General features: G+C 45.4%; 1 protein-coding gene and 1 pseudogene across 1 annotated transcript; both read left to right on the top strand.

Annotated features, from left to right (window-relative positions):
• The first annotated feature begins 44549 nt into the window (after positions 1–44549).
• LOC136461943 (uncharacterized) lies at positions 44550–55481 on the top strand (annotated as a pseudogene).
• A 13560-nt stretch (positions 55482–69041) lies between these two features.
• Positions 69042–71593, top strand: LOC136457963 (chaperone protein dnaJ 20, chloroplastic-like). Its single transcript, XM_066457982.1, has 2 exons — positions 69042–69610; positions 70972–71593. Exons 1-2 carry the CDS (start codon positions 69125–69127, stop codon positions 71122–71124), a joined length of 639 nt encoding a protein of 212 aa, XP_066314079.1. The 5' UTR covers positions 69042–69124; the 3' UTR covers positions 71125–71593.
• Positions 71594–72089: the final 496 nt, after the last annotated feature.

Below are 72089 nucleotides of genomic sequence, written 5' to 3'. Positions count from 1 at the left end.
TTTTGGGTGTTACAAGGCACCCGGTGAACTCCAGTAGAGGGGCGGCGGCGTCGTTCTTGAGGTAGAACCACTGCGAGTGCCACCCCTTGTTGGACGTTGATAGCCACATCGACGGAGTACTCACCGACCCAATTGTTCCAGAGCTGGATACCAGCACACCCCATCGGCATGTGTAGATCCTGCCTATCGCTCTTCTCCCTCTTCTTCTAGAGGGTGATGGTGAAGAAATACCTCCATGGATCAAAGTGGGGGCTAATCCCAAGGAATCCCTCACACAGGGCGACGAACATCGCCATGCTGCTAGATCCCATTAGGGTTGAGATGCTGCAGCTCGATCTTGTAGTAGTGCAGCAGCCCTCAAAGAAATCTATGGGTGGGGGTTGTGAACCCACGCTCATGGAAGTGGGTGAACGACACTATGTAGATGTCGGGCGGTGACAACATAGATCCTTGTTGGGCAGCAGCCACTCCTTGGGCGAGGTCCGTGCACGGAGAAGACCATGATGGACAAGGCCCTCCATACACTAGAAGGTGACGGTCAGAGCAACACCATGGATCCATTGGAGATGGGGGTGGGTGGATGCGAGCTAGACAGTGGCAGAGATGCAGAGGTAGAAAACCTAAGTGATTGGCACTGGCGGTCATGGCTGTGGAGGCAAGGATTGCAAGGTATGGAACCTAGGGGCAAACCCTTTGGTTTTATAGGGGTGATGGGTGCGAGGAAACCAACCGCCCGCCTAGATCTCTGTGCCTACCACAATCTGCCACAACATCTCACCACGAGACTTGCGCACATAATCTCTATCCATTCCCTCGAAAAACCAGCCAGACATTTTGCCTCATTGAACGGGCCACGACTCATCACAAGTAAGAGGAATACAGATATAAAAAACACCTCTACGGCCTGTCTGGACCTAGGAGTTTGAAGGTTGGCCCATCAACAGGTTTGACAACTGCTCTGGGCACCCTTAGGATAAAGGGTGGACAGGGATGGGCCCACGAGTAGCCAGTACCCTGGTGCACGAGCACCACGGGCATCTCGGCCCATGATTGAGTCTTGGCCAGGTACGATCCATGGTTTTTTCCTCGAAGAAAGGCAGAGAGCCCTCGGAACCGGTCGAATGGACCCGAGAACTATATGGATTGACTGCTGAGAGTCTAGAGTCGGTCACTAGTTGGCCCAAGCCAGATCCCCATGAATGGGATGCTGGGGCCCCACTCAAACAAGCCCATTAATGTCTCACCGAATGCCATGGCTCGTCCATAGAGGAAAATCATGGCATGGCTCAACCCCTCCAGTTGCGGAAACCATGGACGGGGCGACGATCACAAAGATAAGCCTACCCTCAATCGGACCCCTGCTACACGTGGGGGCTTGAGGAAAGTTGGACTCGTAAGGAGGGTGTCACAGAATGACAGACCCCCATAGGGGTTGAGATTAGGGAAAGACCTTTTCTGACCCACCAAATCTCACGGCTATACCCCTAGGGGGTCCGATCTCGACGAAAGGAAACCACCGTCCCTAGGTCACGCCGTGGGTGATGAAAGAAGGCCATGGCCCTTAGAGTCCTCCCATTTGGCAAATCCTCTGAACGAGTATTCTACTCCTCCATAGGCTCGAGGGCTACTATCAGGGTTCAATACTAGAGTACCCAAAGAGGAGGCGCTAATGACCACCAACATTGATTCATCCGAGCAGTCAAGAGCATGACTACAGCTCCAACTAACCCCCAGGTACATAGGCTCCGCCTCGCCTAGCCTCTAAGGGCGAACTCCACCTCACCTGACACTGAGGCCGTAGGCTCGTCCTCGCCCAACCTCTGAGGGTTGGCTCCGCCTCGCCCAACCTCTGAGGGTAGGCTCTACCCCACCTCGACACCGAGGCCATGGGCTCTATCTCGCCCGGCCTCTGGGGGAGGACACCACTTCGTCCGATCCCAAGGCTGTGGACTCTGCCTTGCCTGACCCTTGGGTTTGTGCTCTGCCTCACCCAACCCTTGGGTGTACGCTCCACCTCACCTAGCCTCTAGGGGAGGACTCTGCTTTGACCGACCCTGAGGCCATGGGCTCCACCTCGCCTGACCTCTAAGGGCTGGCTCCACCTCACCCGACCTCTAAGGGCGGGCTCCATCATGCCTGACACCAAGGCCACAGGCTCTGCCTTGCTTGACCTCTGAGGGCGGGCTCTGCCCCACCCAACATTGAGGTCGCGGGCTCCGTTTCGCCTAGCCTCTAGGGGAGGACTCTACTTCATCTGACCTCGAGGTCATGGGCTTTGCCTCACCTAACCCTTGGGTGTGCGCTCAGCCTCGCTCAGCCTCTAGGGGAGGACTTTGCTTTGTCCAACCTCGAGGTCATGGGCTTTGCCTCGCCCAACCTCTAAGGGCTGGCTCTGCCTCACCTGACCTCTGAGGGTGGGCTCCCCCTCGCCCAACACTGATGTCGCAGGCTCTGTCTCGCTTGACCTCTAGGGAAGGACTCTGCTTTGTCCAACCCCGAGGCCATGGGCTCCACCTCGCCTGACCCTTGGGTCTGCGCTTCGCCTTGCCTGACCCTTGGGTGTGCGCTCTACCTCACCTGGCCCTTGGGTCCGTGCTCCACCTCACCCGACCCTTGGGTCTACGCTCCACCTCGCCTGACCTCTAGGGGAGGACTTCGCTTTGTCTGACCCCGAGGCCATGGGCTCCACCTCGCTCGACCCTTGGGTCCGCACTCTGCCTCGTCCGACCCTTGGATCTATGCTCTGCCTCGCCCAGTCTCTGGGGGAGGACTCCACTTCGTCTGACCTTGAGGCCATGGGCTCTGCCTCCCCCGACGAGGACCCATACCGCCATCAACCACTCTAGGTCCAAGCGTATGGGCCTGGGTCAAAGCTCTGACATTAGGGAGGTGACTGGCATGCCTCAATATAACCCATGGCCTTGATGGGCCATACCTAGGGATTCACATCAGGAACAGCGTTGGGCATACCGGTGTTGTTCTGCCTAACCCATGTACGAACACTGATGGGCATGTTAGTTCACCATGATGTTTGCCAGGATGGAGTAGGTTGCCACGACCGGCATATGACGCCTGCACATGGCACCAGTGATGGATAGGACCGCGACACGACGCCAGTCTCTGTTGACATCTATAGGGTCATCAGGACCCACATGAAGGAGAAGGACCCAGCGAATCCTAAAGGACTTCTTCTCTCCCTTTCTCTCTCATTCTCCTCTCTTACTCTACTATAACTCGTGCTCTCCTTTGGCCTATAAAAGGGAAAGTAGGGCCTCTTTTTAGGGGCATCGAATGATCAACTCATCGCAACACATCACACTGATCTAGGCTAGATCCAATCAAACCATCATGAACCCATCAAACCCCGAACATACGACTGAGCAGCAACTGAGCTCTCGGCACCCGTTCGCTCCCTTCACCAGAGACTTGGGACCTATCCCTCTCTCGACCATTTGTAACCCCTACTACAAATTTTTAGTGCTAGTAACACGAGCAATAGCAATGAACTAGACATAGGGACATTTAGCTCGAACCAGTATAAACCTTCGTGTCCTCTTAGTATAACATCCAGGCCAAACGCGCAATATTAGAAATTTACTTATTGGTGGTAACTCGAAACACTGACAGTTGGTGCACCAATTAGGAGCCTTTTGTGTGTCTTGACATCCACACCAGGCTTTGGATGGCTAGTCATAGTGTCAGCTAGGTCCTAGGCGCGCACGTGTGTTTTGGGGACCTAGACTTCATCATCACGATGGAAGGAGAGTTAGCACTGGCTCCCATAGCCGTCCAACCACTCCACTCTGCTAGCCTCGATGTGATTGCCAAGGCGCTTGAGGAGCTGCACCTGCATGCACCGGAGGCCCATGCCCCCAGGAGCGACCTGCTCCTTAGCTTTGACTACAGGAGGTTAGAGCATTAGCTCGGCGCCTTCCTAGGACCTCGACCATCCTAGGAGGACCTGCACCACCTCACCTTCTCGTTCGCCAACATCATGGTGTAGCTTGCTAGGAGAGAGCCCCTCTCCCTGAAATACCTCATCTAGAGTGCCCCGATAGTGCTCCCATTTGGTCTACGCAACGCTGTAGAGACCATTGGCCACTTTGTGGCACAACGCACTCCTAGGTCCCCTACGAATGATGAGTTCATGGGGATGGCTGAATACATAGTAGAGTCTTTCCATGACCTCCTCATAGGAGAAAGGGAGTCACCCTCTACCTCTGACTCCAGTAGGGGGAGCCATCACCCCTCTTGTGAATGTTTTATGGCAGGTACCCTAGAGGGACACATCGAAAGCATCCACAATGAGGAGGCTACCCTGATGAACAACTTTGACAACAAAGTCAAGGGAGAAGCAGGGTCCCCACCCCACCTATGAGTGGAGCAGCTGAAGGCCCGACACTGAGAGCTCGAGGAAGCACAACTCCAGATAGTGTCGATTCATACAAGAGCTATGACACTACCCTATGTTAGTGTGCTCTCAAAGGCTAATTAAAGAGCCACACTAACCAAGCAAGCAAGCTCTCACAACTAGCTACACTAAAGAGCTTGTCAACTAGTTTGCGGTAAAGTAAAGAGAGTGATCAAGAAGGTTATACTGCTGTGTAGATGAAGGAACCAATCAATCACAAGGGTGAATAACAATGAAGACCAATCACCTCGGAATCAATGATGAACACAATGATTTTTTACCAAGGTTCACTTGCTTGCCGGCAAGCTACTCCTCGTTGTGGTGATTCACTCACTTAGAGGTTCACGCGCTAATTGGCTTCACATGCCAAACCCTCAATTGGGTGCCACACAACCAACACAAGATGAGGATCACACAAGCCACGAGCAATCCACTAGAGTACCTTTTGGCTCTCCGCCGGGGAAAGGTTAAGAATCCCTCACAATCACCACGATCGGAGCCAGAGACAATCACCACCCTCCGCTCAATGATCCTTGCTGCTCTAAGCCGTCTAGGTGGCGGCAATCACCAAGAGTAACAAGCAAAATACACAGCGAAACACGAACACCAAGTGCCTCTAGATGCAATCACTCAAGCAATGCACTTGGATCACTCCCAATCTCACTATGATGATGAATCAATGATGGAGATGAGTGGGAGGGCTTTGGCTAAGCTCACAAGGTTGCTATGTCACTGAAAATGGCCAAAGGTTGTGAGCTACAGCCAGCCATGGGGCTTAAATAGAAGCTCCCACAAAATAGAGTCGTTATACCCCTTCACTGGGCATAACACGGGCTGACCAAACGCTCCAGTCCAACTGACCAGACGCAGCACTGGACGCTCTGATCGTGAATACTGGACGCGTCCGATCGGCATACCGGACATGTCCGGTAGCCCCCAGTCTACCACGTGTCTAGTTCAAACCATCATAGCCGTTGCTACTTAATCTACCGACGACTGGATGCTCACACTAGATGTTGAGTCACAAATGACCAGACGCTGAGCCACAGCGTCCGGTGGAGTACAGTAAGCATCCTTGCTTGACCGAACACGTTTGGTGATATCGGACCGGACGCTGCCAGCATCTGATCGACTGTCCTGCCGAACACTGCCTTTTCTGATTCACACCAAATGTGTCTGGTGTGGCGACTGGACACGTCTGGTCGCTGAGTCTGTCGCCAAAATACCGGACATGTCCGGTCACATACCGGACGCGTCCGGTCACTCTGTAACCAGTGCGACTAACTCCTCTTCGACTCTATCTTCTTCACCCTTGCTCAAATGTGCCAACCACCAAGTGTATCACCTTGTGCACATGTGTTAGCATATTTTCACAATCATTTTCAAGGGTGTTAGCACTCCACTAGATCCTAAATGCATATGCAATGAGTTAGAGCATCTAGTGGCACTTTGATAACCGCATTTCGATATGAGTTTCACCCCTCTTAATAGTACGTCTATCAAACCTAAATGTGATCACACTCTCTAAGTGTCTTGATCACCAAAACAAAATAACTCTTATGGTTTATATATTTGCCTTGAGCTTTTTGTTTTTCTCTTTCTTCTTTCCAAGTTCAAGCACTTGATCATCATCATGGCATCATCATCATGTTATGATCTTCGTTTGCTTCACCACTTGGAATATGCTACCTATCTCATGATCACTTGATAAACTAGGTTAGCACTTAGGGTTTCATCAATTTACCAAAACCAAACTAGAGCTTTCAACTTCCCCCGGCTACGAGCAATGAGGGACTAAAAGGAGACAATGGTCAGAATACAAAAATATATGGAGAAAGGAAAGGGCAAGAAGCAGGATCAAGTAAATACCCAGTCGGTGGGAACGACAACATACCGCAAGGCACCCCTGGCATGGTCTAGGGCTTCGAGCATGGACACGATCCCCACATTGAGGCTCTCCTGCTCCATGCTCTCGATGGTGTCGCCGAGGGTGAAAAGCGTCGACGCTGGCTCCTACTGATTCGTCCATAGGAGTAGGAGCTCGCCCCGCATAGGTGAGTTGCTACCCACCGATGTTAGGGCTAGGAATGACTCCCCACTAGATCCAAGTGCCACCGACCCTTCTCACAGGGATGACCCCATTGGGACACTCCCTCTAGCGATAGAAGGGGTCAATGGTACAGACACCAACCCCCTCCCAGCACCACAATGTCCGAGGACCCCTCGGTCATGTCCCCCTCTATCTGGCCCACACCAGGCGCCATCGCTTGGGCCGCCGATGGCGTGAGTCACGCCGGTGCCTCAGGCGCCACCATGGTTGTGGTCGATTGTGGCCCGCCTGTCATAGCCACCGCCACCTCCACCTATGTTGGCGAGGACCTAACTGGCTACATTGCGACCACCATGGTTGATGCCATGAGCATGGTCGGTAGCCCCGTCTGCCCCATCATCGGCAGCGGTATCACCGCCATCGCCGGCTGCTCTGCGACCTCCAAAAGCACCCCTTGAGCCCCCACGTCCGCCTATCCCACCGAGGGCATGTGTGCCATCGTGGGCAGCGCCTGTCCGGTCGGAGACACAGGCGCACTAACGGCACTCCCGCCCAAAATGAGCGCAACGCCAGTGGATGGCTACCATCTCGCTTGAAGGGCGACGCTCTTCTTTGGCACCATTGCCAAAGGATTACGCCGCCTCCTGACACTACAAGAGACGAAAAGCATAAGTCATGATGAAATCCATCCAAAATAGAGAAAACAGGGGAACTGGTAACTTACCTTGACGTCGTCGGGTGGCAGATACGTTTGGGGGGCGAACCCTTTGACCTCTGCTCAGCCTCATTAGGGCAAGACTATTTTGAGCCCACCCCTTGCTCCTAGGTAGAGGGGCTCACTCCCCTTGACTCTTGAGGCACGACGGCAAAGCCACCCGCCTCCGCTGGCATCTTAGGCACGGTGGCAAAGCCGTCCGACCCGTTGACTCCTTAGGGAGACCAACGGTATGTACCCTCCCCTCCATGGAATGGGAAGGGTCCCAACTCCTGCAAGGATGGACCAATACCTATTAGCGCATCCTTGTTCTCTAGGATGTCCCACTCGACATCGTCGGCTACCTCGTTGTCATCGCCATCATCATCATCGTCATTGTCGGTGTCCTCCCCTCGTTCCCATGCATGTAGCTTTCACAGCCTCTTCCTCTTCCTATCCACCTTTGCCTTCCTCAGCCGCCCTCCCTCAGTAGGATTCACCACCCTCACAGATGAATCCCTCAGCAATGGAGCTAGGTGATCCATGAAGATGAGGTCCCTCGGCTGGTCCCGCCCCTCTTAAAGTTAGTATCAAGAGGTCAGGAAATCAATTGAAGACAACGTGGCCTAGTTCTACCCACATCGGAGGATGTCCCGGCACTGGGTTGACAAAATCAAGGGGGGCGCCCATGTCATCCCTCAAAGGCTCCATTGCCTCCTTAATGTGTTGCGCGACCTTGGAGTGGGGGAGCGCTCCCTCAGCAAGCATTGTTCCATCGAACAATGCCTCAGGCGCCATCGCTTACAGCAGGAGTGCGCGCATCATCAACGGTGTCACCCTCCTTGTGTGGTAGGCCCCGATGATGCCCGACCCCTTTAGGCTGCTCTCCTTTAGGATGTGGATGGCGGCGATGTGGTTGTAGCACCCGGTTTTAAAGACAAAACCAGATACACACTATATATGAGCCCAGGAAGTCAAATCTCACACATAGCCACAAATAAGGGGTAATACCAAGAGACAATACTTATTACATAACGTATTAGTAAAAGAAAAGTACCCTCAGAGTATAGACAGCAGAAAGTTGACTCCGATCTTCTGGTAAAGACTCCAAATTCACAGGGACGACTGACTGGTTGACCACAAGCCTAACTCCTCCAAACCAGCAATCTGGTACCCATCTAGGATTTTTATCCAATGTATAGAAAAATAAAGCAAGCGTAAGTACATGTCGTACTTAACAATTATATCATGGGGTTCATGAGGCTCAAAAGGGCTGACACTGGTTTAACTGCGATTAGCTTTAATAGATCATCTTTTTAAGCAATTGGGTGGCAAAGAATTTATCATTCCCATAAACACATGATCAGGTAAACATGATTAATGTATAGCATAAACAATCAATTATTAGCATCATCATTATCCATTAGTGATCATCACTATTCCATAAGGGTCCTAGGCCGCTCGTGTTCATGAGCATGGCTGTTATAACAGTTTTTATACTCTGCAGAGTTTATACACGTTCACTGTGAGTTGTGATTTACCCTTTTGCCTGAGGTAGATATTCTCTTGACCCACTTCCAAGGAAGGTCGGCAGGGTTCACTATGAAGCCTTTCAAAGAATTCGTCTAACAAGTTAGGGCCGCCAGGCGTATGTGGCCTATCTCTAGGAGAGGCAAGCGTGGGCATCACAGCACGGTACACACTTCCCAGCAGCAAAGGAAACATACCCCGTGCCTAAAAGGTAACCACTAACAAGCTAGAAAAGATCCTCATACTGAGCTAAAGCCAGAGCCATATGGCCCTCACAGCTGTACTGTAAGTCCTGGATGATCGCTTACAGATAAGTCCTTAGGGAGAGAAATCTGAAGCATATAAACACTTTAGCCCCCTGGTTCCATGTTACTAAAAAGTCATATTTTAATGTTTATTGCATATACCATTAGTCAAGTTACAAGATCATGGTTTTGATTAAGCACTAGCAAAAACTATTCCATGCAATATCCCAAAGGTATCAAGGTGCAAGTTATCAAATATCTAGGATATCCTATTTGGCAACAAGGGAGACACATGCAATATGAATTAAGTGATTAAATGTGAATAGGTAACAAGGATGGTCCCATACTATACTTGCCTTAACTTGCTTTTCCCCCAAAGCAATACGCTCAAAAGCCTTTAGTATCCAACTTCCAATCCTCTGCTTCCAATTCTCAGCTTCTAGTCTTCAGAGAATAGCTTCTTAATCACCACATAAACCTCACCGATTGACTGAATCATATATCACCACACATACATCCATACACGGCATACAAATAAGAATATATGAGAATAGTACACCAACCAATAAAATAAGCAAAATGGTATATCGCTATGAATACACAAATGCAAAAGACACGCTATACGCGATTCAACGAAAAAGCGACTAATGAAGCAATGGAAAATAAAACCTATCCATTTAACTTATTTTAACTGTAGAAACACATGTAAATATTCTCATTAATCAACTTGATTTATTGCTTAAGAAAGAGCGTAGTATAAAACCTATATTGACTTTATATTTCGAAAACAATGCAGGTGATAGTATTAATACAATTAACTTTTTAAGCTGCCAAAACACATTTGAGTAATATGAGAACCACTAACGCCACTACATAGAACACGCCGATAATGAAACTATCGTGAAGAAGAAACAACTACCGAACAGTTTTATATATATTACAAAAGAAACATTTACGAGCGTGATTCATGTTAATTAAGAAAAACTATGTGAGTAGTACCCACTCAGGTTACTCAGAACGTATTCAATTTGAAAAGTTGAGTTAAAGCTAATTATATAAAAATATCTCATATCATTTAAGTCATTTAAACATTTAATCGGAAAGATTAGAGGACATGTGACAAAAGTCATACGAAAGCATCATGTGTTGAAGTTGAACTAAGCATGATAGTGATTTATGAAAGACTGATGTATTCACCTAAGTTGGTTTTAATTATAAACCCAGTTGCATAACCATTAAACAAATTAACATTTATCTTATAAATTTTTGAGATATGAGACATGTTAAACATCGTTGCTAACACATAACATACACTATGATGAAACTCGCGCAATCGAATCGAAATCAAAAACCTAAATCGACTTTAATTAATAAGCGATTAGTTAATTATAGGCACAATTAATATTTTAATAAAATAAATTCATAAACATGTGATATGAAAATTAATAACTCTACTACATAGATCTCAATGACACGAAACTAACGCAACTAGAACGAACTAAAATGGAATTAAAATGAATAAACTATGATTATTTAACGACCGGTGGCGAACTCGTAAATACTTCATCTTCAACCTTGGATCGTCATCACCAATAGAACATATAGAACAGCGATGGCCATAGGAGGTGCTGTTTCTCACAGAGGGGGGAGTTGAGGACGGCCTTGGCCACGGGGCCTACTGGCCGACCGGCGGCGGCGTAGCGCCGGGCTGGGCAGCGCGGCGGCGACGGCGATGGTGAGAGAAGGATGAGAAAAATCTAATTTACTACACGAGGGATTTCCTAAACTATGGGCTCCCCATACGGTAGTTTTGGTGTGCTTTGCTCAAAGGGTTGGTAGATATATATAGGGAGAAAAACTCCTCACATCTACATTAACTAGCAATATGGTACTAACTGATGTTGCACCCTCCTCATTTACTAATGGACCTAAATAATCATTAAAGCCCATTAGTAAATAAATGCATGGACCTTTAAGATTTATTAGGATTATTGCACATGGGCTTTGAGCATTGGGAAAAATTAGAGATTTATTATTTTTGGAATTAATTAATTTCGTGGATAAAATAATTCTAGAAAAGTCCAGAATTGATATTTAAGCCACGAAAAATACTCCGAGACCTCCAAAAATTTGGAGAAAATTCTCAGAGACACTTTGGAACACGATGAACCCAAATAAAGTATTTAGAGCTCATAAAGAGATTGTTGGGAACTTGAAACATAAAGATTAAGGTGGAGGAGGTAGGAATTAAATTCCAGAAAGAAGCTGGAAAATTCCTAGAGATAGATATTCGTCTCCTAAACGAATAAAAACACACATTTTGCACATAGAAACACAATATGCGACCGGCATGAATGCAACAAACACGTTTCTACCTTATGATAGATTTTAAATTAATGAAAATTTTTATTTTCCTATGTTTTCATGAGCACAAAAATTCACAAATAAATCATTTTAATCCTATTTTCAAAAGAGGCAATTTTTGGGATGTTACAATTCTATCCCCCTTAAGATAAATCTCGTCCTTGAGATTCGGAAGACGTCGACTAAGAGATAGATGGCTCCGTCCTTGGATTCTTCTTTACTTCCTCGTGCAGTTCCATCATCTTGATAAAGATCCACATTACTTTGTATTACCTATTGCCCTTACTCCAAGTAATTTGCCTAACTATTTCCGAAATTTTGACAGGTACCTTGAACAACTCTCAGGTAACCCTAATATCTAGGCCATAATTCTCTTTCCTCATATGTTCACTTTCCAATTGAGCTTCCTTATGTTCTTGGTCTGAAAGATGATCTACAACCAATCTTCAAAACATTGATGATCTTGGTGAAGTTGTTCGAACTGGGAATACAACTCTTAATCCTTAGTGTCATCCAAAGCTTCTTAGCACAATTCTCCGATGCTAAGGGCATCAGTCATGACTTCGATTCTTGAAGTGATAGCACTTTTCCAAGTCACAATCAATCTCATTCCAACGAGGTTATCACAAGCTCAAAGACTAACTTGGTGAAGGTATCCTATATATTCTTGTGTTCCTCCTAGATATTACTTTTACTTTCAAGAAGATGGTACTTCCATGCATCATAATGGATAACTCCAAATAATAGGTTAGTTCAACTCACGCTTATAAGGACACATCCTACACCTTCACAAGATGCATTATTGTAGATATAAAGCTCTTGTCCTGATCTATCAAGCTAATACTCAAGTTTTACTTTGACCTCTTGGACTCCTTCAAACACTTGGCTGAAGTCTCTTGATCCAAACTAACTTAAAAGCTTCTCCGGTAACTTTATCACCATCTTGCTGGTCTTGAATAGACCTTTCTTTGACTTCTAACCAAAACTCATTGAAACTCTGAGTTCTCTCTTACATCCTTGAGTACCACCATGCTTCCGCTGCGCACTCTGATTTCCGCTGTGCAAACTCGAACATATGATACTTCATCTTACCAATTCTTCAACTTGGCTACCCCCCTTAAGATAAGGTAAAGTAGGGGATATCAAAGTATAGCTTGCATCGTCTTGTGATTGAAGTCTACTGTTGTTCAGGATTTCCTCAAGTTTTTTTTATCATCCAAAATCAGAGATATGAACCAATAAAGATAGGCTGATTTGAAGATAAGATAGGGAAAACAGAAGAAAACCATAACCCAACTATTTATTTCATTAATCCTTATACCTTAAACCTATGAACTAAATGCAATTACGGGAACACCCAACAAGATCATTGCAATCATTACAAAGATGCAAAATAAGCATAAACATAATGACAATTCAACAAATCACTTAAAAATGCATAACTCATTCATTGACTCACTTGCGATACTATCGTTTTTATTACATAAGGGGCACAACTCCTATTTCTTAAAAATGGCACGATTACAGAGACATCTCTCGCATGGGAGTGACACATCATCCACTACATCAATTTCACCATGTGCTTCTTTTGAGTTGGGTATCACTGACACTTCCTTGTGATAGTCCGGTTGTGATCTGACTCTGGCTACTTCCATGGTGTACTTGTTGATTCTTCTATGGGCAAGATTTAACATAATGTCCTTCCTGCTGGCAATGATAACACTTCCTCTTAGCTGGATCTTTTGTGATGTCATACTCCATAGAATTGTTGCTTAGAGTATTGTTAGCTTGCTAACTCTGTAAGTTCATCTTCGTTTGATTGGACCGCTTTTTAGCTTGCTTGATCTTTTGGGGTTGAAACTCTATGTAGGTGATTGTCCACCCATCTATGCATACCTCATGTGGAAAGATTGGAGTAACCTTAGCTTGAGAAACTTCCAATTCTTTAGAGTCTGAGTTTAACTGACTACGGATTGGAGCTAGATGTGATAATGTAATAGAACTCGAATGTTGATTTCTTCCTAATTCTGACTCTGGTGAGATCTCCTTTCTCTTCTTATCCACATTGTCCTCAGGTATAGGCTGAATACCTTCATACTCAATTCTTTCTCCTGACGGTGCGGTTAGAAGCACCGAACGCTGGGCATACTTGATCACTCCTTTACTAGTAGATAGCCATCCTATTCCAAGAATGACATCAATGTCCACTAACTCTAATACAATAAGGTTTGCTTCAAATTTTACTCCTTTGATGTTAAGACTAACTCTTGGGCATTTGTGGTTTGCCTTCATTTCTCCTTCTAGGGTCCTAACTATCACTGGTCTCCTCATTGGAAGCATAGTTATCTTATGTTCGTTTACGTATGCACTAGAGATAAATGAATGTGAAGCACTAGGGACAAATAGCACTGTGGTGGAAGCTGCGTTTACTAGAATGAAACTATACACAACCTCCTTAGCTCCATGAATAGTCGTCATATCCACATTATTCAATCTTCCTTGCTCATGTTTCTTCTGGACCTTCTGTTCTTGCTTCTACTGTGGGTGATCTTGGCATTCATGTGTCATTCTTCCAATATCTTCATTGGACTTCGTATTCTTCCAAGTTTCTGCTACTTGTCTCTTCACTGGTCCCTTGGGTATGTTGGTCTGACCTTGTGGCAAGCACTGTTGAAAACTCCTAGGTTGAGTCATACCTTCTGGTGCTTGTTGTTGCATAGCTATAAACTTCTCCTTGTCGAATGCAGTCAAGGGCAATGTAGCTTGGTCCTCCTGACCTTTGATACCGATGGTCTCCACATTATGATCCATCTATATAGACAAAGATAGAGGATTGAGAATAGAGACAAAGTTTTCATAACAGACAGAGGCGGAAGTGAGCATAACTTTTAGCAAATAACAAGGTTGGAGAGAAAACAAGAACTAAGCAAGATAAAAGCATGCTAAAACATCCAGTTCTATCTAGGCTTGTGTCCTACAGTCAGCATTGCTCTGATACCACTTTGTAGCACCCGGTTTTAAAGACAAAACCAGATACACACTATATGTGAGCCCAGGAAGTCAAATCTCACACATAGCCACAAATAAGGGGTAATACCAAGAGACAATACTTATTACATAACGTATTAGTAAAAGAAAAGTAACCTCAGAGTATAGACAGCGGAAAGTTGACTCCGATCTTCTGGTAAAGACTCCAAATTCACAAGGACGACTGACTGGTTGACCACAAGCCTAACTCCTCCAAACCAGCAATCTAGTACCCATTTGGGATTTTTATCCAATGTATAGAAAAATAAAGCAAGCATAAGTACATGTCGTACTTAACAATTATATCATGGGGTTCATGAGGCTCAAAAGGGCTGACACTGGTTTAACTGCGATTAGCTTTAATAGATCATCTTTTTAAGCAATTGGGTGGCAAAGAATTTATCATTCCCATAAACACATGATCAGGTAAACATGATTATTGTATAGCATAAACAATCAATTATTAGCATCATCATTATCCATTAGTGATCATCACTATTCCATAAGGGTCCAAGGCCGCTCGTATCCGTGAGCACGACTGTTATAACAGTTTTTATACTCTGTAGAGTTTGTACATGTTCACTGTGAGTTGTGATTTACCCTTTCGCCCGAGGTAGCTATTCTCTTGACCCACTTCCAAGGAAGGCTGGTAGGGTTCACTATGAAGCCTTTCAAAGAACTTGTCTAACAAGTTAGGGCCACTAGGCGTATGTGGCCCATCTCTAGGAGTGGCAAGCGTGGGCATCGCAGTACGGTACACACTTCCTAGCAGCAAAGGAAACATACCCCACGCCTAAAAGATAACTAGTAACAATCTAGAAAAGATCCTTATACTGAGCTAAAGCCAGAGCCATATGGCTCTCACAGCTGTACTGTAAGTCCCGGATGATCGCTTACAGATAAGTCCTTAGGGAGAGGAATCTGAAGCATATAAACACTTCAGCCCCCTGGTTCCATGTTACTAAAAAGTCATATTTTAATGTTTATTGCATATACTATTAGTCAAGTTACAAGATCATGGTTTTGATTAAGCACTAGCAAAAATTGTTCCATGCAATATCCCAAAAGTATCAAGGTGCAAGTTATCAAATATCTAGGATATCCTATTTGGCAACAAGGGAGACACATGCAATATGAATTAAGTGATTAAATGTGAATAGGTAACAAGGATGGTCCCATGCTATACTTGCCTCCCTAAAGCAATACGCTCAAAAGCCTTTAGTATCTAACTTCCAATCCTCTGCTTCCAATTCTCAGCTTCTAGTCTTCAGAGAACAACTTCTTAATCACCACGTAAACCTCATCGATTGACTGAATCATATATCACCACACATACATCCATACACAGCATACAAATAAGAATATATGAGAACAGTACACCAACCAATAAAATAAGCAAAATGGCGTATCGCTACGAATACACAAATGCAAAAGACACGCTATATGTGATTCAACGAAAAAGCGACTAACGAAGCAATGGAAAATAAAACCTATCCATTTAACTTATTTTAACTGTAGAAACACATGTAAATATTCTCATTAATCAACTTGATTTATTGCTTAAGAAAGAGCGTAGTATAAAACCTATATTGACTTTAGATTCCGAAAACGATGCAGGTGATAGTATTAATACAATTAACTTTTTAACTGCCAAAACACATTTGAGTAATATGAGAATCACTAACGCCACTACATAGAACACGCCGATAATGAAACTATCGTGAAGAAGAAACAACTACCGAACAGTTTTATATATATTACAAAAGAAACATTTACGAGCGTGATTCATGTTAATTAAGAAAAACTATGTGAGTAGTACCCACTCAGGTTACTCGGAACGTATTCAATTTGTAAAGTTGAGTTAAAGCTAATTATATAAAAATATATCATATCATTTAAGTCATTTAAATAGTTAATCGGAAAGATTAGAGGACATGTGACAAAAGTCATATGAAAGCATCATGTGTTGAAGTTGAACTAAGCATGCTATAAATTAAAAATGTATTAATGTCGATATTAATCATAATGATAGTGATTTATGAAAGACTGATGTATTCACCTAAGTTGGTTTTAATTATAAACCCAGTTGCATAACCATTAAACAAATTAACATTTATCTTATAATTTTTTGAGATATGAGACATGTTAAACATCGTTGCGAACACATAACATACACTATGATGAAACTCGCGCAATCGAATCGAAATCAAAAACCTAAATCGACTTTAATTAATAAGCGATTAGTTAATTATAGGCACAATTAATATTTTAATAAAATAAATTCATAAACATGTGATATGAAAACTAATAACTCTACTACATAGATCTCAATGACACAAAACTAACGCAACTAGAATGAACTAAAATGGAATTAAAATGAATAAACTATGATTATTTAACGACCGGTGGCGAACTCGTAAATACCTCATCTTCAACCTTGGATCGTCATCACCAATAGAACGTACAGAACAGCGATGGCCACAGGAGGCTGTTGTTTCTCACGGAGGGGGGAGTCGAGGACGGCCTTGGCCGCGGGGCCTGCTGGCCAACCGGTGGCGGCGTAGCGCCGGGCTGGGCAGCACGGCGGCGACGGCGACGGTGAGAGAAGGATGAGAAAAATCTAATTTACTACACGAGGGATTTCCCAAACTAGGGGCTCCCCATACGGTAGTTTTGGTGTGCTTTGCCCAAAGGATTGGTAGATATATATAGGGAGAAAAACTCCCCACATCTACATCAACTAGCAATATGGTACTAACTGATGTTGCACCCTCCTTATTTACTAATGGGCCTAAATAATCATTAAAGCCCATTAGTAAATAAATGCATGGACCTTTAAGATTTATTAGGATTATTGCACATGGGCTTTGAGCGTTGGGAAAAATTAGAGATTTATTATTTTCGGAATTAATTAATTTCGTGGATAAAATAATTCTAGAAAAGTCCAGAATTGATATTTAAGCCAAGAAAAATACTCCGAGACCTCCAAAAATTTGGAGAAAATTCTCAGAGACACTTTGGAACATGATGAACCCAAATAAAGTATTTGGAGCTCATAAAGAGATTGTTGGGAACTTGAAACATAAAGATTAAGGTGAAGGAGGTAGGAATTAAATTCCAGAAAGAAGCTGAAAAATTCCTAGAGATAGATATTCGTCTCCTAAACGTATAAAAACACACATTTTGCACATAGAAACACGATATGCGACCGGTATGAATGCAACAAACACGTTTCTACCTTATGATAGATTTTAAATTAATGAAAATTTTTATTTTCCTATGTTTTCATGAGCACAAAAATTCACAAATAAATTATTTTAATCATATTTTCAAAAGAGGCAATTTTTGGGATGTTACAGTGGTCCCATATCTTCTTCTTGTCCTTCTCTGGAATGCCCCACTTCCTCCATGACTTCGAGGCCTCTTTGATCAGGCATGTCGCACCCAATTTTGCATAGCAAAACCAAGTACTCATATATGTGCGCCCAAGATGTCCAAACACACACATATATCACAAATTGTAATAGCATCAAAGTAAAGTACTTATACATCGCATATCTCATCACAATGTTAATACAAAGTTTGCTCAATGGCATTATTATTACATACACAGTGGAATAACTAGCCTAATCTGCCACAGGGACTCTAACTGGTGAATATCTCTCTAGTAGTCCTAGACATCCTCCGGAAACTCTTCATACCCATTATCTGTTACCCATCTAGGATTTTCATTGGATGTAAAGCAAGTGTAAGCTCACCATGCTTAGCAAGTATATCAAAGGGATATATGAGGCTCAAAGGCTTGACACGGTTTGACTGTGGATCGTAATTTTAGTTGTTCAAGTTTTAGCATCCTAAATCACTACTTTAGTGAACAATCCCAAATCCCAAATGATATTAATGTATAATCAAGTTATATCAATTCCCAACCATCCACAGTAACCACTAATCATGAAGGATCTAGACCGCTCATATCCGTGAGCACGGCTGTTATAACAGGTCAAATATTTCTGTAGAAATTGTACAACTTTACCTACCGAGCCATGATTCCCAATGCCGGGGTTTGCAAAGCCCACTACACCTCTACCTAGGAAGTGTGGCAGGGTTTCACTCATAACCCTTAGCTAGTAGCACTAACAAGTTGTAACTGCTAAGGTTTCAGCCGTCTAGCCGTATGTGGCCCTCTAGGAGTGGCACGCGTGGTCGCAGCACGGTACACACACCCTAGCAGGTAAGGAAACATACCAACTAGTGCCCCCCTCTTGCCCTTATGAAAAGCTACAGATGAGCTAGTACAATCTAGTTAATAGGTTAAAGTCAGAGCCATATGACACTTGGGGTTGTACGAAACCTCCTGGGTGGCCGCTTCAGGATTAAGTCCTTAGGGAGAGGCACTAGAGTACTCAACCCCGTACTCTAGCCCCCTAAATGTTGCTAAAAAGCTCCATTTTATCACATTGCATAAAGCCTTTAGTCATGTTTAACAGTTATTTTATGCTAAGTACGACAACATCTATCCAAAATGCATGAATATTTATTGTAATATGTGGTACAAGTAATCATCTAGGTAAAGTTCTTAAAAATATTTCAAATTAGTCACATGCATGAATATTTATTGTAATAGTTCATAGGTACAAGGGGCCATTGGTACACTTGCCTTCTTCAAAGTTGTCCTAGTACTGCTGATCTTCTTGTTGCTGGTCCTTAGCTACCTCAAATTGCTCACCCTTTAATCGTGTTCCAAAGCACTAATCAAGCATCAATCCAATTATTACATGCATACAAATAGACTTCTATTAGAATAGTACATCAAATAGTAGAAACATAAGTTGAAAAGCTTATAAAACTATTCTACGTACTGCGACGAACAAGTGAGCGAAAAAATCACTCAAATCGGACTTAAAACGCAAAAGTTATGTATGAAATAAGGTGCAATGGCATTTATGTAAATAAACTAAACTTATTTTTGAATTAAAACAATTAAAAATATGAATTTACACAGTTACTGGACTGCGCATACTATTTCTAGAAACTACAAGGACCTAAATGAATAAAAACAGGACGAAATTGTATTTATTTTGAACTGTTATGGACTGTGGGTTAATTCACCGAAAACAGAGGAGCTTATCTACAAAACTGGCATGGCTTGACTGCAGGTTGACCCACTGTTGATTGGACCGACATGTGGCGCACGTGGACTAGCGCGGTGCACCAGATGCGTGGTGGACTCGCTGACGTGGCACCGTGGGCCGGGTCCATGGGTCCACGGTGGACCGGCCATGTACCGAACCGGTACATTTTAATCTCAACCGTTCACGCATGATCTAACGACGTAGGGTGCATGGGAGTTCCTCCATCGGCTGCACAGTACCACCGGCGAGCCCGCCATGGTCGGCGGCGAGGCAACCCCGGCGGCGAACACCGGTACTGCGTTCTGGACCTCCCCGATCGAAACCAAACCCACTAGGATGATCTATAGGCACGCACGAACACGATGGATGCACTACCGAGGGTGGGGAACGTGCTAGAGCGACGTCTTGTGGTGGTGCCATGGCCGGCAGCAACTGGTGCTCACCGATACGGCATTCTAGAGCGCCATTCGACGAAATAGGGACATAGGGAGAACGAGGAGATCACTACGAATCGAAAGGAGGGGAGCGCGGCGTCCAGAAAGGGTTTCGAAGGCTGGGTCGACGGCAACGGTGACTGGAGAGAGAAAGCATGGCATGGTGAGGGTGAATCCAAGCAAATCAAGGCCAAAACATGAAATTGGTGATACCTACGACTGTGGGGGAACACGGCGGAGCTTTGGGAGTCATCAGCGACGATGATTGAGGCATGGGAGCAGGTGAATTGCGGTGGCGGTAAGAGCTTGAGCATGAGCAGAGGAAATGGGAGAAGGAGAGGGTCGGGCTTAGGTTTTATAGGCAGGCAGTGCTGTGGTAGAAGGAAGGGGAGTGGCGCGCGGCAGAATTGGTCGCCTGCCTTGCATGCACGACGGCGGCGTCTTGCCCTTCTTGGCAGCACCATCGGTGGGTGGTGAAGAAGGAAAGGAGCATCGGGGGAAGAAAAGGAAAGGAAGGGGAAGGAAGGGGACATGGCCGGCTAATGGGTGGGGCTAGTGGCACAGTGAGGGAAGGGAAAGAGGGCAAGTAGGTGCGAGCACGGGCGCTGCGGGCTACGTGATGCACCAAACTAGGCCGCGAGCAACGGGCGCACGCATGGGAAAGCGGAAAGGTGGAGAGGCACGCGGAGCAGGCCGCCGAGCGGGCTAGAGCAGAGCTAGCTGTGTGGAGGAGAAAGGAAGGGAGAAAGGGGAAGCGCGGCTGGGCTGCCGAGCTGGCCAGCCCAAGAAGGGAAGGAAGAGAAGAGCCGGGCCAGTTCTAGGGCTAGGCTGAAAAGGAAGAAAGGAAGATTTTTCAAAATCAAACTCTTTTCCAATTCTATTTTTCAAATTTAAGCCAAATTCAAATGGAATTTGAATTCAACTTCATCCATTCTAGTCCTACACTCAACCAAAAATAATTTGCTTCGGCATGAATGCAACAAACATATTTCTAGACCTTATAGTTAATTTTATTTAACCAAAATTTATTATTTGGCCTAAGTTTAAAATATGTAGAAAATTAAATAAATGCTCAAAATTAATTGCTAATTTGTAGTTGAAATTTTTGGGTGTTACAAGGCGCCCGGTGAACTCCAGTAGAGGGCCGGCGGCGTCGTTCTTAAGGTAGAACCACTGTGAGTGCCACCCCTTGTTGGACGTTGATAGCCACATCGACGGGTACTCACCGACCCAATTATTCCAGAGCTAGATGCCAGCACACCCCATCGACATGTGTAGATCCTGCCTGCCGCTCTTCTCCCTCTTCTTCTAGAGGGTGATGGTGAAGAAATACCTCCATGGATCAAAGTGGGGGCTAATCCCAAGGAATCCCTCACACAGGGCGACGAACATCGCCATGTGCTAGATCCCATTGGGGTTGAGATGCTGCAGCTCGATCTTGTAGTAGTGCAGCAGCCCTCAAAGAAATCTATGGGTGGGGGTTGTGAACCCATGCTCATGGAAGTGGGTGAACGACACTATGTAGATGTCGGGTGGTGACAACAGATCCTCATTGGGCAGCAGCCACTCCTTGGGCAAGGTCCGTGCACGGAGAAGACCACGATGGACAAGGCCCTCCATACACTGGAAGGTGAGGTCAGAGCAACACCATGGATCCATTGGAGATGGGGGTGGGTGGATGCGAGTTAGACAGTGGCAGAGATGCAGAGGTAGAAAACCTAAGTGATTGGCGGTGGCAGTCGTAGCTGTGGAGGCAAGGATTGCAAGGTATGGAACCTAGGGACAAACCCTTTGGTTTTATAGGGGTGATGGGTGCGAGGAAACCAACCGCCCACCTAGATATCTGTGCCTACCACAATCTGCCACAACATCTCGCCACGGGACTTGCGCACATAATCTATGTCTGTTCCCTCGAAAAACCAGCTAGACATTTTGCCTCACTGGACGGGCCATGACTTGTCACAAGTAAGAGGAATATAGATGTAAAAACACCTCTACGGCCTGTCTAGGCCTAGGAGGTTGAAGGTTGGCCCATCAACAGGTTCGACAACTGCTCCGGGCACCCTTAGGATAAAGGGTGGATAGGGATGGGCCCACGAGCAGCTAGTACCCTAGTGCACGAGCACCACGGACATCTCGGCCCATGATCGAGTCTTAGCCAGGTACGATCCATGGTTTTTTCCTCAAAGAAAGGCAGAGAGCCCTCGGAACCGGTCGAATGGACCCGAGAACTATATGGATTGACTGCTGAGAGTCTAGAGTTGGTCACTAGTTGGCCTAAGCCAGATCCCCATGAACGGGATGCTGGGGCCCCACTCAAACAAGCCCATTAATGTCTCACCAAATGCCATGGCTCATCTATAGAGGAAAATCATGGCATGGCTCAACCCCTCCTGTTGCGGAAACCATGGACGGGGCGACGATCACAAAGACAAGCCTACCCTCAATCGGACCCCCGCTACACGTGGGGGCTCGAGGAAAGTTGGACTCGTAAGGAGGGTCGCAGAATGACAGACCCCTATAGGGGTTGAGATTAGGGAAAGACCTTTTCTGACCCACCAAATCTCATGGCTATACCCCTGGGGGTCCGATCTCGATAAAAGGAAACCACCGTCCCTAGGTCACGCTGTGGGTGATGAAAGAAGGCCATGGCCCTTAGAGTTCTCCCATTTGGCAAATCCTCTGAATGAGTATTCTACTCCTCCATAGGCTCGAGGGCTACTATCGTGGTTCAATACTAGAGTACCCAAAGAGGAGGCGCTAATGACCACCAACATTGATTCATCCGAGTAGTCAAGAGCATGACTACAGCTCCAACTGACCCCCAGGTACATAGGCTCCACCTCGCCTAGCCTCTAAGGGCGAACTCCGCCTCGCCTGACACTGAGGCCACAGGCTCGTCCTCACCCAACCACTGAGGGTTGGCTCCGCCTCACCCAATCTCTAAGGGTAGGCTCTACCCCACCCGACACTGAGGCCATGGGCTCTATCTTGCCCGACCTCTGGGGAGGACACCACTTCGTCCGATCCCAAGGCTGTGGACTCTGCCTCGCCCAACCCTTGGGTTTGTGCTCTACCTCACCCAACCCTTGGGTGTGCGCTCCACCTCACCTAGCCTCTAGGGGAGGACTCTGCTTTGATCGACCCTGAGGCCATGGGCTCCACCTCGCCTGACCTCTAAGGGCTGGCTCCACCTCACCCGACCTCTAAGGGCGGGCTCCATCATGCCCAACACCAAGGCCATGGGCTCTGCCTTGCCAGACCTCTGAGGGCGGGCTCTGCCCCACCCGACACTAAGGTCGTGGGCTCCGTTTCGCTTGGCCTCTGGGGGAGGACTCTACTTCGTCCGACCTTGAGGTCGTGGGCTTCGCCTCACCCGACCCTTGGGTGTGCGCTCAGCCTCGCTCGGCCTTTGGGGGAGGACTTCGCTTCGTCCAACCTCGAGGTCATGGGCTTCGCCTCGCCTAACTTCTAAGGGCTGGCTCTGCCTCGCCTAACCTCTGAGGGTGGGCTCCCCCTCGCCCGACACTGATGCTGTGGGCTCTGTCTCGCTTGACCTCTAGGGGAGGACTCTACTTTGTCTGACCCTGAGGCCATGGGCTCCACCTCGCCTGACCCTTGGGTCTGCGCTTTGCCTTGCCTAACCCGTGGGTGTGCGCTCTACCTCACCCGGCCCTTGGGTCCACGCTCCGCCTCACCCGACCCTTGGGTCTACGCTCCACCTCGCCTGACCTCTAGGGGAGGACTTCACTTTGTCTAACCCTGAGGCCACGGGCTCCACCTCGCTCGACCCTTGGGTCCGCACTCTGTCTCGTCTGACCCTTGGATCTATGCTCTGCCTCGCCTGATCTCTAGGGGAGGACTCCACTTCGTCTGACCTCGAGGCCATGGGCTCTGCCTCCCCCGACGAGGACCCATACTGCCATCAACCACTTTAGGTCCAAGCATATGGGCCTGGGTCAAAGCTCTGACATCAGGGAGGTGACTGGCATGCCTCGAAATAACCCATGGCCTTGATGGGCCATACCTAGGGATTCACATCAGGAACAGCATTGGGCATACCGGTGTTGTTCTGCCTAACCCCTGTACGAACATTGATGGGCACGTTAGTTCACCATGATGTTTGCCAGGATGGAGTAGGGTGCCACGACCGGCATATGATGCCTGCGCATGGCACCAGTGATGGATAGGACCACGACACGATGCCGTCTCTATTGACATCTATAGGGTCATCAGGACCCACATGAAGGAGAAGGACCTAGCGATCCTGAAGGACTTCTTCTCTCCCTTTCTCTCTCATTCTCCTCTACTTACTCTACTATAACTCGTGCTCTCCTTTGGCCTATAAAAGGGAAAGTAGGGCCTCTTTTTAGGGGCATCGAATGATCAACTCATCGCAACACATCACACCTGATCCTAGCTAGATCCAATCAAACCATCATGAACCCATCAAACCCCGAACATACTGGCTGAGCAGCAACTGAGCTCTCGACACCCGTTCGCTCCCTTCACCAAAGACTTGGGACCTATCCCTCTCTCGACCATTTGTAACCCCTACTACAAATTTTTAGTGCTAGTAACACGAGCAACAGCAATGAACTAGACATAGGGACATTTAGCTCGAACCAGTATAAACCTCGTGTCCTCTTAGTATAACATCCAGGCCAAACGCGCAATATTAGAAATTTACTTATTGGTGGTAACTCGAAACAATGACAGTTGGTGTGCCAGTTAGGGGCCTTTTGTGTGTCTTGATGTCCACACCAGGCTTTGGAATGGCTAGTCATAATGTCAGCTAGGTCCTAGGCGCGCACATGTGTTTTGGGGACCTAGACTTCATCATCACGATGGAGGGAGAGCTGGCACTGGCTCCCATAGCCGTCCAACCACTCCACTCTACTAGCCTCGATGTGATTGCCGAGGCACTTGAGGAGCTGCACCTGCATGCACCGGAGGCCCATGCCCCCAGGAGCGACCGGCTCCTCGGCTTTGACTACAGGAGGTTAGAGCATTAGCTCGGTGCCATCCTAGGACCCCGACCATCCTGAGGAGGACCTGCACCACCTCACCTTCTCATTCGCCAACATCATGGTGTAGCTTGCCAGGAGAGAGCCCCTCTCCCCAAAATACCTCATCCAAAGTGCCCCGACAAGCGCTCCCATTTGGTCTACGCAACGCTGCAGAGACCGTTGGCCACTTTGTGGCACAATGCACTCCTAGGTCCCCTACGAATGACGAGTTCATGGGGATGACTGAATACATTGTAGAGTCTTTCCATGACCTCCTCATAGGAGAAAGGGAGTCACCCTCTACCTCTGACTCCAGTAGGGGGAGCCATCACCCCTCTTGTGAATGTTTTATGGTAGGTACCCCAGAGGGACACATCGAAAGCATCCACGATGAGGAGGCTACCCTGATGAACAACCTTGACAACAAAGTCGAGGGAGAAGTAGGGTCCCCACCCCACCTGCGAGTGGAGCAGCTGAAGGCCCGACACTAAGAGCTCGAGGAAGCACAACTCCTAGCTCGAGTGAGAATGCATGGAGCTCGAGCGAGAGATCGAGCGCCATGGAGATGGTGGGCACGCACGTGCAATGGCCCGTGACATGAACTAGAGGATCATTGAGGATGATGAAACACCAACAGGCGAAGTACCAAGTCCCCAACGTTGAAGGCCTAACCCCACACCTAATGACTATGGTACCAGCGCAACGCCTACTGGTACTTAGCCGAGTGGAGGAGGGCAACACCATGTGCCTCATCGAGCTAATCCATGGCATCCTCAGGGGATGCCTCAGCTCCCTGCTCATTGTACGCCCTGACCCTCGGTGCTCCATAGTCGAGGTCAGTCAGGAGGATAGCCTTAGAACTATAGACCATGAAGAAGGGTGTGTAGCTGGTGGCCTGGCTAGGGGCCATCCCTAGGCTCCAGAGCATCGTGGGGAGCTCCGTGACCCATCATCCACCAAACTTGTTCATCTGGTTGAAGATCCTAGGCTTGAGGCCTTGTAGGACCATGCCATTCACACGCTCGACCTACCCATTCATGCGAGGGTGCACCACAGCAGGACCAATTGATGCAGATATGGTATTCATCACAGAATGGGAGGAACTTTTTCCTGGTGAACTGCGTGTTGTTGTCCGTGATAATGGAGTTCGAGACTCCAAAGCGATGGACGATGTCAAGGAAGAACAACACTGTTTGCTTAGACTTGATCACGGAGATCGGTCGAGCCTCTATCCACTTTGTAAACTTGTCTATGGCTACAAGCAAGTGCATATAGCCCCCAGGTGTTCTCTTGAGAGGTCCGACCATATCAAGCCCCCATACCATGAATGGCCACGTGATGGGGATCGATTGGAGTGCTTGGGCTGGCAGGTGGGTCTACCGAGCATAGTATTAACACCCTTCGCATGTGCGCACAATCTATTTAGCATCGGCTACTACGGTCGGCCAGTAGAAGCCCTATCGGAATGCATTTTCGACCAGGATCCTAGGTGCAGCATGGTGCCCATAGACCCCACCGTGGATATCTCTTTATAATTGCTTCCCTTGTTCAATGGAGATGTAGCGTTGCAGGATCCTGGTGTGGCTTTACTTGTAAAGCTCCCCCTTATTGGAGCCACCAGATAGGAACCACTTAATGAGGGTGTAGTCTTTGTATAGGTGCTTGACGGGGAAGGCATGGTTCGGGCATGGCCCTTTGAGCAGCTTCTCAAAGTGGTCTGGGGTACCCTTGATGGGCTTCTAACCCCCCTTACGATCGGTAGCAGCCATGAGCGAGCCCTCACGCCGCTGCTTGATCTTCTTCTTATTGGGGTGGTTGGAGGTGCCTTCGCCGGTGTCCTCATCCCACTTCGCCTTGCCCTTGGGACAGTCGAAAATCGCTCGGACTGCCTCCTTGCCCTGAGGCATGGCTGGTGGCGATGTGCAGGAGCTCCTTAGTGGTTTGTGGGCCCTTGTATCCTAGCTTGTGAGCCTTGGACTTGTAGGTGGTCCTAGATAGGAAGGCTCCTATAACGTTGGTGTCGACAACGTCAGGTAGCTCATTGCACTGCAGGGAGAAGCGCCAAATGTACTCATGAACAGTTTTCCCGAACTTCTGTTGGTAGTTTTTGAGATCCCATGGGTTCCTAGGGCGCATGTAGGTGCCCTAAAAGTTTCCTATGAAAATCTTCTGTAGGTCCACCCAACTTTGAATTCGGTTGGGCGGAAGGTGCTCCAAACATGTTCACATCAAATCGGCCAGGAACAATGGGTGGTTGTGGATAATGAAACTATCACTATCCGCTCCACTGGCTTGGCAAGCAAGTCGGTAATCCTTGAGCCATAGTCCTAGGGTTCATTTCCCAGAGTATTTTGGGATGTTGGTCGACTGGTCGGTACCATGGTGGGAAGGTGGCATTAAGGATGTGTCGACCAAAGGACTAAGGTCCTAGCAGGTCGGGGCTTGGGCTCTGGTCCTCGCCACTGTCAGTAGCGTCCGCCATGATGAGGGTGGTATCCAAGGTCAGCTTCCTCTCTCTCATCACTTCATCCACACCTACAGGCATCTAGGGTGTTACAGTGCGTCACAGTGGAGGCCGAGATGCTCATGCACTAGGGCCACACCGCACCCACTATCGCCACATGGTGCCTGGTGGACAGACATGTCCTTGACATGTTATCCCGAGGGTGCGTGCTGACTTGGCGTCAAGCTCGCATCACCAAGACAGCGAGCACTCCACTGCTTGCACCACCACATGCTTGAGCAGCATGCGGATCTCATGATGGACCCGATGATCCTCGGGTGTCATGAGCTTCTAGAGCCCTCAGAGCAAGGCCACCATGGTAGCGATGTTCTGGCTTGCCCAGGCGAAGCGTGGGAGGGCTCCATCGTCTTTGATGATCCTCCGGTTCACGTCAGCGGGCCATGGCATGTGCACGCCCACCATCTCCATGATGCTTGAGCTCTGCGTGCTCCTGCTCGAGTTGGAGTCATGCATCCTCGAGCTCCTAGTGCCGTGTCCTTAGCTGTTCCACCCGCATGTGAGGAATAGCCCCTACATCTTCCTTGACCTCATCGTCGAGGTTGTTCAGTGGGGTAGCCCCTCCCTCATGGATGCTTTCAACACGTCCCTTAGGGGTACGTGCCATAAAACATTCTCGTGAGGGGTGATGCCTCCCCTAGCTAGAGTCAGAGTCGAAGAGCGACTCTGAATCTCCCACGAGAAGGCCATGGAAAGATTTCGTGATGTATTCGGTCATCCCTATGAACTCGTCATTCATAGGGGGATGGGTGCATGTGCTATGCCATGAGGTGGCCAATGGTTCCATGCAGCATTACGCAGACCAAACGGGAACACTACCGGGGCACCCCGAGTGAGGTGTTCTAGGGAGAGCGGTTCCCCACTGGCAAGTTGCATCATGGCATTGGCGAAGGAGAAAGTAAGGCAGCGCAGCTCCTCTTGGGATGGTCGGCATCCCAGGAAGGCATTGAGTTGGTGCTCTAGCCTCCCATAGTTAGCCGAGGAGTTAGTCGCTCCTAGGGACATGGGCCTCCGGTGCGTGCAGCTACAGCTCCTCAAGCGCCTCAACAATCGCATCGAGGTCGGTGGAGTGGAGAGGCTAGACAGCGATGGGAGCCTGCACCAACTCTTCCTCCATCGTGATGATGAAGCCCAGGGTCCTGAAGTGCACGTGCGTGCCCAGGACCCAGCCGACATCGTGACTAGCCATCCGAGGCCTAATGTGGATGTCAAGATACATAAAAAGCCCCTACCTGACGCGCCAACTGTTGGTGTTTTGAACCACCAGTGAGTAAATTTGTATCTACGTGTCTAGCCTAAATGATGTGTTTAGAGGACATAAGGATTTATACTAGTTTAGGTGGAATGTCCCTACGTCTAGTTTGCTGCTACTCGTGTTACTGGCACTAGTTTATTGTAGGGATTACAAACAGGCAAGAGTGGGAGAAGGTCCCAAGTCTCTGGTAAAAAGATCAAATGGAGTTGAGTCTTGTTGAGCTCGTTCGGCCATGTGTTGGTGCCTCTCCCCTTCATGGGGTGTCCTGCTTCCCCTTTTATAGGTGAAGGGGAAGGCGTGGGCTATAGAGAGAGAAAGAGAGAGAAAAAGAGAAAAGCGAGGGAGAAGAAGGCCTCCAGGGTCGCAGCATCCTTCATCTCCTTTATGTGGGTCCCGTCGGTCCTGTAGATGATGACGGGGATGGCTCCATGTCATGGCCCTGTTCATCACTAGTGCTATATGCAGGCACCGTCAGCCGGCCATGGCGCTCCACTCCATTCCGGTGGGCGGCGATGTCAACAGGTACTCCTATCAGAAGCCATACGGGGATTAGGTAGCACAGCGCTAGCACGCCCAACACTGTTGGTGACATGAGCCCCAAGGTATAGTCCATCGTGTCCACGGGTCAAGTCGAGATGTGCTTGCTTCCCTCCTAGTGTCAGAAGTTTGACCCTGGGGTCATACTCTTAGACATGTAGTGGTTGGAGGTGGTATGGATCCCCATCTGGCGAGATAGAACCCACGCCCAAGGGTTCTGGTGAGACGGAGCCTGCGCCCTTAGGGTCGGGCGAGACAGAGCCCGTGCCCTCGGGGTCAGGTGAGACCTTAAATACGTCTTGGACCATCTGGGTGAATTAACGTTCATGGCCGTTAACTTCCTTCCTCCGGGTATCCCTAATATTGATACCCGGCACTTTGAGAGTTTGCATTGCTTATGGGGAGTAGCTCGAGTTGACATGGTTCAAAATGTGAAAAAGTTTGCAACTCGAAGAACTAGTGGAGGTGCCTAGGTGGCACCGCCACCCCCTGTCTGGTGCACCGCTACCCCTATGGCGGTGACCACCTAGACCTAATAGAGAAGAGCAGAGAGAGCGCATGGTCACCAATGTGTCTAGTGTACACCGCTAGGTGTAGGACAGGTGCACCAGCCATGGGCACCACCGCCCTTATCTAGGTGGCACCACCACTTTTCACCCGAGGCTAGGGTTTTGAACTTAAGCAAGGGAGGTCACCGCCATGGTGACGGCGGTGCACCACCCTATTTTTCTAGAGAGGGCCAGCTTCAAGGACTTGGCTGGGATGGTCACCACCATCCCTAGGGTGGTGCCATCGACATGCCATGTCCTAGTGACCAACATCTAGTTTTCTAGCTGTTGGAAAGTGACCAGTTGGGGCACCGCCACCCCTGGGGCGGTGGCACACCACCGTGTCCGGTGCCCCCACGCAGATAGCTCCAAGGGGTACAATAGCTTTATTTGCTTGTGTGGCTATAAAAAGAGGGTGTGGCCAGCCTTGGCCACTCTCTTGGCACCTCTTACACTTGTGCACATCCCTTTGGAAGCTGAGCAAACACAATCCACTCACATGCACACTTGATTTCATCATTTGAGTGAGATTGGTGAGCCTCTAGTGCATTGCATTGGGTTGCATCATCTTATGGCACTAGTTGGGTGATTTGGGCTGGTTGTGAGCTTGTTACTCTTGGTATTTGTCGACACCTAGATGGTCTAGTGATTGGAGGATCATTGAGCGGAGTTGGTGATTGTATCTGGTCTCGATCGGTTGCTTGTGCGGGTTCTTGACCTTCTCCTGGCGAAGAGCCAAAAGGTACTCTATTAGATTACACATGTGATTGAGCTACCTCACTTGTGGGTAGGTTCTTGCAGTGTTCAATTGTATGGATGAGGTTCGTGCAACACCTCTTAGCCGCCAAACCACCAAGTGTTGGTCGACACAATGGAGACTAGCGTGCCGGCAAGCACGTGAACCTCAGGGAGAAAAATCTTGTGTCTCTTGTGTGATTGGATTTCTCCCACTAGTGCAGGATTGAGCATCAGTCCTAGTTGGGAAACCCCCCTTTAGTCCCAGGTTTCCCAACTAGGATTGCGAATTCAGGACAAAAGGCCCTCCCTTTAGTCCTGGTTCTAGGAACCGGGACTGAAAGTGAACCTTTGCCCCTAGACATTGCACCAGGGCTGGCACGTTTAGTCCCGGTTGATGTTTCCGACTAGTACTAAAGGTTCTTTTTTTCATTTCTTCCCTTTTCATTTTATGGTTTCTTTTCAATTCAATTCTTTTTGGTTTTGATTAGCTTTTCGTATACGAATTCTATGTTGCTAATATACATCCATATATATATGTACGTATAAGGTTCCGTTCGAGCATTATACATAAATAACACACTAAAATGTATGAAACTATATATATACAAGAGGTTGTACATGCATGGAATATGTACATAATAAAGTCAGAAAAGCCTTGTACTGATGTCTTTGGGATTTCTTTCAACCCTAATCTTCCGTCGTTTGGCTACTAGGTATGAATTCTTTAGGGTCATAGTAGTACGCGCCCTTGGGATCTATGACCTGCTCCATAAGAAATCCTAATAATGCCTCTTGAATTGCTTTGATCTATTCACATCATAGGACCTTTCGCTTTCTCCATTCAATCTTCAATTCGAATGAAAGCAAAAGTATGAATATATATATATATGATTATATATATCAACACAATGGTTATAAATAAATTGTGTATATTTTTACGTACTTCAAGGATCTCTTCACTTGTTCTCCTTGAGTACACCATGAGGAACTCATAGACGTAGTATCCACATAAGTTGTTCCCCAATCCCTGCGGCAGACACCACTTTATGAGAAAAAGATTCATCATCAACCAATGAAGCATGTTAATAATTAATTGAACTAAATAAAGATGCGGTGACCTAGCTAGTACTTACTGGGTATTGGACTATATGCAGAGGCACTTCCCAATTACCATAATGGTGTTTCTCAGCGAACGTTTTCCAAGCACTGCTCAACAAAATAAATAAATAAATAGAGTTATATCATTAAAATGGCATAAGAGAGTATACAGTGTGTGCGAGACCGAAATTACCACTGGAGTATATCGAGGATTTCTTGGTAATCTGCTTGAGGTCTTATCACTGAGTCAAAGATTTTTACATGACTCCTGGTCATATCGATGACTAGTAGTATCCAATGAAAGCTACATGTTTATACGCAGGCATAACTCATTAACTAAAGTCAACATGGAGTAAGCAAAATAAAATGGGCACACGACATTCATACTCATTTGAAGCCATATGGGAAGAGTGTCAGTGTCTTGTTAGCGTTCTTATCTAAGAACTTGAATAGAAGCTTCTCCACTTGAGGTCGCCATCTATCATATGGAGTAACCATGTCCTTGAATACGCGATTCGAATCAATGAAACCAACATCAGTCATCTCTTTTTCCTTTAGTTTCATCATCTCATACCTACATATATATAGTACAAAAGAATGTATATAGTGTGAGGATAACTATATATGAACAACGAACTAACATGCAAGTTACTTCAATTCAATTGTAGAAAGAATCACTTTAGACACCAACAACTGATGAGAGATTTGTTGAGAGCGCCATGGTTTAATAGTTGGTGTAATTCATTGAACTCAATATGTACAACATCATAGCCCAAGTAATGCTCTGGTCTCACTCTAGCAACAAGCCATGCTGCTTCGTCATTCTTAGTCACTTTTAAGTACCACTTGTTCAACAAGAACATCTGCGTACCCAGTGATGAGTAGTACTTAGGGTTGACAAGACTCTGGCCATACACATAGGTCTGGTAAATATCAAAGTCACCTATTGGTATCGATGCTCCCCCCATGAGTTGTTCAGCTATGAGACCTATGGTGGCCATGAAGTCTTCCAATGCCTCCTTATTTATTGGAATGCCTTGTGCATTTGTGCAATCACCCTCAACAATCTAGAGGGTCGATAGATTGCTTAGATTGTTGCCCGAGCTGTGCAACATCTTTCCCTTGATCTCTTCGCTTTCAGTGATGCCTTATATGACTTGTCGAGAGAGCGTTCATAGTCCGATAATGGCGAGGGCTTACGTGCATCATGTTGCTTTTTCTCATGCTCATTGATTTTTTTTCTTAGTTCTCGTTGAGCTATGTAGTGCGGCTTTGGCGGGCTTTTCTGAAGTTTCAACCTCCATGCTTTTGATTCTTCTAAACTTTTCCAGCAAGTTATCCAAATCTTTTTATGCCACCTGCTTTTGATTCCTCTTAAGACTTCTTGTAAGGTAGCTTCTCCGAAGGGGGCTTTGTTTTACGACGGCTGGCTTTCTTCTTCATTGGGGGCGGGGGCCTCTTCTGACTCTATGGCAGTGGGAGGTAGAGGAGGGGGAGACCACCTTGGAGGAGATGGAGATGAAGATGCAGCCATGCCATGGAATGCATCATCATCCGTCTAGAGCACTCTGATGATCATCATGGGATGGAAGTGGACTCAGGTTGGGAGACCTGTGAGTACAAAAATGATTGGGAGTAAATGATTATTACGCGAGAAGCCAATAATTGAGAATGATTAATTATTGAAAAATGGTTTCTTTCACTTTCATCCACACCTATCATGAGGTAGTTGAGGAGGAGGTGATGGTACCCTAGCCGCCAGCACCAGGAATAATAATGTAGCGCTTGCACTATAAAATGAATGAATGATCTGCTTGTCCTAGGGTCTTCTCCCCATCACCTCTAGGAAAGTCAAGAGGCACTTCCCTATAGTTTTTTATAACTCTTTCCACCGAGACACTATAATAGCTAGGTGGAATTAGATTCCCATGGATTGTTGGTGTCTTGTCAGGGATCACAAAGAAAACAATACCATACGCCACCAAGACTGTGGCACCGGTATTTCCCAAGGGAATGTGCAACTCACACGGTGTCAAAGGCACTGGTGATGTCATCCACGGGGAAGTGCTGTAATGCGTCATCTTGATTTGGGAGCTCAGTGGAAGCGTAGCTGCTTCTTAGCTGAGGGGGGCTAATGTTGACTACATGCTCTGATGTTGATGACTGCCTCTGGCTACTCAACTATAGTGCCACTTACCATTTGATTTCCTCTTGCATTCTTGCTGCCATGTTTAGTTCTTGCTCCTATGATTGAAGCACCGCCTCCTCTAACCTGCGGATCTACTCTGCCTCCTCATCCTACCTTCGCTAGGCGACTTTTGTAGGTAGCAGCATCCTTAGGGAAGCCATGCCACCATGAAATCAACCATTTGCCTCGCGTTCGCCTAGGGTGTTCAGGAGTCTGGAGGGCATAAGTCAGCTCATCCTTCTCTCGGTTGGGCACAAAGGCACCACTGGAAGAAGCATCTATAATATCGATAAGTCTTTGTGCTGCTCTTCCAATTTCCCCATCAATAATTGACTCCCCGATCCGTGGGTCCAGTGATCCCCCATGCACGAAAAAATAGTTCTTGGAGCGTTCGGGGCATTCGAGTGAAAATGGATGGATCTCTTTGGTAAGCAGGTCTGCTTCCATTCTTTGCCACCTGATCCTATTTTATGATGGTATACCTTCTATCGTGCATTCTATTGGTTCCTTCTCACATGTTCCTCACCCTCTTCTGAGGTCTTGTACCTCACAAATTCAGGCGAGTCGTCCCTCAACTTTTTGTATGGGCTATTTTGACTGAAATCTAGAGTCAGATTCTTCTTGACAAATTCATTGTACATCTTCTTCTTCTAGGTCTGGAATTGTGTGGCCATCTTCTTAAGAGCCCAACTTTTAACTGGTTTTCTTAAATTATTGTACACAAGAAAAATCAATAACCTAAACTCTTTTGTTTTACCGTATAAATATTTAACATAGTGTAAATAATATTCACAATTTCTACCATGAAAAATGTACTACTTAATTAAAATCATAAAAACTATTGCTTTTCGACAGAAAATTAGTTTTCACATCTTATTAACATTGATTATTTGGTTTTTCATCACACATTCTTCACAGGAAATCCACCGTCAAGCAGAAAATTCATTTAAACCATAGAAAATATGAAAACACGACAAAAAAATCTAACGTCACAATTATTACATAATAGGTCTAATACATCACCATATCAAGCAGGAACAACAATGAACTTCTTCTTGACGTATGTCCCTTGGTTATGATCATGCCATAATCATAGAGTGTCCTCATTATTTATCAGGATGCTTGGGTCACTGTTTACTATGAAGGGCAAAATTCCATCATTCTTTTCATAATCTTCTGACATGTCAGACCTATCCTCGATTCCCACGATGTTTCTTTTCCCTGAAACAACTATGTGGCGCTTTGGCTCATTGTTTGAGTCGTTGTCGTTGTTTTTCCCTTTCTTCGGTTTGGTAGACATGTCCTTCACATAGAACACTGGATTCACATCATTGGCTAAGACGAATGGTCCATCTTTGTACCCAAGATTTTTTAGGTCCACTGTTGTCATTCTGTAGTGATGGTCCACTGTTACCCCACCTCTGGTCACCTTCACCCATTGACACCGAAACAAAGGGACCTTAAAATAAGGTCCATAGTCTAGTTCTCATATCTCCTCTATGCGGCCATAATATGTTTCCTTATTTCTATTTGGGTCCGTGGCATCTATGCGGACACCACTATTTTGGTTGGTGCTCCTTTTATCTTGGGCTATCGCGTAAAATATATTGCTATTTATCTCGTACCCTTTGAATGTCAGGATATGCCAAGATGGTTCCCTAGACAATAAGTACAATTGCTTATCCAGACTCTTGTTACCCTGACATCATTTTCGCAACCAACCGTCGAAAGTTTCCATGTGCTGACGCGTAATCCAAGGCTTCAGTCCTCCCGGAGAATTCACCATGTACAATGTCCATGTGTACCTCGATATACGAATCTACCAAGGAGTAGTTTTGTAGAGCTGTGTAGTGTGCTTTATGAAGATAATCGTCCTCCTTGCTAATATATGCTTTCTTTCCTAGTGTGCCCTTTCCACTTAGTCTCCCCTCATGCCATGATTCAAGAACACCAATCGGGTTAAGGTCAAGAATAAAATCAACGCAGAACTCAATGACCTCCTCTGTTTCATAGCCCTTAGCGATGCTTTCTTCTGGCCGAGGATAGTTGTGAACATATTTCTTTAGGTCTCCCATGAACCTCTCAAAGGGGAACATGTTGTGTAGGAATACAGGATTGAGAATACTAATCTCTTTGATCAAGTGAACTAGGAGGTGCATCATAATATTAAAGAAGGATGGCGGGAACACCAACTCAAAGCTGACAAGACATTAGACCATGTTATTCTGTAGCTTTGCTAGATGCGCTGGATTGATTGCCTTCTGAGAAATTGCGTTGAGGAATACACATAGTTTCACAGTGGCTAATCGTACATTTGGAGGTAGAATCCCTCTCAATGCAATCGGAAGCAATTATGTCATAAGCACGTGGTGGACATGAGACTTTAAGTTTAGGAATTTCTTCTCTGTCACATTTATTATTGTGGCAGAACCTCCTAAATTATAGGGCCCACGTGCACCTGTCACTGTCCGACGACCTTTGACATCTGTGCATATGTTTCCGGTAACTTAAGAAGACTATCGGGTGTCCTCGAGGAACCCTGAATTATCCATGATTTCCGAGTAGGATCACGTTACAGAGTCATTGCAGTATTACAACATTTATTCAAATATCTACACCAGAGTAAAAACAGTGGAAGTCTTACAATAACATAATTTACAAAATAGTAGTTTCAAACCTTACAAACTAAGTTCGATAATTATTACAAACCGTAGAAGTAGTGGAGTGGCATTATAATATAATATAAAACACATAATGAAACTGCCCTACCCAAGGGCCACACATTTACTTCTCATCGTCATCACAAGGAACAACTGTCATGCAGCACGATCCAAAACAGATCTGCTCATGAGGCTCACCTGCAACAAGGGTCAACGAACCCTGAGTACAAAAGTACTCAACAAGACTTAACCGAAATATTAACTGATAAACCTAGGAATGCAGGCTTAGGGATTCAAGGTATAGTTTTAACAATAATCAAAGTTCTTTTGAGTAAAAGCTCTTTAACAAAATTCTTTATATAGAAAACTTCATAAAATCATATACAAAGCTGACACGATCCGTAGTTGAGATCATTAACTTCATATCCAACACCTTCACAAGCCTTAATCGAGTTCCAGTTATTAATACTACGATGATGAACGGAGAAGTGAGTCTCCATAACCGAGGAGCAACGACTGATTCGAACCGATTAAACCCAGCTAGAGATTCTAGACCACACGACATATGTAGGTCCCCGACTCACATATATCAACCTACCCTCGGATCCTCTAAAACAAGAATGGGTCCACGCCATCCGAGAATATAGTACTCCACCAATCTAGCCCACTGCCATATGGGTACATGCTATTTCGCCATCTCTCCACTCTCGGTGCGTGAGTAGCCATTCTTGTAATAGAATCACTAAGTTAAGGCTTACCAGAGTATGTGGTTAGTACTACAAAGTCTCACCACACACAGTTCAACAACGGATGGACCTTAATCGACACAAGCGGAAAGAGCCCACTCACAAGACCTCCATGTCTTGTGGCTCACACACACCTGAGTCTGCCCTGGTCTAGATTTATTACTTCCACATCCTCATATCACATGATAACATAAGTAACCAAGGTTCCATTTAAAACTTGCAAGGTGGCAGGTAATCACCCAACTTTCATCGTTCTACGCATAGCTAAGCAAAACTAGGCATATACGAATTTAAAACTGGTAATATGGTAAATATGGAATAACAAGGGTGGTAATGCACCAATTAGGTTCTTACTTAACTCCTAATCACTTAATGTAGTAATAGAAAGTAAAAGTGAAATTAATTTGTAAAACACAAGATAGGTTTGTATGCATCCGGGACTTGCCTTCGTTGACTGGAAAAGTCCGATTCCTACGATGTTTCATAAGTATTCGATCCGACCTCAACAGACTGAATTAACCTCCTCAGCAACTTGATTAACTACCACGTGTTCACCTTCAGTTCACTACACGTAATAACAATGCCATGTTTAACATGATGCGGAATACGAAACATGATGCTCGATGATGGATGCAAAAATTAACAATTTGAATACAACTTTCCTTCGTGGTATAGTTGCAAGTCAAACAAACTAAATCTTTTTCGTAACACATACATCAATTGCCAAGGATCATTATCAACTAATGACCCAAGGTCATCACTCAATCCAAAATTTCAAACAAAACCTAAATCATTAAATGTTACTATTTGCTTTTATGAATTAATTATTTAATTCAAAATTATGAAATAAATCAACTTATTCTAATTGAGCTCAAAATTTTAGTAAATGTTCATTACATGATAAGTAAGTGGCAAAACAAATTTCATAATTTTTTGACAATTAAATAAGGCTATAAAAATCATGGAACTCCATTTATTAATAAATTGAGCAATTTTTATCACATCCAAAAAGTGCTGAAAAACAATATTTCAAATTTTTCTTAAATAATATGCATCACAGAGAGGTCACACAAAAAATTTTCATAATTTTTAGAGCTCTAATTAAATTTATACAAAAATAACAAAAACATACACTATTATTCAAATATGAAAATAGAAAAATCCATTTTGAAATCACTGAGTCGCTGGCACCTTGACCCCACCTGTCATCCGCTTCCTCTCGCGCTGACCACGGCAACGACGGCGCTGGCCAGCGATTTCTCGCCGACGACGAGGCCAATGGTGACAACTAAGGTACCAAACACTACCCTTGACTAGGCGCATCGATCTAGGACATAAGCTGGATTAGCTACGGACGGGACCGAGCACTACACTGGCCATGGCGGACACGGTGGCATGGTAGCGCTACGCTGGCGACGTGAGACCTATAAAGCTTAAATAGATTGCCTAGGAAGCATCAGTAGCTCACCCCAAACGTGACTGACTAGAGCATAAGGCCGGAGGAGCAACGGAGAGGCGTGACGACGACCACGGTGATCATGGCGGAGCAAAGGTCGTCGGTGATGAAGAACCGGCGACTGCAGTGATCAAAACGAGTAAACAACAATGGATTAAGTACTACAGCATCAAGATAAAGCCGTAGGTACACTGATCACGGACAACGGCTCACCGAAGAGCCCTGGCCACGACAACATGCCTGCGTCGGTGAAGTTGCCGGCCGCGAGGAAGAAGGACGTGGACAGCGGATTCCCAGCGAAATCAGTCGACCACAGTTGGCTGGGTGGGTGCGTAAGAGAAAGATGGAACTGGAACGGCCTGCACTAGGGAGACGATGCGAGCTCGCCGGAGCGATGACAACGACGGCGGCGGTGAAAACAGAGGAAGAAGAAAAACGACGACGACGGCGTTTCGGTACTTATAGCATGGCTCAGAAGCTCAAGGAAGCCACGACGGAGCCGTTTCCGCGCCAGCGTGATTCCAAGGACGGCCATGACGCGCCTGGAACGCCGAAGAAGGTCGCCGGTCATGTAGCTACGGCGGTGAACACTGTTCACAGTATTTACAAGTTTGTCATTCGCCAAAATTCACAAATTACTCTCAAATTTTCATAACAACTCAAAAATCTCCAAAAATAAAAGTTGTTCAAAATCAAAAGTTCTACAACTTTGCTTTTATAACCAACTCCTAATTAGGTCTACATTTTGAAATGAACTTTTGAATTCAAATAGGAAACATTTAACTGAATTACGCCTTTTTGAATTACTCCAAATTTTACTAAACAACTTGAAAAAACTCCAAAAACAAACTTTGTATAACTTGTCAAGCTCTACCCTTTTGCTTTTGGGCTCAACCCCAAAATATGCTTAGATTTTGAAATGAGTTTTCAGGGCAGGGTTTAAATAATGAAAATTAGGGTTTTCTAGGAAAAATTCAAATCCAAACCAAATTTTTGGCATGATTCAAACAATTCAATTCAACACTCATAACACAAATGTAAACTTGTTTTAGTGAATGCATATCAAAGTTTGCAATTTGACCAGATGCCTTGCAATGCATATGATGACATGTTATGTTTTTAATATTTAAACACCTAGGGTGTTATAATTATCCCCTTTACTTTCGAGGAGAAGCCAGATGGGACCTTGATGTTGTTTAGGCATTCAAACATGATTTCCTTCTCTTCTTTGCTAAGAGTGTAGCTGGTAGGACTTAAGTACTGGTGTCCATCATCTACCTTCTTTGGATGTAGGTTCTCTCGTTCTTTCATACTACTGCAGGTCTTGTCTTGCTTCCAGTGTGTTCTTAGATTTCCCATACACATCTATAAAGCCTAGTAGGATTCACACAAAGATTTTTCATCAGGTTCATCACGTCGATCGCGTGGACCTCTATGACTTGCCAGTAGGGTAGCTCCCAAAATATGGACTTCTTCCACATGGGTGCATGTCTGTTAGCATCATTCAGAATAGGTTGGCTGCCAGGTCCCTTCCCAAAGACTACTTGTACATCCTTGACCATATTGAATACATCCTCACCACTATGGTTGGCAAGCTTTGTTTGGCGCTCTGCCTTACCTTTAAAATGCTTGTCTCTCTTTCTTAGAGCATGATTCAATGGAAGAAATCAACGATGGCCTATGTACATGACCTTTCAACATTTTTTCAAAAAAATATCTTCCATGTCATGAAAACAGTGCGTGCATGCATTATATCCCTTATTTGACTGTCCTGAAAGATTACTAAGAGCATGCCAATCATTGATTGTTACTGAACAACAATGCTCATAGGTCAAACTGTTCTTGTTTGTACTCATCCTACACACGTACGCCTATGTTGCTCCATAAAAGTAGAAGTTCCTCAACTAATGGCCTCAGATACACATCAATGTCGTTTCCATGTTGCTTCGGGCCTTGGATGAGCACTGGCATCATAATGAACTTCCGCTTCATGCACAGCCATGGAGGAAGGTTGTAGATACATAAAGTAATAGGCCAAGTGCTATGACTGCTGCTCTGCTCCCCGAAAGGATTCATGACATCCGTACTTAAAGTAAACCTTAAGTTTCTTATGTTATCTACAAACTTTGGAAATTCTCTATCGATTGCTCTCCACTGGGACCCATCAGCAGGGTGTCTCAACATATCGTCTACCTTACGGTCTTCTTTGTGCCATCGCAGCAACTTTGCATGCTCTTTGTTTCTGAACAAATGTTTTAAGCGTGGTATTATAGGAGCATACCACATCACCTTGGCAAGGATTCTCTTCCTAGGATGTTCACCTGTCGTCCTCAACATCACTAGGGTTATCTCACCTGATCTTATACCACGATGCATGGCATACCGGACATGCATCCAAATTCTCAGTACTCGCCTGCGGTAGAGGATGTAGTCATTAGGACGTGCATGTATCTTCTAGATTTCTAATCCTAGAGGGCAAACGACCTATTTTGCTGTGTATGTAGTGGCGAGCAATTCGTTTGCCTTCGAAAGTATCTTCTTTGCGATAGTCAGCAACTCTCTAAATCCCTTGTCGGATACACCATTCATTGCCTAACATTGCAGCAATTCAAGTGTGGTACCTAACTTTTTTTGCCCCTCTTCGTAAGTCGGGTATAGCAATTTCTTGTAATCCTCTAGTATGCGCTCGAACTTGATCTTCTCCTTTTCACTTTCGTATTCTCTCTATGCATCACGGATGGCCTAACCAAGATCATCAGCGGGCTCATCTTCTACCGCTACCTCTTCTTCAGCTTCCCCCATTGTAGTATCATCAAAGGCATCGTATTCAGCAAAACCATGAATAATAATGTTGTCATCATCCCCTTCTTCTTCTTCTTTATCTTCTTCCTATTATAACACATCTTTCTCCATGCTTAGTCCAACAAATATAGTTTAGCATGAAACCCAACATAAATAGGTGTTCATGTAGGACCCTTGAGCAAGAATAATCATTCTCATTCTTACATTGAACACATAGGCAGCATATGAAACCATTCTGCGTGTTTGCCTTGGCCACATTTATGAATTCATGCACTGCCCCCTAATGAACTCTGGGAAGCGACAGTCCACGTTGTACATCCATTGCTGGTTCATCCGCATTACATGACGTACACCACATCAAAAACTTGTATTAACCCATACTATACAACATGCATGATTAGTAGTTAATTAAAAGATCCAAAATATCCATCAATCAACATGATTAATTAATATCATATACCACATAGTTGTTTCACGTACTCTCGAACATTAATTTATTAAAGCCTTGATACAATGTAGACAATCTCAAATAGCACTAAACAAACTAAACCTACAATGCACTTTAGCAAAATAAGAGTTTCACGACCAATTCCAACTAAAATAGACAGATCATTCTTCTGCTGGTTCACTGCCTCATCATACAAAGGTGCACTCTCATCAGTCGCCTTTGCAAGAGATTTTTGGACATGCTCAACATACTCTTCCTCCCTAGTACCAACCGTCACATGATCCAGTGCCATCCCACTAAAATTACAACAACAACTCAAGAACTTTAATCAAAATTATCACGAAAAATTGCTACAAAGCATAACAAAACATGACAAAAAAATTACTCACTTCGCGATCCGAACACGTGTAGAAGATGCGTCCTTGGTTGGGACCCTTCTTCTTCACCCTGTACCCTCTCACAGTCTTCTAGCCCACACTTGCCACATGCAATGAGAGAGAGGTCCGGCCTCAGTCGCTTAGGGACTCCATGTGAGGCTGAGGACCCAAAAGCAGTCGCCATCTACTGACTCTCTAAACTCATTTTCATCAACTACTATAAATTTCTCATTTTATGAACCACTGAAATTAAATAAGCTATATACTAAAAAATCTTTTATTTCTCTATTTCTAAACCATAAAATGAGGCAATGAAAGGTGCATACTAGTTTTGATGAGCTACTATAAGATTCCTACATCTACATATGCAAACTATCAAGTGATTTTGAGCTCAAATGACATATAAATAAAAAATATCCACCATTATTCTCAATCTAGAAAACAAAAAAATTCTCTATTTCTAGACCATTGAACTACTATAAGCTTCCTTCATCTTCATATTCAAACTATCAAGTGATTTCGAGCTCAAATGATATAAAAATAAAAAAAATCCACCATCAATCCTAATCTAAAAAACCACAAATTTCTCTATTTCTAGACCACGAAATAAGCCATGCCAGTGATGAAACATGGGAGGATGAAGTTGGTAACCTTTAGAACCCTAAGAATGGATGGAGAAATGAAGTCTTCACCAATCCCGCAAGCATGAACTCCTTCCACGAGCAAGAATAGAGAGCAGGCAGAGAGCTTGCAATGGCTCGGGCTAGGGGGAGGAAGAAGAAAGTATATAGCCCGAGACATGTAGTCCCGGATTTGTGTTATAAACCTAGGACTACGGGTAGAGTTTTAGTTCCGATTGGAGCCAACAACCGGGATTAAAAGTTTAGTCATGGCTGGTAGCCCCAACCGGAACTGGAGGGTGACCTTTAGTCTCGATTTGAGCCACGAACCGGGACTAAAGGTCCCCTCCTGCAAAAGTTATGTCTCTAGCATGTTGGGTAGGGGACTAATCCTGTCTTTAGTCCTGGGCCTAAAAATGGCTGGGACTAAAGCCTAGAATCGAAAGTCTGTTCTCTACTAGTGTCCCGGTGATTAGTTGTCATCATATTGTGATTGGTTCATTCCTCAACATGGCGGTATAATCTCCTTACTCACTCCTTTACATTCCGTGCAGACTAGTTGTCAAGCTCTTTAGTGTAGTTAGTCTTTGAGAGCTTGTTAGTTTAGTTAGTGTCTCTTTAGTTAGTATTTGAGAGCACACTAGCTTAGTAAGTAGTGACTTAGCTCTTGTGTGTGCCTAGTGATCATAGCAACTAAAATTGTTGGGATAGGTGGCTTGCAACCTCTTGTAGAGCTAGAACAAAATTGACTTACGCCGTTTGTTGTACTAATCAATTGCTCTAAGTGCCTTGTAGAGTTTTTAAATAGGCTATCCACCCCCCTCTAGCCATATTAGGACATTTCAAGATAGCACAACACAAAGCTTCGAAGGATGAGGGGATATTGTTGCGAAGCAACACCTTCGGGACTCCACAAGCGCCGCAAGTTCTCTTTATATCACACTTGGGTCCTCTCTTGTAGGGTTTGCATTGAAAGTCCCTAGTGAGGGTCATCACACGACGGAGGTGCTCACCCCAAGGCATATTACGAAAGTGGGTATGTGTGAGGGACCACCACCGGCGCATCCAAGTAGAGGGTTGTCGACCCGACCACCTTCGCTTAATACAAGTGGCCATCAAGGTTCCCACGTTTGGCACGACACACTCGACGTGGAGGACAGTGGTTGAGATCAAGAGGACTAAGGACCAACTTACCCTTGGATATGTGAGAAATATGCCCAATCGGTTGTAGGAGTTGCATAATTTGTGTGTCGCCCATATCCCCTATATTGCCTCATGACAATAACGAGATATATCAAATGTCATTTACTCTTTTTGTGAATTACACGGTACAACACAGACACCCCAACACATGCACGTTGCTAACTTTTACATTTGGTTCACTGCTTTGGGCTCACTGCCAAAGAACCCTTGATCTCGCGATTGAAGGTCTCCTTAGTGGTTGTTATCCCAACGAAGTGCTACATAATTGATGATCGATCGGTTAAATTTTAAATGTGGTTATATGGTTTTCTCCGTAGCGAATTTCGATTTCCAAACACACGGATTTTTTTTTTCATTCTTGTATTTTAAGGGGAATTTTTATTGGATTATCTTTGTTTAGTTATTGGGCTTTGTTCCAGTTGGGCCGTCTTTCATTGCCAGATTCCGGAGGATCTCTGCCGGCTGCCTTTTCCTCTTTTGCCTTCTTGCTTGGTTGCCCCATCCGATTCCGCCTGCTCTTCCTCAGCGCCCCTCCATCCCCTGCATCTGCTCCCCTCCACCAAACCCTAGCCGGCAAGCAGAGCTTATTGAGGGCAGGCTAGGCGAGAGCAGCGTCCGCCGCTGCGCTCCCATGGCGGCGCCCAAACCGATCTGGGTGCGCCAGGCTGAGGAGGCCAAGCTCAAGTCCGAGGCGGAGACCGCTGCCGCCGCCAAGGCCGCCTTCGAAGCCACCTTCAAGGCCCTCGCTGCCGCGCCCGGCGACGACGACAACGACGCCCACCCCGCCCCACCCTCCCCGGCCGAGCCCGCCTCCCCCGAGTCCGACGACGATGCCCCGGCCCCGCCAGGCCCGGTCGACCCGTCCAAGTGCTCCGCCGCGGGGCCCGGCATCGCTGGCGGCTCCGCCGGAACGCCCTCCACCTTCACCGTCGTCGCCAAGGACCGCCACAGCCGGAGGCTCACCGCGGGCGGGGCGCGCGTGCGCGTGCGCGTCTTGCCCGCCGCGGGAGTCGGCGGGGACGATCTCGAGGGTGCTGTCAAGGACAACGGGGACGGATCCTACACGGTCACCTACGTCGTCCCCAAGCGCGGCAACTACATGGTACACATCGAGCTCGACGGCGCCCCCGTCATGGGGAGCCCCTTCCCCGTCTTCTTCAGCGGCTCCACCGCCACACCATCGGCCGCTTTCCCCACCGCGCTACCCGCGGTCAGCTCTGCCTACCCCAACATGGTCAACCAGACAATGCCTAATATGCCCAATTACACAGGCGCGCCCTCCAGTGCCTTCCCCAGCCTCCTCGGGGTCATGCCTAGTTCCTCTGTTGGTTCCCCGGGCGGAGTCATCCTGCCAGGGGTTGGTGCTTCGCTGGGGGAGATATGCCGGGACTACATGAGTGGGAAGTGCACAAAGGTGGAGACTGACTGTAAGTTCATGCACCCACCGCAACAGCTGCTGATGTCGGTGCTCGCCACGACTTCTGTCAATGCTCTTGGGCATGCGCCCTTGGCGCCCTCTGCGGCTGCCATGGCAGCTGCTCAGGCCATCATGGCTGCGCAGGCACTGCAGGCACATGCTGCTCAGGCCAAGGCCGCAGGTGGGGCTTCAGGTGATGATTCTTCCCAGACATGTATTAAAGGTTTTTAAACTTGATTTTCCTAGGTGATCCATTGTTGAACTAGTAATGTAAAGGAATTCATTACGTTTTAAATCCAGGGTTGAACTAGTAACAGAAAGGAAGGAGGCTGTTGTTCTCGCCTATAGATTTGTAATGTTTTAAGCTCAGACGGATCAACATGCTTAGTTAGTTAGTTTGTAAATAAATCTAGCATCTGACTTGTAGCATTATTGCAGTATTGTGACTGTTGCTTTGTGCTGCTAATGGTTGTTTGCTGTTGCTTTTTTTCCTTTATATTTATATGTGCCATGGATAACTATATATCTTACACCTGGCTAAGATGGTAGCCCTACAAAGCAAATTTAGTTGTGAGCTCTCTGCAAATTTGTTTCTTTTAATTTAAGCTGCTTACCGGATATTCCATTACCGTAATTTGCAGCAGCTGAAATTATTTCAGTATGCAACTCTAAATTGAAAATGTGATTAACATTTTATTTTTCTTGTCCATGGTCTTGTTGCTCACTTGTATATTTTATCACTGCAGGCTCAATAAACAAAGCTGATGAAGCTGATGCCCTGAAGAGAACAGTTCAAATTAGCAACCTGAGTCCACTTCTTACTGTGGATTATATTAAGCAGCTATTTGGGTTATGTGGTAAAGTCGTTGATTGTACCACCACAGATTCAAAGCACATTGCTTATGTCGAGTACTCCAAACCTGAAGAAGCAACTGCAGCGTTGGAGCTCAATAGCAAGAATGTTGGTGGTCGTCCATTGAATGTGGAGATGGCTAAGTCTCTTCCTCCTAAAGCAAATAATAACTTGCCCATGATGATGCAGCAAGCCGTTCAGTTGCAGCAGATGCAATTCCAGCAGGCACTAATGATGCAACAGTCAATAGCAACCCAACAGGCTGCTGCACGCGCCGCCACCATGAAATCTGCCACTGAAGCAGCTGCAGCAAGGGCTGCTGAGATAAGCAGGAAGTTGAAGGCGGAGGGCTTTGGTGGGGACAACATCGAAGGAAAAGATGCCAAAGGGAAGTCAAGGTACGTTTCTTACTCATCTTCAATTCTACCCTGATTGACGGCTACACATCTAGGATTTTATATAATTAAAATAATTAAATAATAGGGAGAAGTTCCATTTTTGGCCATCCAACTTTTGTCCGAGTTTGTTTTCAGCCATGCAACTCTAAATCCGGGACTTTAACCATCGAACTATCAATACCAGACAAACTTCGCCACCTAGCTGATTTTAAGGTGGTTTTGTATTTTTTAAAATGATAAGAAGTACAAATTTTATAAAAGTTCATATTTAAATATGAAAATATGAATTCAGTTCCCATTTTTTCCCTAAAAACTATAATCTATCTATTGGTCCTATATTTAGAGCTGTTTGTATTTTATATGTTCCTATTCCTAGTGTTTAATTGCTCGTAGTCATGTTCGTTTCTTATTAAATCATCATTTTGCACTATATTACACCCGGTTTTGACCAATGGAATCCATAGCAGATACAAGTAAACAAAAGATCTGGAAGATGGCACAAACCTCGCAGGTGCCATGCTCCACTACATATATAGATCATATTTAGGCATTGCAACTAGTATATGGCATCGCTAGCCCTCCAAAAATAGTTTTCTTAATTTGATTCCAACATATTTGCTACTGTATTTGGAATATGGATTTCTTTTGGTCAATCTTAAGTTTAGTATAGCTGAGAACGATGATTTAAATAAACAACGGGCATGGTTGCGAGCTAGATATATTTTTAGAAAAATGTTGGTACTAGTTTTCATATTTCTTTTGATTTAAAATAAAATGAATTAGTCATGAATTTTTAGAAAACAAACCAGTTTTTATTATTTCAGAAAATACAAATCCACCTTTGAAACCAGCTAGATGGCCAAATTTGTCTGGTATTGATAGTTCATTGGTCAAAGATTTCTGGTTGTAGAGTTGCATGGCCAAATACAAACTAGAGTAATAATTGGATGGCCAAAAATAGACTTATACCTTGGTATCCCACCTCTCTGGTTCTGTGGTCATTGTACATTTAGTATTTTTGTCACAGAAAGATTGCATTCACTTGATTCTAGTATACACTTACATTGCGATGGTACTAGAATGTCGGTCCATTTTTTGTGTAGGAATATGCTGTAGTCTTCCCTCTTTTGTATACACTAGGAAATATGCCTGTGCATTGCAACGGGAGGAAAATAAATCGATTTGGCTGAGAAATAAGGTGATAAGGACCATCGGTTATAGTAGTCTCCAACTGGAATGTCAAACACAGGTGGTAAGCGGCTAAGTGCAAGTGCAACTCCGTGTCTCCATCAACCTTAATCAGAGTACAAATGATACAACTGCCAATGTTCCAATTTTCCAAATAAGGAAACAACTGAGAATCTAATAACCACTATCAAAACTCTGGTGATACACGTGGGCAAGCTAATAATTGGAATCCCCAAACTTCTTGCACTACTTCCACAGTAATTCATCATTCTGGGGAAACATCAGTGCCTTCTCCTGGGTGAGGTTCTTGAACAGACCCTCGGTGGTAATCTTATAGAAACACGAAAGTACCAAATAAAGTCAATATAATATTTCATTTAGTTAGTGGCTGAGCAACAAGCCGAGCATCCACAAAGAATTGAGAGGGGAAAAAGTAACAGTAGACCCCCTGTATCTTATAATCAAAAGGAACATGGGGCATCTATGAAGAGATTGTATTGATGCAAGCCAAATAACCAGCCTGATCTGATGATCTTCTTGTTGTCGCTGCAAAGCTCAAGCTAACCATGAAGTAGCAGTTCCGATCAGGGCCAATACTCTACCGTAGAAGTGTAGAACCATAAGAGAACAGACCTGGAAGTAGCAGTTCCCGATCAGGACCAATATTACACTACCTTAGAACCATAAGAAAACAAACAAAGCTAACATGGCTCTTCTGGAAATGCCATGAATGGTAAGGAAACACATGAAGAGAAAAAAAAATGTCTCAGGAAAGCATACTCAAAAGAATCTACTCACCAATGACCACATGAACTTTTCCTCAAAAAAAAAAAAAAAGACCACATGAACTGGAATCAGAACAAAGCAGGTAAGCTACTTTCCCACAGATTCTAGAAAGTCAGAAGCATGATACCTTTTGATACTGGATGGATGTGGTCTAGTGCCAATTTCCACGAGTCCACAAGAGCAAAAAATGAAAAGATAGAAATGCTCATCGCCAAACTGGCGTGATTACCTTGGACAATTTCTAAAACCTCCTTCCATCCCCAATCAGAAGCAAATCAAAACCTTTCTTCAGATATTTAAACACCAACTAATATTGTGAAACATGCACCACCCAAACATTTGGGGCCAACAAACTAAAAGAGTTAGCACAAAAAGGGGAAGGAAAACTAAGTAGCGACCTTTGCCTGTTTTCCCCTATCAAAACCAGAGGGTTCAAAGTTCAAACCATTTGGGCCTGAAGAAATGAATCCATTCTTAGACCACACTAAATTGTTTCCTCTTGCAATCCAAACTGAAACAGTCCATCAATAAGTGCAGTCCATTTGCATCCAAACTAAACTTGTCCTAGCAGAAAAATGAAATAAGCAAAATTTTCATTGCACCAGTCACAAATAACTCTTTTCAAAACTCAATGCTGAAGTGTCGAAAGGCCAGCTAACATATCATTTTTCTTATAAAAGTGCAATCTAGCAGAAGAGTAACTTCTCACTTTGCTACCAGGAACTGTGTCCTCTTCCAGACAGAAAGATGCCAAAAAAGTACTTATTATTGATTGGATGCCATTAGCTAACGACCATGCTTATGCAATTCACAAACAATTTGCAGCTCTATGTGGCCACGAATATTCAACTGGAGTAACATTTAATTAGATCAAGCTGCTCAACCATGGGTTAACAAAGCAGGTCAACCATCCAGTCAAAGCTTGTCTTGTCAAATTCTAGAATATTATGATATTATACACTTTTCTACCAAATATCTTATTATACATTTTTTGTACGAATAGTACATTTTTGCCTTATTGTTGACCATAAACAGAAGCATTTAGTGGAAAGTGTTGCCCTGAAACTCAAAATGAAGTTTATTTGTATAGCAATGTAACTCAATATGTGCTAGGAACCTTTTGACATAAATTTAACCAGCAGCAGTAATAAAAATAGGAGACTTTGAACCATGCAGATAAAAGAGCAGCTGATAAGAATCAGCATTTCTCTATAATACATCTTGCTACCAGTGTTCTGTTTTACTTGTTTCAGATTTCAGCAGTGTCTAAAACAAGCAGGGAAAATGCATGGACAATTGGACATTATGACAAGACAGAGTTACCAGCTACAAAACTGCTTGACACATCAAGGGCAAGGGATCATTAAACTTAGCAAAAGAATTAAAAGCTGAAGCAAAAATTTCAGTCAATTCCCATCAGATTAAGTAACATGATATAAATATTCATATTCAGGCATCAAGAGAAACCTTTCTATTTTATACATGTTGCCTTTGATTGTCTCAGCCGCCTATTTTCTTCTGGGTGCTGGAGGCTAGCGCAGAGTTATAGGAGTATAGGCGCCTCGCCGTGACATTAAAATTCATTGTATCACAAGATACTACTTACCACCAACTATTCGGCTTATTAATTAAGCAAAAAGCCTACTTTTAACTAAAAGAAATCAGTAGCCTAGAAATCACACTGGGAAGAATTCAATTCATAATAAGTCGTCAAATGTAAGATAATTAACTAAACCACAGGGATCTTGAAAGCCCCTGAAGGCCCTAATGATTGGATTTTGACATGGGAGGATAGATTAGCGAGAGGGAGTGAGGGACGACAGGAAAAAAAGATACAGCCTGAGGGGGATGCTGCTCTCCTGGATGACTTCGCAGCCTTAGACGCGGGATGCGGTCTCAGTGGCCTCATCGATCCTATCCTTCAGCAATGGCAAGTCCCGCAGCTGCTCATCCATCAGGCAGAATGTGTCTATTGCCCGCCTCTGCCTAGGCCGGATCATTGTTTTTGAGGCGTCGCCTAGTCGTCGCCTAGGCGTCGCCTAGGCGACAAGGCGTGGTCGAGGGCCTGGGCGTCGGGGTCGCCACGACCTCAGCGTGTATGGCGTCCGCCTCATAGGATTAGGCGTCGCCTAGGCGCGAATGGCGTCGGGCGGACGCCTACCACCGCGCCGCGGACGCCGGATGCTGGTCGTAGGGTAAGGGCGCCAAAAAGAGCGCGGCCGCGCTGGGAATCGACCGCACGCCCGCGGGAAACGGAAGAGACGCGGGAAATCGACCGTGCGTGCGCCTCTTCGCGTGGGAAATCGACCGCGAGTGCGGGCGAGGGGAGAGGAAGAAAGAAGGCAGCGGATGGACCTCGACCTCCGCTGGGCTGCTACTCTGCTCGTGTCCACCGGCCGGCTGCTACTCTGCTTTTCCAAATCTCGTACGACGGGAACTTGGTGAGCGCGAAGCCGGCGGCCTCGTCCCACGGCGCCTCGCTGAAGTCCAGCTGCTGCATCTCCGGCACCGTCGACGATTCGGGGGAGGCGGACGGCGACGGGGACGGGCATGAGAACTCAGCTGCGGACTCGCGGCAGGACGAGGACGCGTCGTCAGAGGACGGCGAAGAGGAGCAGTTGCTGGTGGGGGTGGACGACGACGTGGCAGCAGCTGCAGTGGCGGAGGCGGGCTTCTTGGCGCCCTTCTTCTTGGACGCGGCGATGTTCTGGCAGAGCGTCTGGAGCTTGGCGTCGACGGAGGCGTGGAGCGGGCCGCGGGAGGCAGCTGCAGTGGCGGAGACGGGCTTCTTGGACACCCACTCTTCTGTCTGCTCTGCTCTGCTCTGCTTGAGTGCTTGTACTGCTGCTCTATACTCTCTGCTTTGCCTCCTCAAGCTCTGCTCTGAATCTGAATCTGAATATGCTATGCTAGGCTCTGCTCTGCTCTGTCTGCTCTGAATATGCTATACTCTCTGCTCTGCCTCCTCAAACATAAGGCTCTTGCTTTCTTTTATGTAGCATCCAGCAGGCACTAGTATATAAAATTCTAGCTTACAACGCCTTACAATATGCGTATGGCGTTGCCTAGGCGTCCGCCACAAACGCCTAGGCGTTGTGAAGGGGGTCGGGCGGCGCGGCGCCTCAAAAACAATGGGCCGGATCCTTCCCCGCACTCCGTCAGAGCAGCCACTGCTGTAGCCATCGGTGGAGGTGGCGGCAGGGAGATAGCTCGTGCCTACAGTGCAATCAGAGCATAGGATTCGCCGCAATGCAATTGGCATAGTGATGTTGTCACGGCGTCAGGCACCTGCAAGGCCCCCCTTTGGTCCAACCAAAAAATGCACTGGCATCAACGTGCAGAAAAAAAATAATAGAAACAGATCAAAAGCTTTCTGTGCTTGCCTCACCGTTACTATGGATCCTCGGCTGCACCTTCACCACGACGTCCTACCACTTGGCACCGGCCTGCTGCTGTCCCGTGCCGTTCCGCGCCGGCGTGCAAGTGCACAGACTTGCGGAACGGCAGCAGCCAGTTCATCTCCCTATCCACCTCCATGTCACATCGCCCCGCAGCTTGAGCCATAATCGGATTGCTTGCATCCGGCGGAGGCAGATGCGGATGGAGGCACCGGGGATGGTGCCAGAGGCACTATGACGCCGTCGTCCATGCTGTGCCCCATGTCTGCGACTCCGACGATGGTGACAACGCCCATGACGTCCCCTTGCATTGTTGCCGCCACCAACAGAGAGACCGCACAGACCCCCACCAGAAGACTCGATTCACCCTCGTCCATGCCGGATCTGAAAAAAATCCTAGACAAAAGCAAAAGAGAAACCTGAATCCAATACATCATGGAGAACCAAATCGATTCTGTCTGGACATTGGGAGGCCGAGACGGATGTGCCTCGCGTGCGAGGTCCGGCAAGCAGCGACGCCACCACGGCGGAGGAGGGAGCGGGGCCGTGGACTGCGAGCGCCAACCGCCGGGAGGCCGAGAGGGATGGGCGCGGGTCTGTGGCCGGCGAGCGCCGGCCGTCGGCCACCGGGAGACCGGTGCAGATGGGCGCACGTACCTGTGGCGGCGAACTCGGAGCGGCGTGCGGCGTGTGCGTACGAAGGCACAGCGTGCGTGCGATTGGAATTGGAATAGGATAAGGGGAAAAAAAAGGAAAGTCACGGGCTGAATCACAGGCCGAATACAACTCAGAAGCCCAACACGAGTCCGACCAGTTTTAGGCCAAAACCAAGTGAATAGTTGGGCTGGACAAAAATCAAAGCGGCCAGAAATTTTGTCTTTTTGTTATTAGGGATAGAAATATGATTTAAAGAGATGGGCAAAGGTTAACTGCCGGCTGTGAAGATCTCCAAGATCTGGACGCATAGGTGGACCGCCGAGCAGCTCGAGCTGCATCTGTTATTTATTTACCGCCTTGATGTATTGTATTTGATTTTGGAGAAAGGTCAGGATCCATGTGAGATATGGAAAAATAGGGGCGATACTTGTATCTCGTCGGATTTCATAAAGAGAGTCCATCACGGAGATGTGAGAAGCAGAGTCACTTTTCTTTTCGCTTGTGTTCTGTCCAAAAAAAAAAGAATCGCACTGGTCTTACTGGACGTACGATGAAAAAAATAAAACTGAAAAATAAAATTGACAAAAATAGAATTGGACGGGCCTCTCTGGACGTACGAGGACGGGTCTCTCCAGAAGTACGACGGGAAAAGTAATAATAAATAACACAACATAAAAAATAAAAAAGATTAAAATATAGGCTTCCTATGCAGCCGGACTCTATTTGCCTCTTTTGCGTGCCCTTACCCCGTTATGCTCCTGCACACATGTTGGCAAAAGGCAAAAGTAAATAATTAACAAATCTAAGTTGCTTCCTTTTAACACCAGCAAATTAATAACGTGAGTGAGTTCGGTTCGTATACGACATATGGGGCCTTACTTTCCAAAACAAACACAAAAGGAATCCGATCAACATATCTTATATTTGGATTAGGATTCCTACTTATATTCTGGCTATTTCAGGATGTCATACATATGTCATATATATATAAAACATGAGAGCTATAGACAGACATGAAGAGAGACAACTTTCACATTCACAAAGTTTGTTAGGGGACGATGGACGAAAAAAATGGCCGGAAATTCTGCCTCTTTATAGATAGAGGTATGCATGAGATTTGGCATTTGCTATTTGAAAACTCATCCATCATTCTGAAGAGATTGATTTAGATTCAAATCATGTGTTTTGTCTCTTGGCATATGGTCTGCCATGTATATGTATGTTTTATGTTACATTGCAATGGGGAGAGTTTGTGCATACTCAAGAATTTATCGTTGAGTTATGTAAGGGATAGTAAATCTTGGATTAAAAATTGATATAGCTATAGAGGGAATCAACGTTATGTCCAAGTCTGGTACCATTCTTGTCTCAAATCATTTGTGGTTTATATGTTCCATAGTTATTCTGTTATATATCTTCATTGAGTATAGTTTATTTATGCAATAAAGTGAAAGAGACCTCTGCATAGGAACTTGCAGCAGTGTTACTTTTGTAGTTTTGGTTTGGCTGCATTAGTAGATGGAATTTTGCCTGTTATATTTTTGTATTCTAGTTGTTTCTCATCTTTAGGAAAGAAAGGCAAGTTTTGATTAAACCTCTGGGCAGTGTAGTGTGTGGTTGTATGGTTTGTACCCTTTTCTTTCTTCTTAATATAATGATAATGATACACAGCTCTCTTTTGTGTTCGAGATTAAAACTTTAGGGAAGAAAGGAACTAAGGAAGTCATTGATTGTTTTTCCTTCCTATACATATTGTGTGCTGAAGCCTGACCAGTTTATATGATTTCAGATCACCGTCACCCCCTACATGCAGATCAAAATCTCGGTCAAGATCACCTATCAAGTACCGTAGGAGCAGGCGATCCCGCTCCTACTCCCCCCCAGTTAGACGCTCAAGGGAGCACCGATCACGATCACCATCAAGATCTCGCCACTCAAAGTATGGTAGTGATCGATCGCATAGGGATGATAAGGACAGGTATAGCAGGTCCAGGGAGAAGGGAGAGTGAACGATCCTGTGATCATCATTCATCTAGTTCAAGGAGGAACAGAAGCAAAAGTAGAAGTCCTCCAAGGCATAAGAAGCCCTCCAGAGGTGACTCTAGGTCACCCAAGAAACAAAGAGAAGAAAGTTTAAGCCCATCAAAATCAAGGTCAGCTCGGGCTGGTTCAAGATCACCACGACATCATAAGGGAAGCAAATCATCGCCAACTCGTGATCGTCATTCTCGCCATAGCAGGCATTCCAGGTCCAGATCTCCTGACAGAAAGCATCGTCACAGTGACAAAAAGGACAGCAGAAAGTCTGAGATTCAAGATGACAAAAGAAGATCTCATAGAGGTAGCAGACGCGACAAAGATGAAAGTTCAGTAAAGGATGAAGGGGAAAGATCTCATAGAAGCAATAGAGGTGACAAAGATGAAAGGTCTGTAAAAGATCCAGTGGAAGATAAAAGAGTGGATACTAATGCTGTTGCACAGAAGAGGAGCTCAACAGTATCCGAAGATGAAATTCTGAACAACAATAGTAGTAACCATAAGAAATGTAGACATGAAGTTGGGTTGGAAGTTGATGAAGCAAATGATGCGGGCTCTGCTGTAGCTGACCTTAATGGGAAACATGAAACTGGATTAGATGGCTCTTTAGGGGGCGCTGCAGAATCTGCTATATGATGGCTGCTGTATCATTCAGTTGGCTGTTTACAGATTGATTGACGATGGAGAATGCTGAACTGGTGTTTATTATCTTTCTGATTTAGGAGTTTTATTTGCAGGGTATGAAGATCTTTGGAGAACTTGAGTGCTGTTCGGAGTGCTCATCTGATATATTAAAATGTATTCCTCATTAACTCGAGTTTCGCTCCTTGGAGCAAACTTCTAAATGTAACACTGGAGCTTGTAAGGAGATTTCATACAGTGAGGTAGAAACCAACCATATATTTGTCGTTTCAGGCTCATGATTCCATGAAGAGTTGTTGGAGCACATTTCTGGGATGTCGGTTGAAGATACAAGGGAGTGCACACTTACTCAAGTAAAGTCCATATACAAGACTATAAACAACTTATCTTCTAGGCTCTTGCATTTGAACTCAAATGCTTTGGCTAGTAAAATGGTCAAAATATGCTTGTCTACATACTGCAAACACCTTCTGATGCACTTAGTTTTCTTGAAGTTCAGTTTTTGTATCTTGTATCAGCAATGGTTCAAAAAGTTTGACTTGCTATACAAATACTTGTACTCTTATCTTTTGACAGTCACATGGAATTGTGATTCTAGGTTTTATATATCATCTTGTCTGCTGCTTAATTTTGACCAGTCTACCTAAAGTTGGTATATATGAGTATAACAACCCTGGCATTCATTATTTTTCGTTTGTTTGTTTGTTTTGTTTTCTCTTTTTTCCCCCCTTTCTGGGTGACAGGGTTCTGCCTCAGAAGCCAGTGTAAGTGACTGATGTGAGGCAATTGATCCGTTATTCGAGTGGTGTGCCTTGATATCTCCAGAGATAAGCTGTGAATCTTGAAACAATTGCATTGTTACATCTTTCTATTTTGCTTCACTTTATTGTTTCTGCTTTTGTCAGCACTGTTTGTTGCACCTTACGTCCTTACCCTTGTGATTGGTGGTCATACTGGAAAACCTGTGCAGGTTTTTCAAGGGGGTTGGCATTGGAGTATGTTTTGAGGGAAGTCAGTTCATTTTATGGAGGAGGTATGAGTCCATGGATGTGGTAAATAATGCTATCCTCATGGTTAGAGTGGCACCCTCAAATGCCTACCTCATAGTTGGTCATAAAGTCCCCAGTCCTTGTATTGTATATGTGTTGTTTGTTTGGGTTACCTTTTTCCATCCTTTTTTTCCCCCCAATGCACTATTTCGTGTTCTTGCTGTTCCTTTTTCCCCACTCCCCAACTCTGTTTGCTTTGGCCTTGGTTCTCTCAGGATTATGTTGTGGATGGATGCTGAATCGGTGGGGATTGCATGCTCTCAGGAATAGTGACTGTTCTGCATCAGTCAGAGCTGCGAGTGAACCACGTATTGTGCTTGCAGCATCTTGATTTTTTATTATATCAACATGGGTCTCCCGGATAATATATCTTGCGAGTTGGAATAGAGCACTAAGCTAAGCTGGGGTGCTTTTCGTTTTTTTTTTCTTCACCTTTTGTTCTTGACAAAGCTTACACTTAATTCTATGTTAAATTCACCACCCGCATCAACCTTCATGTTAGTAAATAGTGGATTTATTTCAGGTGTATATAGTTGCATTTTAATTTTTAAATGCAGCATCCTACTACTAAAGTCACGTATATATCTGGACGAAATGTGCATTAACAGCTTTGATGACAAAGATAAGGATTCCAATTCGACGGGCATTTGTTGCCGCACTTTGTTCTTTTTTTCATTCGGACCAGTGTTTTCCTCCCATAGATTCCTCCAGTATTCCTTCAAATCATTCAAATTTGCGTGCCCTTAAACTTGGCTTGATTTGCTTCTTTTTTCATCCGGAACAGTGTTTTTCTCTCACTAGATTCCTCCAGCATTCCTCTAAACCATCCAAATTTCTCTAGAATTCCTCTAAGCGAATAGGCCCAAAGCAGGATCAGCATTGCCCTTGTTAAAAGTTGGATGAGAGCTGACTCATCAGTCATAGTTCCCGTTGCAATGTTTTTCCGGAGCTAGTGGGAAAAACACCCATAAACTCCAATTCCTTTTCGGAAAAAAATCCTTTCCTATAAGGGGAAAAAAATAAACATAGGCGTGACATAGTTATCTATCGATTTTGTGCCTATACCATATGTATGCCTAGAGTGGTGTAGGATGAAATATGACTGCATGCGCGTGCATCGGTCATAGAGAAGAGAATTGTAGTCGCTACTAGTAGGGCCAGGGGAGAAGAAAAGGATTTCGGGTCCCGTACTCAAATTTGTTTTTGAGCCGGCTATCCCAGAATCTTCACCTAACAACATATACAAAGTTCAAATCAGATCTGGTCGATGTGAATGCAAATTGTATAAAATTGACACGATCAATGACAGGGAATTAAAATCTGTAGTAAACAATTACATCTTGACATCATCGCCGGTCCTTTTATGTACTATACTCTTCCATGGAGTACAAGGCATCTCAGATGCAGCTCAACTGAAAGTGTTTACCAGATCCACATTAATTTATTTTGAATGTACCGACAAAGGACAACCTCAGCAGTATAATTACTAGTTTTAAGATAATTTTTTTAGTGGTATTAACTTTTAGCACATAGCTCATAATATGAATAACCTCAAATGATGGAATCAAAATGTTTTTTAGTTCTCTAGATTCTCTTTAAAAATGTTTCTCTGGTGAATCAAAATCACTTCGTAGAATTATTTGGCTAGCTCGCCCAGGAGAAACCAGCTTTTGGGTGTTTCTCTGGACCAGTAGAAGGACGAGAATTAGTTTCAATTGATTCTTTTTGGAATGTTTGTCTCTTTACGGTGTTTGGCAATGATTTTAGTTATTTTAATCTAAAACATTTCTCGCTGCTAAACACACGTCCTATTTTCTAATGTCAAGATCTCATTGAACTCCTCTGAAAATTGCTTTTTTTTTTTGGTGAAATTCTTGCTTCCCAACCTAGCCCTCTTTTGGGAGATTTTTTTTTTCTGTTCTAACGTACCTAGTTAAGGACTTCAATTTAGGTCCTGTTTGCGTGCCCTTAAACCTGACTGATCCGCTTCTATTTTCATCCAGAACAGTGTTTTTCTCTTATAAATTCCTCCAGAATTCTCCAAACTAACCAAATTCCTTTCAGAACCATACCATCCGAAGAGAGCCTTAGATGGTAAGATACTGGCACATAGAATCTAACTAACTGAGCTATGCATGCCGGACTTCTTTCATTATACTCGAAAGGGTACATTTAGTATGTTACACATGCTCTGATGGTAAATCCACGAGTTATGAAGCAGTTTGATTGTGCATGAACCCAGGAGAAAGATTCCAACAGTTGGTTTTGGTATCACCGTATTATGTACGTATTCTGATTAGTATTTATACCATGGATATGGAGGCCGCCCTGCAACGCATATATACTACCGCACAAGAAATCATAATCTAATTAAGGACCTACTTGTTAGATTAATTTGGGTCAGGCCCATTATTTATTCTAATTAATCAAATAAACTTTAAAGGCCTACAATTATTGTTAAGTGGAAAAGTGATTAGTACCATATGGGAAATTCACTAAAAAGGTTATCAACTTAAATAGTGAGTCTTAGGACTCTCACATAGACAAGTTGAGAGGGAGAACCGGGAGGCCACGCGCGCGCCGCCGCCGCCGAGCCGAGCCGAGCCGCCCGCCCACGCGACGGGCCGGGCCGGGCCGAGGCCAGTGGGCCATGGCAACGCCCAACCACCCTGTCCAGGTTCATTCCCCTGTCCAGGTTCATTCTCCCCGACAGGGCCTAACGGACAGATGGGAATTGCGCGGCTATAATGAGGGGAGGGCGCCCCTGTTTCCAGGTGTGCGAGACCCGACTCTTCCTCTTCCTCCTCTCCGCAACATCTGAGCGCTGAGCTGTTCGTCTGCATCTCCGACCGGAGTTCCCTACGCGCACAGGGAGCTTCGGTAGCAGGCCTCCGGAACTTCCTCCGTCAAGCGTACCTGCACAGGTAGGCGGGGAATCAAGTTTTTGGGGAGCGCCGTTCCCCCGTCAAGCGTACCTGCACAGGTAGGCGAGGAATCAAGTTTTTGGGGAGCGCCGGCTTCCCGGTGCGACTGCTGCCCCGTCTGCAGTTTTCTGTTCGGGGGCTTCTGCTTCCTGACGGGAGAGTCTCGTTGTACTGCTCCAACGCCGCACCTGCAGGAGCTTCCCATGCTACTGCTGCGACACCGCACCTGCAGGAGCTTCCCGTGCCACTGCTCCGACACCGCACCTTGCAGGAGCTTCCTGTGCTACTGCTGCGACACCGCACCTGCAGGAGCTTCCCGTGCCACTGCTCCGACTACGCACCTGCAGGAGTCTCCCGACGTGACCTCCTCTGCAACATGGTGGACACGAGGAGGACTGGTGGCCGCACCAACACCAACGACGGAGAAGATGGTGGCTCACTGTCCGCGGGTACCGGCAATCCTACCCTAGGGTATAAATCTAATCCCACTGTGCGCTATTGTTCATATGCTATTCTGTTAGCGTTTTTAGCGCACTTGGTTGCTGCACTGTTAAATACTATCTGCAGTAGTGGTGCTGTTACAGTATGGTTAGTGGTACTGTTACTATTGTTTAAGTCGTATTTATGGATTAATATAAGTCATAAATTGACCAAATGTTCAACAATCCAAAAACTTGATAGGTCATTTTCGGCTGCTAGTTTTGCTGCGTCACTAAAACCACCACCATTGAAAGATGATGGATCCAACTATAAAGTGTGGCGTGTCCGCTCCAAGCTGTGGTTCACTAGTATGCGTTGTGAGCACGTGATCAAGGAAAAGCGCATTGAACCTCCTTTCTCTTCACGAGGAGGAGATTAAGTTCAATGAGGCAGATAACTTGTTCAAGGGGGGTCTCATCAGCATATTAGCTGAAACCATGGTGCAAGTGTACATGGATATGGACACTGGCAAGGACATGTGGGATGCACTTGAGGCCAAGTTCGGTGTTGCCGATGCTAGCACTGAATTGTACATCATGGAGAAGTTCTATGACTACAAGATGGTCGATGACCGATCTGTAGTAGAGCAGGCTCATGAGATATAGATGCTGGCAAAGGAACTCCAGAACAATGAGTGTGAGTTGCCTGACAAGTTTGTGGTCCGGCGGTATCATCGCTAAGCTGCCACCTACTTGGTCGAGCTTTGCCACTACTCTAAAGCACAGGAGGCAAGTGTTCAGTGTGACTGATCTCATTGCTACTCTTGGTGTGGAGGAGAATGCTAGGGCAAAGGACACTCATGGCAAGAAAGCGCATGAGGAAAGTTCTAGCGCTAATCTGGTGCAAAAGAAGAACTTTCATGCCGCACAGAGGAAGAAGAAAAACAGGCCTGCAGTCAAGCCTAAAGCTGCAACTTTTAAGAAGAAGGGCAAGGAAAAAGAAAAGGGCCTTTGCTTTGTCTGCGGTGCATCTGACCATTGGGCAAAAGAGTGCCCTGACCGCAAGGACAAGCAGAAGAAGTCCGCAAACATGGTTGTTAGCGAATCTGGAGGATCTGGGTACGGTAATCATCTACCTACAGTTTTTTTAGTTTGTCTCTCGCCTGAGTGGTGGGTTGACACGGGTGCTAACATTCATGTTTGTTCTGATGTTTCTTTGTTTTCTTCTTATAAGGAACAAAGAGGTTGCTCCTTGCTGATGGGAAATGGTACGCATGCTGCTGTACTTGGTGTTGGTACGATCAATCTGAAGTTTACTTCGGGAAAGATCGTGCAGCTAAAGAACGTGCAGCATGTCCCCTCCATCAAGAAGAATCTCGTTAGTGGATCTCTATTATGTAGAGATGGCTTTAGACTTGTATTTGAGTCTAATAAATGTGTTGTATCCAAGTATGGAACCTTTGTTAGAAAAGGCTATGAAAGCGGAGGCTTGTTCCGCTTCTCTTTGATGGATTCTTGTGATAAAATTGTGAACCATGTGAGAAATGATAATGAGTCTAATGTTTGGCATTCCTAACTCTGTCACATCAATGTTGGTTGTATGACACGCTTAGCTAGTTTAAAATTAATCCCTAAAATCGATCTGGTCAAAGGGTCTAAGTGCCATGCTTGTGTTCAAGCGAAGCAACCTCGCAAGCCTCACAAGGCTGTGAAAGAGGCGAGAAATTTGGCACCGCTAGATCTCATTCATTCTGATCTGTGCGAGATGAATGGTGTATTGATCAAAGGAGGAAAGAAATATTTCATGACTCTTATTGATGATAGCACTAGATTTTGCTATGTGTACTTGCTAAAAACAAAGGATGAAGCAATGCATTATTTTAAAATCTATAAAGCTGAAGTAGAGAACCAATTGGAAAGAAAAATCAAACGGTTGAGGTCTGACCGTGGGGGAGAATACTTTTCACATGAGTTTGATTCATTCTGCGAGGAACATGGAATTATTCATGAGAGGACGCCTCCGATACTCCCCCCTAATCCAATGGGATTGTCCGAACTGAAAGAATCGCACTCTAACTGATTTGGTTAACGCCATGTTAGACACTGCGGGACTTTCCAACGAATGGTAGGGGTGAGGCTATATTGACGGCATGTCATGTCCTGAATAGAGTTCCTACAAAGAATAAAGAAGTAACACCATTCGAGGAATGGGAAAAGAAAAGGATTGACTCTCTCATACCTACGCACTTGGGGATGCTTGGCCAAGGTGAATATGCCAATCGTCAAAAAACACAAACTTGGACCAAAAACTGTAGATTGTGTGTTCCTCGGTTACGCTTTACACAGCGTCGGCTATAGATTCCTAGTTGTAAGCTCTGGAGTACCTGACATGCGTGTTGGTGCAGTGATTGAGTCCTAGAGATGCTACATTCTTTGAGAATGAATTTCCTATGAGAGGAAATGAACCTAGCACATCTAGTCAAAAACCTATTGATTTCCCCAGTGGCGCCAACAGAACATCTTGAACAAACATGTGTTGAGAATCCAGAGGAGGATAATAGTGGAGCTACTCGAAAGAGTAAGAGATAGAGGACTGTAAAGTCTTTTGGTGATGATTTCACTATATACCTCAGTGGATGACACTCCAAGCACCATTGCTGAGGCATTTTCCTCTCCCGACACTGACTACTGGAAGGAAGCAGTGCGAAGTGAGATGGATTCAATTATGACCAATGGAACTTGGGAGATTGTTGATCGTCCTTACGGGTGCAAGCCTTGTAGGATGTAAATGGGTGTTCAAGAAAAAGCTTAGGCCTGATGGTATGATTGAAAAGTACAAGGCAAGGCTTGTGGCTAAGGGTTATACCTAGAAAGAAGGCGAGGACTTCTTTGATACTTATTCACCAGTGGCCCGATTGACCACAATCCGAGTACTGCTTGCCCTGGCTGCGTCTCATAGTCTTTTCGTTCATCAGATGGATATTAAGATGGCTTTCCTAAATAGGGAGCTAGATGAGGAGATCTACATAGATCAGCCTGATGGCTTCGTAGTAGAAGGTCAAGAAGGAAAGGTGTGTAAATTATTGAAGTCTTTGTATGGCCTAAAACAAGCACCTAAGCAATGGCATGAAAAGTTTGATAAAACTATGACATCTGCTGGTTTTGTTGCGAATGAAGCCGACAAATGTGTGTACTACCACTATGGTGGGGGAGAAGGAGTAATCCTATGCTTGTATGTGGATGACATACTAATCTTTGGGACAAGCCTCAATGTGATTGAGGAAGTCAAGGACTTTCTGTCAAAGAGCTTTGACATGAAGGATTTGGGAGTGGTTGATGTGATACTAAACATCAAACTTCTAAGGGGAGAAAATGGTGGGGTAACACTTGTACAAACTCACTATGTGGAAAAGGTACTGAGTCGCTTTGGTTATAGTGACTGCAAGCCCGTGTCCACTCCCTATGATCCAAGCGTGATCCTGAGAAAGAACCGAAGATTAATGAGGGATTAGTTGAGATACTCCCAAATCATCGGCTCGCTAATGTACTTGGCTAGTGCAACGAGACCTGACATCTCATTTGCTGTGAGCAAATTAAGCCGGTTTGTTTCAAATCTAGTAGATGATCACTGGCGTGCTCTTGAAAGAATATTGCGCTATCTAAAGGGAACGTCGAGCTTTGGCATTCACTATACGGGGTACCCGAAGGTACTCGAGGGCTATTGTGATGCAAATTGGATATCTGATGCTGATGAGTTAAAAGCCACAAGTGGATATACATTCACACTTGGAGGTGGCGCTGTTTCCTGGAAGTCTTGCAAGCAGACCATCTTAACAAGGTCAACAATGGAAGCAGAACTTGCAGCACTTGATACCGCTACTGTTGAGGCTGAATGGCTCCGTGAGCTCCTTAATGGATTTGCCGGTGGTTGAAAAACCTGCTGCCCGCAATTTCTATGAACTGTGATACCAAACAGTAATTATCAAGATAAACAGTTCAAAGGACAACATGAAGACCACTAGGCATGTAAAGCGGTGATTAAAATCTGTCAGAAAATTGAGAAACTCCGAAGTAATAGCATTGGACTATGTCCATACGTCTAAAAATATGGCAGATCAATTTACTAAGGGACTATCGCGTAATGTGATAGATAGTGCATCGAGTGAGATGGGACTGAGACCCACATGAAGTTCTATCGTGGTGGCAACCTGTCCTATGTGATCGGAGATCCCGTGAATTAGGATGGTGAAACAAGCTATGGGTAGACTGAGGGAAGAGACCCTTTTTAATAAAGGTCAATCTCTTGAGTAATGCACTTCTCTTCCTATCTGTATGGCAGGTTGGTAAATACCTCAATGTGATCCGAGTGGCTTAATGAGAAGCAAAGATGTCGGCCTACAGGGCATCTTAAAGGAACACACCTATGTGAGTTCGATTGCTAGTCGCAATCTATGAGATTTGGGTGATCTCTAGATACTCATGAATAGGCCAGGAGTATGACTTATATGCTCCAACCAGAGGGGATGCTACAGGCAGCCTAGTATCAGTAAAGGAATCGAGTGAGCCTCACTTTGCACAAAACTATCAATTCAAGGCATAGTCCATTGGTTAGTTGTAAATGAGTGTAAACTCCTTTTCTAGATGGATGTTCAACTTAACAGTCTCCATCGAAACACTGGTATATCAAACAAGCTCAGATCTGAAGACATTAACTATGGACTTCTGAAGTTTGGTGGGGATTGTTAGATTAATTTGGGTCAGGCCCATTATTTATTCTAATTAATCAAATAAACTTCAAAGGACCCACAATTATTGTTAAGTGGAAAAGTGATTAGTACCATATGGGAAATTCACTAAAAAGGTTATCAACTTAAATAGTGAGTCTTAGGACTCTCACATAGACAAGTTGAGAGGGAGAACCGGGAAGGCCACACGCGCGCGTCGCCCGCCCGCCCGCGCGCGCGCGACTGCGACGCGACGCGCCGGGCCGGGCCGGGCTAGGGCCGTGGGCCGTGGGCCGTGGGCCGTGGCCTGGCTTGGTTTCCCGACTAGGGCCTAACGGACAGATGGGAATTGCGCGGCTATAATGAGGGGAGGGCGCCCCTGTTCCAGGTATGCGAGACCTGACTCTTCCTCTTCCTCCTCTCCGCAACATCTGAGCGCTGAGCTGTTCGTCTGCATCTCCGACCGGAGTTCCCTGCGCGCACAGGGAGCTTCGGTAGCAGGCCTCCGGAACTTCCCCCGTCAAGCGTACCTGCACGGGTAGGCGGGGAATCAAGTTTTTGGGGAGCGCCGGCTTCCCGGTGCGACTGTTGCCCCGTCTGCAGTTTCCTGTTCGGGGGCTTCTGCTTCCTGACGGGAGAGTCTCGTTCTACTGCTCCGACGCCGCACCTGCAGGAGCTTCCCGTGCTACTGCTGCGACTACCGCACCTGCAGGAGCTTCCCGTGCCACTGCTCCGACACCGCACCTGCATGAGCTTCCCGTGCTACTGCTGCGACACCGCAGGAGCTTCCCGTGCCACTGCTCCGACACCGCACCTGCAGGAGTCTTCCGGCGCGACATCCTCTGCAACATGGTGGACACGAGGAGGACTGGTGGCCGCACCAACACCAACGACGGAGAAGATGGTGGCTCACTGTCCGCAGGGTACCGGCAGTCCCACCCTAGGGTATAAATCTAATCTCACTGTGCGCTATTGTTCATATGCTATTCTATTAGCGTTTTTAGCGCACTTGGTTGCTGCACTGTTAAATACTATCTGCAGTAGTGGTGCTGTTACAGTATGGTTAGTGGTACTGTTACTATTGGTTAAGTCGTATTTATGAATTAATATAAATCGTAAATTGACCAAATGTTCAACACTACTCTCTCCTTTTAAAATACAATGATGTTTAAAACAAACTCATAAGATTGCCAAAACGTCAGTGTGTTTGGAAAGGAGTACTCCGTAGATTCGAAGCATTTGCATTTTCATTCGTACGTGTCACTGTCAATGGTTCCTGTTCTTTTTATTTTTTAATGCTGACACTATATATCAGGGTTCCTGTTCTTTTTTTTAATGGAACAGGAACACCATGCACGCATGCTCCCTGAAGCTAGGAAGCTACGGTATATATATACAGCCAGGCCAAATTAAAGATTTCTTTTCTTTTTTTCTTGTAGCGAACATCATTATAAATTATAATAAATCGCTAGCTACCGGGACCCGGACTAAAATATTGGTCAGCCTTGCAAAGCAAATGTTCCACTGGCTACCTTGACGATGATCGACGTATCGTACGTGTGTACGTACCGGGTCGGCTGTATGTTGCGTGACGAAATAGAGACCGCATATCCTCCAAAGAAACAGTCATGCAGGACGCTTACTGCACGTTATAGGAGTAAAAATTTAAAAAGGTACGCGTCTATGTTTGTGCTGTTCCGCACACTCGCCGGACAAGAAACACATGCATGCGCGCTGTGAGCTGATCGATCCACGGCAATGAATTACATACAGATCCTATATATTCTCATCTCCGTTTCACGGTGCATGTCCACAGCCATCAGGCCCGGTTCGTTTTGCTGAAATTTAGCTGCTGTTGATTTCTTGTGAGAGAAAAATACCGTTCCTTCGTTGAAAAGGACTGCTATAAAGAACAGGGCTATTGTGAACAGACAGTTAAAACAAGCAACAATGCAAAATGTAAGTGCACAGAGAGTACACATGTGAATATATAACCAAATGTAATCAGAATGTTTGGTGTGATGTGTGAGGAACAGTGCACCCTCATGTCTCCTGAGTTGACTTTGATTATGTTAGATCCAATTAGTTTTAGCCAAATGAAAAGGCGGATAAGAGGGACAAGAGAATTCCTTGGATCATTTTGTTTGGATCCGGATCGAAAGATATGGGTTTGTTCACCAATACACTTTTAGAAGGATCCCTTTTTTTTGTTCTAGTTCATCTTAAATATATCATTAATGTGTTCTGACATTTTGATATCTTAGTCTAATGTACCTTGGACATGTGCTTTTGTTGGTAATGGTAGCTTCATTCTTGGAACTAGCTGACAGTGTTATAAAGGGGGAGAGGATTTATGGAGCTTGAGACTTTATATGTAGCATCCACCATAATAGCATAGAGAGTAGCGGCAGAATTGAGGGGGAATTTCGGATAAACAATGGATAATATTATGAAATAAAATGAGAAAATAATATTATCTTATTGGTTCACTGTTTTTTTTTTAATAATTGTAGAAAGTTCATCCCAGTTTAATTACAAAACAAAAGGTGTTATGTTCAGAAATTCAGCACATGTGGCATTGACATCACAATTGTGTGTACTGATAGACAGGACAATAAATTGTAAGAGCCTTTGAGATACTAGCTATTGGGAAACTGTGAATGTCTATGTTGCCAGCACTAAAATACTGAACTTGGGGCAATGATAAATTCTAATGGCATCTTCGGTAAGTAATTGTTCTTCTCTATATGCAGAGGGAAATACCCCATTGTGAAATAATCCTTGGCTTCTTCCTGATTTTGGCGTAAAATCTCCAGTCGTGGAAGACATCTTTACTAACCGAGAAATCTGACAAAACATCTTCAATTGAAAATGGTTAGTTATCTCTTGATTAAGAAAAGATGCATGTGACATAAGAAAAAGGCATCCAAATACCCCCACAGAAGCTGTAACTCAAGTAGGAGACGAGGAAGTAGTGTATGAAAGTTTTCCTAGTGCAAGAAGTAGAACCATCGGCATCACCTGCTAGAGCTTATCTAGTGCAAAAAGTAGAACCATCGGCATCCCCTGCTGGAGTTTATCAGGGTCAGGGTCAGAAAAATCATTCACGGACTGACCTGATGACTGGAAATTGCACAAATGGGAACAAGAATTATACTACCTAAATTTGAAAGCAAGAAGTATAGAAATCTAAATTACTAATGACTGACAACAAACTCCATGTAGACTTGCTAGCTGGATACCACTGAGTAGGTCGTGGATATCACCTATGCTAGCTTGGGTGCAGCTAGCAATCTAGTCTTATGCAGGTTTCAGGATGGCTACGTAAGAGACAAAACAAATATGCCTTGCCGAAATGTCATTGAGAAGGTTCATATATAAAGGGAGGGCACCTCTGTACGTGGAGAAGATGGGCAGACGGAGGGAGACCGATGGGCAGAAACGCAGAAACGTCTGTTCAGTTTTTTTAGATGCTTCAATCGGGTGCATTTATGGCCACTGTGGGTTGCCAGTAAAAGCCAACATGCAACAGCATAAAGGTGAACAGGCAGATGTGCGCTCATGGTCGTGAGGGGCTTCGGCTGCTTTCATTGAAATAGGATAATTCTTTCTCACACTGTGTTTTTTAAGGGACAAGAGTCTAAGGCCTTCTTGGAATGCTAGATTGGAAAAATGCTGAAACATAATAAAAAAACACAAGAATAAATAGGGAAAACATATGGAAAAAAATATACTCGGAAAACACATAAATATTGTTGGAATGGGTGTTTGAATGGATGTATAAAAAACATAAATTTAATTAGAGTGTTAATTAACCATGCTCTTATATCCCTAAAGAAATAAACTTCATATAGAAAAAAATCACTACACAAAAGAAAACCAATACAATAAATAAGTTCTAACCTACAAACCAAACAAATCGTTAGCACCGATGTGGGAAGACAACCACCAGCACAGACGAGTAGGGATTTGCCTCGGTCCTCCGCTCGAGTCAAGAAACAATAAGTGAATATTTTTCCCATATTTTTTATGTAGAGAATGCAATGGAAAATTCTGTCTTTTTTCTTGCAAACAATATAATGGTGGAGCTTGAGGATAAATATAGAGGGGGCTAACAAAAAATATACATGGTTTAGGGAGTGTTGGGGTGGTAAATTTTGCCTTTTTTTTTCTTCTTCTTGCAAACAGTGGTGGAGCTTGAGGATAAACATTTGAGCAGAAAATATCTCATCTTTCAGCCGGGCTGGAATACTATGTTTATATCATATGAATTCCACGCGACAAGATTTTTTTATCAGAAAAAAATAGCATATCTTTTACACGGTCGCCGCTGGTGTGGTGGTACAACGTCTGTTTCGTACTGAAAGTGGGGCCTACTGTTTTTGTATTATAACATCTTAATTAAAAGATACATTTTCTTGGCGGTTGGCGCTTAATAGCTGCGGAAAGCAAAGCGTCGTCCGCACCCACCCAACTGAGAAACCAAAACCAAAACCAGCAAGCGCAACAAGCAAGCGAAGCCCAGCAAGGAAACCACACATGCCCCACCTCGCCGCCACTCCCCCCACTTCCTCCGCCGCCGCCGCCGCGGCGGCGGTCCCCACCGCCCAGGCCACGGCCGCGGGCCGCGTCGCGTTCCGGCGCCCGTGGAACACGCCGCGCCTGCGCGTGCTCGCGCGGGGCGTCCGGCGTGAGGGCGGCGGCGGCGTGCGCACCGAGGAGCAGGAGCAGACGGCATCGCGGACGTTCTACGACCTGCTCGGGATCTCGGCGGATGGGAGCCCCGACGAGGTCCGGGCCGCCTACAGGCGGCTGGCGCTCAAGTACCACCCGGACGTGTCCCCGCCGGGCGCCGCGGCGGAGAACACCCGCCGCTTCATCGAGGTGCAGGAGGCCTACGAGACGCTCTCCGACCCGAGCCGCCGCGACAGCTACGACCGCGCGCTCGCCCGCGGCGTCTGCCGCCTCGCCTTCTCCGGGCGCCGTTCCCAATCCCACCGCGCCTACTACCACCACCACCACCAGGTGTGGATCACTGCTCTCCTCACTTGTTACTTGGGTATTTCTTCATGGCGTTGCATTGCGTGCCAATCCGATTGATAGAGATGTGATCTCGTAGTCAGTAGTCAGGATTACGATTCTCGTAGTCAGATTAAGATTGATTTGTGGCGCTGTTGGATTGATGCTGGGATCCTTAGCTTCTTTTATTTATGATTCTGTTGAACTGGAAAGGAACCTACTGGCATAGTCAGAGGAAAAATATGTGTTGAATTATGCCTAATTATACTGTGAAGCGAATTTGCTGAACTTTGTTGAGCTCGAATGTTCAGCAAACGTCTCTCACCCTGAAATCTGTCTGTATTCTAATCGAGGCCACAGGGGGTGTTTGCAGACTTCAGATCCTTGGTCTGTACCTGAGAGGACTCATCAGTTCTTCAGGGATGTACGATCTGGCTCCTATTAGTACTTAATCTGTCATTTGAAAAAATCTAGTTGTTTCAGCTACAGTCCTTGATAGGAGTTCAAACATATGCATCATGAGTGAACTGCGACCTTTACAAAATTGTGGATCTGGATTCCCCCCTGATTAATGTGTTTGTTGAAGCATGGCTTTCGCATTGATGCTTGTAGTTCATAAATAATTCCCTGTCTGGCCTGCCAATAGTCATATTTATGTTGACTTTAGCACGATGATCTTCTGTCTATGCAACTTTAAACACTCATCAAGATATTATTTTCATGTCATGGCATTGGCATGACATTTATATGTGGATTCAGAAGCTCGACATAAGATGACTGATTCATCCAACAGTGAATGACTGAATTTGATGACAGTCATGGATTTTTTAGGAACATCTCTTATGGTTTGTGACTCACTGTGAATGTGAATATTGGGTGCTCAAAGGCTGCCTTTAACTCTACAGGTGCTTCAAAGATTGGCGTATTAACTACTACATACAAAAAATAAATATGAGCCAGGAGGTACCATTTTGTTTCACATAAAATCAATGAACATAATTTTGCTCTGATGCAAGATACTTACGAATAGGGAATGGCCAGGAATTTTCCATGATACAAAAACAGTACAAATAGGACGCTGATAATGAGTGGATCGCAACATGCAGAAGAGTTTGGAGAAGTCGTTTTCATGCGTGTCAAACAAAAGATCATCTGTGAAATAATTCAAAAGGTGTTGCCTTACGTGTAAGACTGAGAATTGCTGTAGCAAGCTTATCTTCCGATTTTGATGGCTTATACAAAAGTCGCACAGGAGAATCATTCATGATGTGGAAGGCCATCATTTGTTATTCTGTTTTCTAAGTTTCCAGTCCCAGAAGCTCTGTTTTGGATTTTCCTCACAGATCTGTTATCCATGTGGCCCACAGGAGCAGGAAGGGAAATCTGGCTGGAGAAGGTCCTGGGAAGACCAGATTGCAGAGCTGAAGAGGAGGAGCACGACAAAGGATTCAGAAGAGAACCTGTCGTGGGGCGCTCGTATGCGGAGAAGGGCCGAGGCATCATCAGCAGAACAGCTATGATAGTAACAATCATTCCAACGCATAATACTCGTGTGTAGCATCTGAACCAAAACCGACTATATTTTTGGGTAGGCACTGATTAGTAGGGGTACATGGTCTGCGAGGTTTTTAAGCTGTGGAGCTATAAGATGTCCAGATAGGCCTGTTGGAAAACCTGCAGCGACCTGTTATGGGAATTGGGAAACATGTAGCAAGGTAATATAGCAGTTGTAGCTGGTGGCATCTGCCAGGATTGAGAAACAGCAGCACCTGGAGTGTGGCTGCTGACTGCTGACCAACATCCATGGCCCTGGCTGGATATACACCCTGTTCGCTTGGCTTGTTTGGCTGAGTTGCTTCCTGCCTGGCTGGGTGTACGTAGAAGACTCAACTATGTTACTGCTTTGAGTCCTGTACATTTCTGGCTAGTCCAATGTAAATAGATACTAAGAACATTAATAACGAAGAAGCAAGCTAGCTGTTCTTCCAATATTCAGAATATTTCCTGTATTTCTTTTCCTTTCAGAAGTTCACTTCCTCTGCTCCACAAGTGACGCAGGCTTGTTCGGGAGGCCGTAAACGATCGTGTATTATTTACTGCTGGCTGGTTTGGTGTGAGAGAAAAACACTGTTCCCGGCTGGAAATTTACGATCGTTTACGAGCAAGCGAACAGGCTGATATCGCACTCATATTGTGGCGTTATGCGGGAGAGGCAATCATTCTTATCTTCAGGAGCGTGCCCCGGTGAGATGCGAGGCGGCTCATCGGTGGGGAAACCATCAACCTGTTCCGGCTTTGCTGCTCTGTTTCCGTATGCTTTCTGCGACTAGAATGCTCCACCATATAGCATTAGCATGGGTATTTTTCATGTCACAGTCACCTAGGGATTTATTGTGACTATGAGCTAGTATGGTGAAAGGTGTGGACAGGAGCTGCGCCTGTGCTGTTGCTTTCTGATCTCTGTTCACAGGTCCTGCTCGACACT

This window comes from Miscanthus floridulus, chromosome 6, assembly GCF_019320115.1.
Source record: "Miscanthus floridulus cultivar M001 chromosome 6, ASM1932011v1, whole genome shotgun sequence".
Lineage (NCBI taxonomy): Eukaryota > Viridiplantae > Streptophyta > Magnoliopsida > Poales > Poaceae > Miscanthus > Miscanthus floridulus.
The sequence above is the reverse complement of the archived record's forward strand: the minus strand, read 5'-3'. Positions and strand labels throughout refer to the sequence as shown.

Excerpts from the sequence above, each read along its gene's own strand:
- LOC136457963 (XM_066457982.1), top strand. The coding sequence starts at position 69,125 with ATGCCCCACCTCGCCGCCACTCCCCCCACTTCCTCCGCCGCCGCCGCC. Across the intron at positions 69,611-70,971 it reads ACTACCACCACCACCACCAG|GAGCAGGAAGGGAAATCTGG; the intron begins GTGTGGATCACT and ends TGTGGCCCACAG.